The sequence below is a fragment of the Tamandua tetradactyla genome, chromosome 3, assembly GCF_023851605.1.
Source record: "Tamandua tetradactyla isolate mTamTet1 chromosome 3, mTamTet1.pri, whole genome shotgun sequence".
Lineage (NCBI taxonomy): Eukaryota > Metazoa > Chordata > Mammalia > Pilosa > Myrmecophagidae > Tamandua > Tamandua tetradactyla.
Window position 1 is genome coordinate 184,518,088 of NC_135329.1, and position 72,089 is coordinate 184,590,176.

Below are 72,089 nucleotides of genomic sequence, written 5' to 3' on the forward strand. Positions count from 1 at the left end.
AGCTGCTGCAGTTATAATCTCTTCCATGTCCCAATTTTTGTAACTGTATTCTTTTTATTTTTCCAAATTTATATGTATATTCCAAACTACAGCCAACATTCACAGTTTCACAGTCTTATTTCTGTATGTAAGTAGATTCAGTGTTTACATCATTCTTTTACCATGGTTTTCCCACCCCTGATGTGGCAGACAGAATAACACACCCCCAAAGATGTGAGTGTTATTTTACATATCAAAAGACACAAAGGGCCAACAATCCCTGCCCTCATGGGAAACACTGATAAACACTACACTTCTTTGCCTTTTTTAGTACTTCTTGTATTTCTTGGATTTTTTTTTTAGCATTTGATTTAATAATTTACGAGGGCAAACTGAGGGGATATAAGTATGATGATGAATGGCTCCTGCCCTTAACGAATCTGCAATCTCATGATGATTGTGCAGTCATTGAATTTCTCCATCTTATCCCTTTGTAACTTATTTGAGGAATGAGTGAGACTGAAGGGAGAAAGCAGCATTGATGACAAGACCACCATGCTGTAAGTGCACTAATCTTATCCAGAGACCATTCAGTGACCTTTATCAACCAGTTGGGTCAAAAGATTTTCACCAGAGCTGAATTATATAGTAAATCTCCAGAGATGACATTTCAGAGGTTTCAAGTATTCTAGTCTCAAAGAAGTCAAATTAAATTTCAAATTCGTAACATGTAGATTAGAAAAGAGACTAAAATACTGAGTTCTAATATTGCAAAGAGTCATTTTCTAAAACAATTTGCTGGGATTTGACATCAAGTGATTTTTTTTTTTTAGCTTTTAATTAAATCTTAATTTGGTCATGACATTTTGATAGATTTAGACAATCTATCAAATCTCTCAGCCTTCCCACAGTGATTCATCATCATACCCTTTGACAGTAAATTCTTCCCACACAGAGAATTTCAGGCATAGGGGCCTCAGATAAACAAATATAATTAATACTAATAGTCTTCAATTTCATGTTTAAATGCAGTTGAAAGAACTGTTAAGAATTTGAAATAATGAGAGAAATGGAAAGAAATTGCTTCTTATTATGAAGAAAAGATAAAAATATTTCCATCGAATATTTGGGAAAACAAAGCAACGAGAGGAATGGAGAAGTGGGGAGGAAAGGAAAAGAGAGAAGAGGGAAAAAAGGAAGAAAAGCTATTCAGAGGTTTCTGAATGTTTTGTATAAGAATCTCTGTTATGGGTGCCCCATTTCTATTCTCTCGTTCTCTTTTCCAACCACAGCAACCCTCAAGTGCATTTAGAATTCTCTAGAAAGGAGGAAAAGTTGTCATCTACCTATTTTCCATTCCAGTTTTAGATGTTCCTAGGTGTGGGGGAGTGAGAAAAATAGAGAAATTCCTGAGACTCTACACATTTCGCAAAGAGCTGTCCAACCAACCTAAATTATAGACGTGATATTGCATATATTCTCAAAATTAGTATTGAAATGCAGATTTAGTAGATATTCATAGATCAATTTTCATATTGTAAAATTTAAAAGCAATTCAAAGCAATAACAAAATGCATGAATAATTTTTCAATTTATTATTTCTCTTAATAGATATAAATACCAAATGATAGTTTTACATAGAGAACATTATTTAAAATTAAGCTTTGGTTAATTTACTTATTCATTCAAATGATGGAGAAGAGATTGCAAAAGACAGCTTGTCACTTTGAGGTGGGGGTAATCTGCTTCAGAAATACATATTCCTTGATAGTTAATTTTATTACAAAAACTTTGAGTTGTAATTTCTAGTTTGCTCAAGAGTGAAGTGAGCTAGGAAGAGCATTACTCTCACCCCTGAAACAAAAATACAGCCAAACAAATGACAATTTCATGAATTTTCTAGAACCCATGAGATAGCTGACAAAGTAAAGCAACCAGCTAATCAGAAATCTGGGGGGAGACAGATGCACACAGGGACAGATTGGACAGATACAAATGATCATTCACCTGGGGCCCAACCAGCCAAGCCTAGTAAGAAGAATGTAGCTACAATTGTTGATAAATTAAGGGAGGCTGAATACAGAATGGTAGGAAAGTGAGAAGCCTCTAGAGCCATTACTTTAACAGCCTTTGCTTTCTGCAATCTCAACTTGATGTGGTGCAGGACTTCAACAGCAACTTCTACAAAATGACAGGAAGCATGACTTGTATTCTTCAGCCCACTCTTCTTTGTAGAACAAAAGCCTGAATCTATGGATGGAAGATTGAAAAAACAAAAACTCACCACCACCAAAACTATAGCCATTATCTCACTCGTGAAAATCCATTGCCACTGTATGAAGAAAACAAAAACAAACATGAAAAATTACCCTATGCCCTAGGGAAGGGTGTCTCAGCTTTGACACTACTTTTTGAACCAGATCAATCTTTGTTATGTGGTGTGTACTGTGCACTGTAAAATATTTAAAAGCATCCTTGACCTCCATTCAATAGATTCCAGTAGCCTCATGCAGTTGTAACAAACAAATATGTCTCCACATAATGCCAAACACCCCCTGGGGAAAAAATCACAGCAGTTGAGAACTACTGCCACAGGGGAAAGGCTGGAATATAATTCTGGTCTGGTCCCAACAATAGAATCAGAGGACCATACCTCTGTGTTGGGTTGGAGATATGTACCCTCACTCCCATCCCACTCCCAAAAAATACATGTTCTTAATCCATTTCTGTGGGTGTGAACCCATCATAAGTAGGATCTTTTGATAAGGTTACCTCAGTTAAGGTGGCCTAGCTGAATCAATACGGGTCTTAAATTCTATTACTGAGTTCTTTATAAATAGAATGAAACTCAGACAGAGAGAAAAAGCCATGGGGAGCACCCAGAAATTGGAAGTCAATGGAATCCAGAAGAGAAAGGAAATGCCAGAAAAGGCTGTCAAATGCATTGTTATATGCCGGAAGAGCCAAGGAATAAGAGTTCCTGGCAGCCGGCCCCAGAATACCACCATCTTCAATGCGAACTCATTCCCTGGCTGAGACCTAAATCCTGGATTTCTCCTAGTCTCAAAACTGTAAGCCAATAAATTCTCACTGTTTAAGCCAACCCATTGCCTAGTATTTTATTTAGCAGCAAGGAAATTAAAAACACCCAGCAACATAATTCCTGTCTAAGACAAGCTAAATCAGAACATCAGAGAACCCCATGTTCACTCTCCATCATGAGGCTAAGTACAAAATAAAAGGATTAATTGAATACTGTTGAGAAGCTGCAAAAGACAGATATTCTCTGAGGTATGGGGCAAGAGAAGAACCAAACCTAAGGATAGAGCAGATGTTGAGAAAAATCCTCTGACAAATCATCCTCACCCTAAACACCAAGTCTCAGTAAAAAAAAAAACATGAAACTTGTGTATTGTGGGTGAGCAGAACAAAAAAAAATGTCAAACACAGGGCAACCAGATTTGTGCAAGTTCACACTACATGCCTAGCAAAAGGAGTAGCGAGTCCATTTCCAAACATTGTTTTCCTCACTCTGTACCATCCTACATGGCACATGAAAAATACATGAAAAACAAGTCATTGCCAAAAAAAACATAAGCAACAGAACCAGACTCAGATAAGACCCAGATGTGGGAATTATCTGAAAAAGAATTTTTTAAAATTATGATTCATATGTTCAAGTTTCTAACAGAAAAAGTAGATAACATGCAATATCAGTGGAAATCTCAGCAGAGAGATGGAAAGTATAAGAAATAATCGAGTGGAACTGCTCGATATTTTTTTAATGAGAGAGATGAAGAGTACCTCTGATGTACTTAACAGTAGAATCAACACAGCCAAGAAAGGAATTGGTAAACTTGAAGATAGGTCAAAAGAAATCACCCTAACAAGTTCGAAATTCAAAGTTAAAAAAAAAAGTTAGCTTGACTTGGTTGTAGATATTGAAGAGAGGAACAACAAAAATAGAAAGCATTGGGGCTAAGCTTTCTTCCCTCCCTTTCAGAAAGCCAAGTAAGGATATCTATTTCCAGTTGGGAATCTAAGCCACTTTTCACCAACTGTGTTCTCATAACTTTTAATTCTATTTTAACTCAAACAGTCTTTCCTGGGGAAAAGGTTGTTTCTGCTCTGGCCATTATTCCCACTCATGGGGCTACCATATCTTTCTGTGTATGAGTTCTTGTTGGGTTCCCTGACCCCTGACCCCACTCCCAACAGTTGTCACCAACAGAATAAAGTCAATATTGAGGGTTAGAAGCCTCAGTCCACTGAAAGATGTATTCAGGAGGTAATGCAGATTCCAAAGACAAGCTCAACATAGAACCCATTTTGTTGGACTATGTGGGAAGATCAGAAATGGCCTTCAAAATTTTCCATGGAGCAAACCCCTGATTAATATTCACCTGTCTTATACTGGGGAATAAGGCTAGCAAAGTGCTACATGAAAAAACATTTTCCATAAGAAATACTAGGCAAGATTTCATTGCAGTGAACCAAGCTCATATAGAACAATTCTTTGAAGAACAATGGCCACTTGATCTTGCATGTTTTGTTTTATGTCAACCTGTTTGTATTTTTTTATTCCTGCTGATTTTCCTATTTTTCTGTTTTATTAATTTTGACTCTCCTCAGGAAAAAAATGCAAATAGAAGACACCATATTTTTACTGCCTATTTTGACAGGTAAGGGTCTGCATTTATTACAACTCCTATAACACTAAAAACAAAGAAATAAACAAAACATGTAAAAAAAACTTTATGACTAAACTGAATTAAATTTGATGACAATAATACTGTGAGATTCATTCCAATTTGTTTTGACAGCCTATGTTTTCCATTTAAAAAGCACTAACACTAGATAGAAATATTATAGGTAAAATTGCCATAAAAATAAAACCAAAACATTAGCCAGCTATATTGCCATAACATTTTAAAGATGATGATATCGAAGACTTTTGCCTCAATTCCAAACGGGTTAAAGATCTAAAAGGAAAGGGAGCAGCTGTGAAGATTTTAAACAAAAAGATAGAAGATCTCCTTGAGATGCCCTTTCCCTCAAGGAAATACCACACGCAAACAATAATAGAAATAGAGTCTAAATTCTATTTATAAACTTATTTTCATCAAAAGACTTACACATGTCTTAGAAAATTTAATATATACTTACTATATATGATTCAGTAACCTAATGTTTAGGTATTTATCCTAGAGAACTGAAAACAAATTCATGCAGAAATCTGCACATGAATGTTTACAGAATCATTACTCACACTCATTTTGTAGCTAGAAACAACTAAAATGTCCTTCAATGAATGAATGGATCAATACACTGTGATAGATACACACAATGGAATAATCTCAGTAATAAAAAAGGAACTATTGAGACACAAAACAACATAGATAATCACAAATGCATTTTGCTGAATGAAGGAAACCAGTTTTTAAAAGGTTACATACAGTGTGATTCAATTTATATGACACTATGGAAAAAATATGTATATGGGAAAATGAAATAGTTCAGCAGCTCCCAGGGGTTAGAGATGGGAGGAGGGAGTGAATACAAAAAGGGAACATAAGTGAACTATTTGTGATGCTACAATTGTTCTGTATTGGGCCAGTGGTGGTAATTATAAAAATCTATGCATACTTAAGAACGCATACAACCATATAACAAAAAAGTGAATTTTACTAACTGCAAGCTTTTAAAAATTGAAAATAAATGGATAGATGATAGAAAGAGATAGATAACATAAGGTGATTCATAAAGAGAGAAAATTTTTGTAATATGTGTATATCAACATATCAGTATAGATGTAGATGTATCAGACAATATAGGAACTTACAGATGAATAAGGCAAAAATCATCCAATAAATAAGTAGGTATAGATTTAAATTTTCTTTTTAAATGGCCAATGAAGGAAATCAGATGCTTGCATTCAGTAGTAACCAAGAAAATAAAATCATACGATATCATTACACACCAAATGTGTAAAAGTTTTTAAAGTCTTGTTTTATTTTGAAAAATAGGAAGTAATAGAGCTCTGAAACCATGATATGTGGGTGTAAATTGTTACAACCACTTTGGGGACAGTTAGAATTATTCAGTAACTTTGAAGAGATGCTTACCTTCAATTCTAATACCACTAAAATATATGCACAAGGGATATATACAGAAAAGCTCACTATGCCCCTGAACTGGAAATAATTCAAATGACCATAAATAGCAAAATCTTCATAATTTATAGTTTATTTTACAATAGAATATTATATGGAAATGAAAGTGAATGAACTGTATTTACAATTTGCAATATTGCATCTTGCTTCTCCTTTGTGCACCATTTTCAATGGCATGTCAGAAGCAGTTAAAAGCAAAGCATATTCTAATCATATCCGAGACAATGAAGATAAAAATGATTTGCACTTCACTTAACCTTACAAATAAACAGCTTTCTAATTGTATCAACCAGGGCAAAAATGTACGTGATACATTTTAAGAATACTTAGTCAGAGCTCATCTTCACTGTCGGGTTGGTTCAGGAAAGGCAAATAAATGAGGAGAGTTTTCTGGGCATGTCTTGGAAATGTCTACTTCACATCCAAGAGAAAACCACAAGAGCTGTACAATGTGATGTCTTTGGACCCTGTCCTATGTGGTTGTCTTGCCTGGGGCTGCTACAGCCGTACTGCAAACAACCCGAAGATGTTCACATTAAGGAGTCTATAGGAACAGAAAGAACCTAGATCCTTGGTGACCTTATTAACCTTATATTTTATCAATGAACTCCATAGTCTGCCCAACGTCTGGACTTATTTCTTCAGCCACATTGAATCAGGGTTTCTGTTACTTTGAATGAAACTATCCAAACTTCTACAAGTAGCAGACCCAGAAACACTGGTTTTGTTCATGAGTATAAGGTTCTCCTAGGCAATACTTTGTTGCTATGTATCCATAAATAATCAGGACAAGCTCTTTAGGATAGATGCCCTTCCGCTCCCCATAAAATAATATACTGGATTTAAATGGATCATAGTAGATTCCTCTTATTATTTTTAATCTAAAAAAGAAAGTATAGAAGTCTTCGTACAATTATTCTTTTTTTTTTTTTTTTTTTTTTTTTTTTTTTTTTTTTTTTTAAGAGAGAGGGAGGAAAGGAAGGAAAGACAGAGAGGAAGAAAGGGAAACATTTTTAAACATTTTCTTGTTTTTATTATATTTTGTTTGTTTGTTTGTTTTTTACATGGGCTGGGGCCGGGAATCGAACCGGGGTCCTCCGGCACAGCAGGCAAGCACTCTTGCCCGCTGAGCCACCGCGGCCCGCCCCGTACAATTATTCTTGAAGAAGCACATCACAAGACTTCTTTGCAAAGCAATTATGTACATATGGACATTCGAGACTAACTTATGTCATACCTGTATTGTCTAAAGAGAAAATATATTTTTATCACAAATTATAGACAATCAAAATCATCCAAGGATTATCACTCAACATTTTGTTTTATATACTTTCAAAACTTTTAGGAACCTGTAAACACATATTGTTTTTACAAAAATTGAATGATGCAATGCATGTTTCTTGAATTTGCTTTTTTAACTTACAGGTATTTGGGGAGACTTTTTTCAATCACATTTTACATCATCTGCCTGATTTGTTTGGAACTATATAAAAGATGTTTTTATATATTTCTTTTTTTGGGGGGGTGCATGGTTCCGGAATCCAACCTAGGTCTCCCACATAAAAGGTGAACATTCTATCACTGAACCCTCCGTGCACCCTGGATAATTTTAACTAGTACTCATTGTAGAAAAAGTAAGATACTGACCCAGAAAGAGATGAAATTATCAGATCACACCGCTTATACTAAGTACCTCAAAAATCAGTGCTAAAAAGAAGACTTGAATTGGAATAACCAAAGCTTATTGGTTAGACCATTTTTAAAGAAAACAGTTCTAGAAATGTCATGCATTACTCAAATCAGAAAGAGATGACTCATGCCCTAATTTTACCTTTATTATTAATTTAAAACCTCACACTGTATTCACCCTTTTCTCTCTAATTCCTCCAGCCTTTGACTAAGTGACCCATAATGTTGAACATTTTGCTTATGTACTTTACATGATTTTAGTTTTTCTTCTTTTCTTTTCTTTCCCATGTAACAGTAGAAACCTACTTACTGATCTCTTCCATTAAATGCTGCCAGGAATTATCAGTAATCTCATTGACTTCATGTCAGATTTATAAAAATTATTCTCTTTGGAGTGTTATTATTAAGACTGGGAGAAATTGTCTTGCAATATTACCAAAGATCAGCTAAACACTGCTCTCACTTCATATACTTGGAGAAGCTCAAGAGGTTAGTGGGTTAAGGAGAGCTCTTGAATCTCAGGGAATATAAAATATCTATATATTTTGGGGGTAGTTGAGGCTTAATGCAGTTTACCTGGAGAATTATTGCAATGAATACAACAGGATCGATTGTGCTTACCACGTTTTCACATTCTCTTTCTCTCATTGCAAAGTTCATCAATTAGTTCATCAAGTGCTAATATCACCAATCTAGCAAGATCCCCTTATATTACGTATTTGTTCCCTTTTATTTCCATCTCTCACTCCCATCCAACTCACCCCACCATATAGGAAGCTAGGAATAATATTTCTGGGTTTCCAGATACCGTTATTCTTAATGTGACCAAATGGGCAGTCCATGCTTCCATCAGAACCGAGTGTCCTCACGTCTCCAAAGTCCAAACATCGTGTAGGTTCTTTTGATTATTAATAGAGCCTTCCACTAAAACCAGACTGTTTTTCTCCTATGACCCCCTTTCTTTGGTGCTGATTGCACCACTAACTTACCCGCAGATTCTCAGCGTCGGCAGATTATCCCCGGTTTCTGTGAAAGTGGATCCGGCTCTTCTTGCCCCTTTCTTCCAGGAGAAATGTGAATCCTTTGATGACAAAACAACTTAGTGAATTAGTCCACGGTGGTGGGCTATAGCACTCACTTCAGTCTCCCCGCTTTGTGCCAAAAGCACCAGCGAGGCTGCCCCTGCGGCAAGCGGCTGGTGCTGAGGGGCGCTGCTGAGCCCTGAGTCGCATTTCCTCTACGCTCCTATTTTCTCTCTACTCCTGGCAAACACCTTACAAAGCAGGTGCTGTTGCGGTCACCTTAATTAAAAAGCACTCTGATATTAAAGCTATTAAAATATACTAAAGATAACGATATTGAAGATAAAGATTAAAGATAACTGAAACACTGATATTAATGTTAGTGGGAAAACTAGTAAGCGTTGAATAAAACTTGAAGTTTGGTTAATAGTTCTGTACCAACGTTAATGTCCTAGTTCTGACAGACACACCATGGTTATATGATAGTAATATTAGGGAAGGCTGTGGAAAGTGTAAACAAGACCTCTGAACTCTTTTTATGACACTCCTGTAAATCTAAAATTATTTCAAAGTGAAAAGTATTAAGAGAAGCTGATGATAAGGATTTTGTTCAGGATGAGTTTTCTACTACATGCTGAAACGCCGCAGCAGAAGTATAGGCAGAGAAACAAAAGCATAGAAACAAGCAGAGAAACAAGAGGACTCTTGGGTTTAGATGGACAATGGGACGAAGTTCCTGCTAAGGGCAGGTGTAGGGTGTAAAAAACACTTAGCTACAAATACAGAAGACCCTTCTTGAAATGTGCCTAGACATGAGAGAGGGGAGGAAGGAAGGGAGCACAAGTAAAGAAAGGGCACTTGGAGCACATTGGTTCTGGGACAGGACTCACGTGTGAAGTCCTCCTGCTGCTTCACTGTTCCTGCAGCTGTTCATTTAGGCTCTTTCTGTAGGACTTGGGGAGAATGCTATAAATTCAGATCCTTAAGTTAGGCCAGAAGCTGTAGGGGTAACTCTCATTATATTTGCAGGGCTTATAGCATAGTTATAATTTGAAAGGGGAAGGTTTGAAACACATCCAATAGTGAAGATAAGGACTAATGGAATATTCCCTAGACTCATAAGGTTAAATTTGCTAAGTTATTTTATGCTTCATGTCACCAGACTGAAGTTTAAAAACATAATGACATGTTTTTCATAGATTTTTAGCATCTAAGCAAGCACAAACAGGCATCTCTTATACAATTTTAAATTGAATGTAAAGTATAAGCTAGAATATGAAAATTGTTGTGTTATCCTAAGTATCGAGCTAAGAACTCACTAGAACACTAGTGTGTTCTAGTGAGTTTCAAATCAGGAGTTAGTAACTGAGTTGAGACTTTAAAGTGCTGGAAGATGAGAACCTTAGTTAATCTTCATAAAATCAGCTTATTCATAAAATATTTTATGATTAAAATTTCTCTTTCCTTCATCCTCCCATTCCTTGATTCATGGTGATTCTAGGGAAATTAATCCAAGTTGAGGTAGCAGGTAGCTATTTCTGTGAAACCCTGATGTGACTGTTAAGATTGGGTGCCCTTCTCTTGATCACACATCTTTATTACTGTAGCGGTAGATGATAGATTACAAAAAAACTCTAGAGCACAAGAATTCAGAATGGTAAGGCAGCCAAGGATAAAAAGAGAGGGATAGTTAAACTGCCTTTTGCTAAAAATGTATGAGTTTCAAAAACACTAGTTTTCTTTATTTAAAGAATACTAGTATTCTTTAGCAGAATATAAAATTATTCTCTGGCAGTCTTTCTAGATCCAAAAATGTTTTGCCTTCTATGACATTTGAGTTCCAGTCTTAGAGACAAATTTACCAAATATGTAATTGAATACAATACATCAAGATTCACATTCCATGGATATTCAGAAATATTTGTAAACTTTGAATCCTAGAAACAAGGGGAATCCTAGAAACAAAGGGTAGAAACCAGGGATATGACGCTATATACTGAAAACCCAATTTAAAAAAGACATGTATTGAAACTGTCTCTTGGCTTCCCCAGTGTGTGAGGCCCTGTGAGAGGCCCCCAGGATATAGCAGAAGCTGACTGATGAAAACCCTGTTCTCTGAAGTATGATTTCTAATATGAGACAATTCATACAAAAAATGAGAAACAACTGACAAAGAAATATATAAAATGATTAAAAAAAAAAAAAAAAGAGGGGCCATGCAGATAATTAAAAGAAGTAATGTGTTAGAGAATCACTTGTATAGCTGTTTTAGATTGGACCTCAAGGATGCCCTATCTGATGAGATCATTTGGAGTCAGCTATGAAAAAATTAAGGAGAAAGAATTTCAGGCAGAGGGAAGCCAAGTGCAAAGCCCTAAGGGAGAGGCGGCATGTTTGAATCATAAAAAGAAGGTCAACAGGCAGAATTTGGTAGGCAGGTAAGAGCCAGCATAGTTTGAAATGAGGTAGGGGGGTCAGGCAGGTCCGTGCATGCGACTTCATAAACAGCGATGAGGGCTTGGATTTCATTCCATGTGAAATAAGAAGCCATGGCATGACTTTTAGAGGTAAGAGCCATGATCTAATTTAACTTTAAAAGATCACTCTGAATGTTGTATAGGGAATGGATGGGGAGGGGAGCACACTGCAAACACAGAAGCAGGAAGACTAGCATGGAAGCCGTGGCAGTGACCTAAAGCATCAGCTCTCCCACCCAGCCCAGTGACGAAGGGACAGGTACACAAACACGTTTGCAAGGACCAGAAGCAGGACGAGCGCTGGCTTGGCGAGTTTCCTGGAAGAGAATGGCAAGTCCAATTTATGAATCAACTAGAGGGCCCAGCAGTACAGGCAGCTTGCTAAGGAGATAAGGGGGCAAGGGGAGACTGGGCTTTACTGACACTAATAATGATACTGAACAAAAAATCTGTCTCCAGTAGTCTGAGTACAGGATTTTTTATGGATTCAAACAAGGTTGGGTTGAGGCAGGAAGGCGGGACATGAGAGGAGTTACCATTACAATAGTGCCAGGGGCCTGGGCCTCTGAGTTTGCCTCAGACCTGTGGGTGTGACCTCATTCCCGTGGTCAGAACTGAATTACATTGTGTTACTACAGTCTTTACAGTTACTGACTGAATTTTTGTACCCACATACTCTTAAATAGGAAGATAGAGCTAGCCAAGACAGTTTTCCTTTCTCTTGACCAAGCTGCCAGCCTTCCCCCGTTCCTCCTGATTCTAACTACATTGAAACTAATCTTGCCACTGTGGGACTGCAGAGAAAAACAATGTGGGCTACAGGAGAGAAAAAAGGAAAAAAGCAACTTCAGACCCCAATAATTCTAAATATCACTCTTGTGCCCCAACATCCCCATCCTCAACCCCTCCCCCTCGATACCCAAGGACCGAGAGACGCCTTACTAGAAAGTTCTTACTTCTCTCTGTCTCTCTTTGCCCTAACAGGTTCCAGGAGACCTAACTACTACAATGGAAAATACCCATCCTATGATCTACCCCCATTATTACCTTCCAACCTACACCCAGCCTTTAAAAAGCTTTGCTGTTCTGTTTCAATGGAGTTGAGTTCTACTCTCTTCCCGCTGTTACAGCAGCCCTTGAATAAAGTCGTCTTCACCTGTTTAACATTGTCTGGGGCAGTGTTTTTCCTCTGACAGCGCAAAAAAAAGTAGAAACCATTATACAATAAGGTTCTATTGGGAACATCCCATCCATTTTTCTGATCACATTGCAATTTTCTAATCATACAGAAGGTCAAGAGACTCAAAACATCACTTGCAATTCTTTAGTTTGGATGTTTGGAGCTGCACATTTGCTCTGCTCCATTTCTCCTTTGCATTTTTTTCATTTCTCGTCGCTGTCTTGACCATCTATTCCTCTTGGTTCAAGGCCATCTGTTCTGCCTCACATTCGTCGCTTCACCCAAAGTCCACTGTGGCCTTTGTTTCAGCTGTCCCTCATCCTCTCAGCTCACGTACTGGGTTACCCTCAGCTGACTCAATTAAAATTCCATTTTAGGTTCATTTGATTCATGGCTGCATCCCTGAAGCCAAAATCAAAGGCACTGGATGTTATCAACTACCCTTAGATTCTCCCAATTCAGCTGGCATGCATTTCTTGGTTTAAGCTCCTTCTATAATTGCAGGGTGCCTCTCTCGCCCTGCTTGTGCTGGGCTGGACATGCTGAGGCTACTCATGGCCTTATAACTTAATCCAGCCCAAAGTAAACAGCATTAAGTGCACTTGCAAAACATCAAGTTATGTTCCACATCACTTTCTAAGCAGAAAGTTATCTTCCCTCCTCTAGTATGAAATTCTGAATAGCCCTGGGGGCTTTTTTCTTTATTTCCAATAGATGTTGGTTGTTCCTACTGTGTATATGAAACTGGATTAAAATGGAAAGTAGAGACATACGGTATATAAAAGATCACAGACACACTAGTTTAGCGTCCATTTGATTCAAAGTAGTGAAATAATCCATTAATAATGTAGTGACTTGCTCCTGGCTCTTAAATGTATACATCGGTCACCATCTGCCTGTTCAATCATGAAGACAAACCACTCGCATCATCATCCAGCTCTCCGGGCACTGATTTGTTAGTACATTTTTGGTCACCCGTGGCACACTCTTTGCACAACCACCCACATCTTTGGCTCCTGACTTTGTGAATGGGCACAGCTGCTGAACGAGATGATTCAGGAATGTATTGGCTGAAAGCCATCCGTTGGCTCCAGCCGGGAACACTGGAAGGTCTGCATCTAAGGGTAAAGCCATGAAAGCAAAGAACTCAAAAGGTTTCTAGCCGCAGGTTTGTTCAGAAAAGAGAAACCACAATAATGTACTGTTTCCAGAGAACAGGATGCAGTTTCCTAACCTCGCGTCTTTCTACTTTCACACTGTGTGTTGTTTTGCTGAACTTTTTTTCCATTTGGCAAATTCCAAGATTCAATTTTGCTCAGAAATCATCACTCCTGTCAAGCCTCTTTACCTCCCAGAAGGCCACAGCAGTCTTACATCCCACAGCCCCTCAGCATTTTTTTTTTTTTTTTTTTTTTTTTGTGCATGTGGGGTAATCGAACCCAGGTCTCCACATGAAAGGTGGGCGTTCTAACCACTGAGCTACCCGTGCACCCCCCCCTTGGCACTTTGTAGATGCATTTCCCCTGCCACTGATCTCACCTATTTTAAAGGTCTGATTCATTTTCTGTCTCTTCCACTAAATTGTAGGTTCTTTCAAAGCAGTGGCTCCATCTTATTCACATTTTCCTCCTGAGTATCTAGAGCATTTATGTCACAAGGAAGATTCTCAATAAATGAAGCTGTGGCCTTTGATTAATAAATAAGGTGCTGGTTATTATGTTTTAGCTTTTACAGTCATTTTCTCATTTAATCCACATACCAACCTCATCAGATTTCCATTTTAGATTAGAAAAGAGGCTCAGGGATGGCAATTATCTGCCCGAGATCAAAGATAAGTGATAGGTGGAATCAGCCTCATGATCAACTTATGTTGGTTATTATCACACTACACAATAAAAAAAGCACAAATTTATACCAAAATACATAACACTTTTGGACATCAGAATAAACTGAATTTTTTGTTTCTTTTAACATTTATTGGACATCAGAATAAAATGAAAAATTTAAGGTGTTCTATTAAGGTTTACATTTTTCTTTCATATATTCATCCTCTCCTGCTAATTACCATCATCCCTTGCTTCACAAAGACAGATTTGTGAGATTTAAGGGGAAAAGTGCTAGTTCTGGTGTTCAGTGTGATTCGTCTCTTACTTTTTTTCACATCAATCTTGTTTTTAAACAACTACTTGGATTAATTCATTCTGCCAAGCTCAATTTTACATCACTGTACTAATTAAGGGGTGCATTTGTTCTGTAGAAACTCTTTTGTGCATGTGTGCGTGAATTTATCTGTGATCATGTACACAGTCAAACACAGTTTCACCACTTACCTTTCTCATATTCAACTTTCACCCAAGAGACTGGCTCGGTCTGAAGGAATATTTCAGTTTATCAGAAGGAAATATCCCTGCAAATGGACTTAACTCTTTGATGTGTCATCATCCTCATTATTTTATTTTTATAAGGATTTTTGGATAAATGCTTTGATACACAGGTAATAGAAGATATCAACTTTCTCAATGTACTCTTTAAAGTAAATTTACATTCCACAGACATCCTTCTTCTATTTTCACTTTATAAAGCAAAATCATTTTTCACATATTTATAGTCTTAGAAACTTGGGTGATGAATTGAACTCTCAAATTAAGAAAGAGTACCAAAATTCATTCATTCCATTTATGAACCATTGACATGTTTTTATCACTAAAAACAAAGTTATAGAAACATTCTAAGAGCCTTTTATCTGTAGCTTATCTTAGAACACTGTTAAGAATGTTTTGTTAAAATTAATTTTCTATCTGGACGAAAACTTCCTAACTAATCTCCTAATAGGCTAGGCCTGCTGTTAATTATCCAAAACTGAAAAAAATTCTGTGATATAACCTAATGGTCCCTTACTACTCAACTTTTCTTCTGAATAATGGGTTTAAACCATTGGCAAAATATTCTCTTCATTTATTTCCTAGAATATCATCTTCTACAGATGACCTGGAAATATTATCTATGCTATCTATTGTTAAAACAAGCTGTGCTCTTTTTCCCAAAAGATGGTTCATTCAAAGTTTGTAAGAAACTATCAAAGTCCTTAGTTAATTTCTAAAACTTCATACATTCCTTTTTCAGAATCATGGAAAAAAGGGTTTTCAGTGACACTACTTTTCATCACCATCTGAAGAAAAGAAAAATGAAAAATTGTTTATAGTTTTTTTATTTCTCTGATCTTTTCAATTGTGCTTTCATGAGCAGAACCTGCCATGCCACAATCTATATAAGTATACTATGGGTTCTTAGCTGTAAATAATTATGCAAAATTGATATAATACCATCATTTGCAGCCCAACAAATAAAGCTGGAGCTGGTAGCTACCAGTTATTCATTCTCTGCTCCCTATCTATAATCCACGGCATAACTGTAACCATTACTGCCAGGAACAGCAAAACTGCAGATAAAGTGGAAGGAAGTAATTCAACAAAGTATTTCAGCACATCTCTTGGTTTAATCCATTAAGGAAGAGGATTAAGACCCAGGAAAGAGATTTCGTTTCCTTCTGTGTCTAAGAGAGCATTCCACAATGGTTATAGGCAAAAAAGAAAATGTCTCACCCAGTACATTTGGAAGTTCTCTAAAAATTACTTTGGGCAGGTTCCTAGAGAGTGAAAAAAAAAAAAGAAAGATAAAATATATAAACATTTTCTTGCTGTTTTCAGTTTTTGCATATCAATTTGGGTTACAGCAGAATTTCTGCCAATATCATCAACTTTAGGGTTTCTTATGATAAAGTATTTTATGAAAAGAATATATCCTGTTAGGAACAGATAACATAATTATACTTAGAATTTAAGCATATAGGTAGGGTTTTGTGTTATTTATAGTTTAATAAAATGCACAACCACTTTTTGATGAAATACCTAATTGAATCAAATAAAACTATAAGTAAATATAGTTAATTCTTATAAACATTTCCTATTAAGCAATACTTGTATCCTTAATGTATATATTAAGAAAAATATTTCTTTTGATGAATGCTTGTGGAATTACCAGTATTGCCATATCCAGCTGTATTGTTCTACTAAATTTTGTAAGCAAAACTCTAACTGTATTCAAAACAGAGTGAAATTTAGCTGAAAAAAATAAATACTATAAAAATTAAGTTTTTAAGATTTTTATGTAAACTGTTTTGTGTTTTCTGCAACTTAGCATAAATCAAACTTTATTCCAGGACCCATACAAGATGTATAAAATGTGAATTATGGATTCTGGAAAGCTAGAGATGTCTAGTTTTTCCTTATTCAAATAGAAAAAGAGAAAGAAGGCTTCCAAGTACTAAAGGCTAGAAAAACTGGTGGATGTGCAAGAAACCATTGGGAATTTCTACAAATGAATATTTAGATGACCTGGGATAGGCAAGTGGGATGGAAAAATGACAGTAATAAGGCAAATGTGACACATTACCATTTTGGAAGTGAATCTTGAGCCTCTGGATCTATTTGGGAAGGCATAACAGAATCACTTGATTGCTTTCACAAGTTGGTCTCACCATTGAAGGATGAAAGTTTTTTTTTGGGGGGGGGAGAGGAATGTAATAAACAAAATAAAAAACAAACAAAAACACAAAACAAAACAGGAGAAGCTGATAGGTAGGCAAGGACCCTCAGTGAGGACAATCACAAAAAGGGGAAGATGAAATGAACTGCTTTTCTGTGGATACCAGAAAGCAGTAAAAAGACCCTATGGGAGGAAATATAGAAGGACTCCAAGTCTGGGCCCATAAGATGGTAGACACCTGAGCCCATAGGACACTCATGGGATGGAACTGTGGTTCAGAAAATGCTAGTTCCCATGGAAAACAGAAATGAGTAATTGTCAAGAGTGGCTCTTATGCTTATCCCCAGAGCAGTGGCCAGAGAAGTGGTGTGATTGATTGCAAGTGCAGATAAACTGTCCTGCATCCTCATTTGTTTCTGGATTTGAAGAAACTGGGTGATTCATATGCTTCTCTAAAGTCCAGCTGGTCTTCTACCTCAGCCCTAAATCCCTGCTTTCTGCGTTCCAGCAATCCCCCCTTGGACTGCCCAGTACAGCCTCTCACCACATTCCCAGCTGTCTGTAGAAACTGAGTCTTATACTCTAGGGAAGAATAGAGGGATAGAGTCTCTAAAATCAATAATAGCATCATAATAATGGAATAGATTTAGGTGGAAAATAGATTCCCGAAGTAAAACAGGACTAGATTTTGAACATATTTACTTCTGGATCTTAATAAAATTCAGAAAAATAGACCACAGAAGAATAATCATAAAATTATTGAGAACTGGTTATGCACCATGCAATATCTTAAGTACTTTACAAGTATTCACTCTCTTATTCTTCTTGGAAGTTCTGTGATAAATTATCATCATTGCTATCATCACACCATTGTCCCCATTTTATAGAGGAGGAAACCAAGGCACAGAAAGATTAAATAGCTTGCTCAAGGTCACGCAGGTAGTGAGTGGCTGGGATCCCAGTTCCGACTCAGGCAGTCTGTCTTCAGAGTCTATACCTTTAACCATTTCACTGTTCTACATAAAGAATAAAATGTTATAAGATAAACTGAGATGAAGACAAAAACTTTAAATACAGCATTAGGGAAAAGGTGTAAAAGAAAAAAGAAATAGAATTGCAATATTAAAATATGTACCAAGAATGGAAAACAATAGTTCTAATGTAGCATGAAATTGAGTCATAAATTTGGAAGACAGCAAAGGAGAGCTTTTGAAATGGAGAAAAAAGGAAATACAAGGGACTTCCGGAGAAGATGGCGGCTTAGTAAGACGCGCGGGTCTTAGATCCTCCTCCAGAAAAGCAACTAAAGAAACAGAAACAATACGAAACAGCTCCCAGAGTCACGACAGAGACCAAAAAAGACAGCGTACCCCATTCTGGAACGGCTGAACGGGTAGGGAGAATCCACTGCTGTGAGATACCCGAGGGGTGCACGTTTTCCCGGCTGGGGTGGCTGGCGTCTGGGGTCCCCTCCACGCACGTGGCTCCCCGGTCTGACTGGGAACATTGGATAGCGGGGCCCTCCCGTCACGCTTGGCGTCTCGGGCCAGCTGGGCAATTTGGACCAGCACTCCCCCAAGCCACGGCCAGCGACCCCCGCCTCCACGCGCGGTTTCCCGGGCCGACTGCCCCGCAGACAAACGACCGCCACGAGCGCCACCTACTGGGCAGGAAAAGAAAAACAGAGCCCAGAGATTCCACAGAAAAACCTTTCAACCAGCTGGGTCCCACACCCAGGGAGATCTGATCAAATGCCCAGACACCAGCAGAAAATAATGGATGACGCTCGGAAAATTGAAGATATGGCCCAGTCAAAGGAACAAACCAATAGTTCAAATGAGATACAGGAGCTGAGACAACTAATGCTGAATATACGAACAGAAATGGAAAAACTCTTCAAAAACCAAATCAATAAATTGAGGGAGGACATGAAGAAGATATGGGCTGAACAAAAAGAAGAAATAGAAAATCTGAAAAAACAAATCACAGAACTTGTGGGAGTGAAGGACAAAGAAGAAAAAATGGAAAAAACAATGGATACCTACAATGGTAGATCTAAAGAGACAGAAGCTACAATTAGTGAACTGGAGGATGGAACAACTGAATTCCAAAAAGAAACAGAAACTATAGGGAAAAGAATGGAAAAACTTGAGCAGGGAATCAGGGAACTGAATGACAATATGAAGCGCACAAATATACGTGTTGTGGGTGTCCCAGAAGGAGAAGAGAAGGGAAAAGGAGGAGAAAAACTAATGGAAGAAATTATCACTGAAAATTTCCCAACTCTTATGAAAGACCTAAATATACAGATCCAAGAAGTGCAGCGCACCCCAAAGAGAATAGACCCAAATAGGCGTTCTCCAAGGCATTTACTAGTTAGAATGTCAGAGGTCAAAGAGAAAGAGAGGATCTTGAAAGCAGCAAGAGAAAAACAATCTGTCACATACAAGGGAAACCCAATAAGACTATGTGTAGATTTCTCAGCAGAAACCATGGAAGCTAGAAGACAGTGGGATGATATATTTAAATCACTAAAAGAGAAAAACTGCCAACCAAGACTCCTATATCCAGCAAAATTGTCCTTCAAAAATGAAGGAGAAATTAAAACATTTATAGACAAAAAGTCACTGAGAGAATTTGTGACCAAGAGACCAGCTCTGCAAGAAATACTAAAGGGAGCACTAGAGTCAGATACGAAAAGACAGAAGAGAGAGGTATGGAGTAAAGTGTAGAAAGAAGGAAAATCAGATATGATATATATAATACAAAAGCCAAAATGGTAGAGGAAAATATTATCCAAACAGTAATAACACTAAAAGTTAATGGACTGAATTTCCCAATCAAAAGACACAGAATGGCAGAATGGATTACGACCCAGCAATACCACTGCTAGGTATCTACTCAAAGGACTTAAGGGCAAAGACACAGACGGACATTTGCACACCAGTGTTTATAGCAGCATTATCTACAACTTCAAAGAGATGGAAATAGCCAAAATGCCCATCAACAGACGAGTGGCTAAACAAACTGTGGCATATACCTACGATGGAATATTATGCAGCTTTAAGACAGACTAAACTTATGAAGCATGTAATAACATAGATGGACCTAGAGAACATTATGCTGAGTGAGTCTAGCCAAAAACTAAAGGACAAATACTGTATGGTCCCACTGATGTGAACCGACATTCGAGAATCAGCTTGGACTATATCATTGGTAACAGAGACCAGCAGGAGTTAGAAACAGGGTAAGATAATGGGTAATTGGAGCTGAAGGGATACAGACTGTGCAACAGGACTAGATACAAAAACTCAAAAATGGACAGCACAATAATACCTAAGTGTAATGTAACTAGGTTGGAACACTGAATGAAGCTGCACCTGAAATATGGTTTTTTGTTTGTTTGTTTGTGTGTTTGTATCTTTTGTTTTTGTTTTTTTCTTTTTCCTTTATATATATATATATATTATTAGTATTATTATTTTAATTCTCTCCTCTATATTAACATTCTATATCTTTTTCTGCTGTTTTGCTAGTTCTTTTCCTAAATCGATGCAAATGTACTAAGAAATGATGATCATACATCTATGTGATGATACTAAGAATTACTGAGTGCATGTGTAGAATGGAATGATTTCTAAATGTTGTGTTAATTTCTTTTCTTTTTTTTGATTAATAAAAAAATTAAAAAAAAATAAAAAAAAATAAAAATAAAGGAAATACAGAGTTGAGATATAAAATGAAGATAAGGAAAGCGTAAATCAGAGAACCTGCATATAGGTTAGGTATGATCTTGAAAATATAGTAACAAACAGAATGTATTAGTTTTCTATTGCTACCTTAACAAATTACCACACACTTAGATGTCTTAAGCAATGCAGAGTCATTATTCCAATTTTTTTCATCATAGGGGTGAGCTCAGCTGGTTCCTCTGCTCTAAGTTCAGAAAGGCAAAATTAAGTAGTCAAACAGCTGTGAGTCTTATCTGGAGGCTCTGGGGAAGAATTCACTTCCATCCTTGTTCAAGTTGTTGGAAAAATTCAGTTCCTAGTGGTTGTAAACTGAAGTGCACAATTCCTTCCTGGCTGTGGCTGAAGTTCTGGTAATTGCTCCTGTAGCTAATTCACACTTCAAATCATATGCCAAATTCAAAATAAATTAAAATTTAAAAATTCAAAAAAGGAAAGAATACTATGATATGCCCATCCAGTTAAACGGGAAATGAATTCCATCAAATACTTTTGAAAATAATCCAAATCTTACTTGAACGTTAATGATGTTTGCTTAAGGATATAGTTGGTCATCAGGCATACATGGTGTTAATCAATAGTGTAATTTCAGCCTCTCATAAAGATTAAAAAATAAAATATGTTATCATTTATACCTTTTATCCATAATCTGTCTCTGAGTCTTCCTAAAGAGATGTTTCTATAAACATGCAAGCTGGTCTCTCTAAAATTATTCTGTATTGTATTTCCCATTTTTAACAGAAGCCAATGAGCTTCTAAATGAAGGTTTCTTTTCCAGGGTACCTTTTATTCCTGGATTTTTGCAGAAATGATCTAAGATGGACCTTTATCGATTCTTCATTTTAACAGCTACCCCTTCTTCTGGATCCTTCAGGCTTAAATCCTAACAATTAAAGCTGAGTGGCAATGTACGCCAAAGACAAAATCAGAAAAGGAATAAAATGGAGAGCAAAGAATTATTAAATAAACTAATTTAAAATAAGGACGTGTAAGTATATTCAAAGATATATCATTGAATAGTATGAAATCAGTCAGGTTCTCAAGACATCTACAAACTTTCAAGAGGTTTGCATAGGGAAAAGTTGGCATAACTTCCAATTCGAATGATAGAGAATGATCAAGGACAATAAACGGAAAATATGTTGGGTATCAGGTGACAGAAAAGAAAGGATGTAAGCTTTTGTCTTTTATATTGCAGGTGCAATATATCATTGAAAAATTGCAAAGAGCTAAGGTCCAATATAGTATATCTCAGTCACTTTGCTCTTGTATAACCGCACATATTAGATCAATTTTACAGGATACTTCTTGGTGGCAAATCCATTTAATAATTAAATAAAGTATATCAAATGGAGGCCCTAAGCAATGCTGTATGTTGAATCTTATTATCATTCTTCTCTCTCATTTATTCTTTAATTCCCCTAAACATTATCTTTCTCATGTTCTCCTCACCTAGAGCTCAAAGAAGAGGAAGGAGGAGGAGGGAAAGAATAAAAGGAAAAAAGTAAAGAGGAAGAGTTTTAGAACTTTTTATTTATATAAAAATGCAGGGAAGCTACTCAAATAAAACATATCCATTGATATTTTAAAAACTAGGGACTAGCCACCATGGACGAATGTATTAAATGGAAAGTACGCCCATCTGCGTTTTTTAGTGCAAACTGGCTCCTTTCGTTACAGGCAATGTACTAAAAGGTCTGATCAATGAAAAGGATTAACTCTTACAGCTATCTTGGTATGGCCAAATATTTTTCAAACTTGTATGAAATACAATGATAGGCAAACTTTTTTCTGGGTTATAGCAGGTCTTTCAAATATTAATATATGAAGTCAAGCCATAATGCTTATCCTGACAGCTAGTTGTCTCCAGCACTAAGGCTGCATCTGTAGCATAAAAAAGAACTTTCACAAATAAATAAAACAGCAAAGACAGAGTGAAGATTAAGTACTATTTTAAGTCATCCTAAAATACTCCAAGAAGTTGGTTCTAGGCTGCTGATTAAGAAAAAATAAGGGGAAAGTAACTTAAGCAAACTAATGAAAATAAAGTGAATAAATTCTGAGTTTGATGTTATTGGCTAACCAATACATTGGCTAGCTTCCATACAGGAAGACAGTTGTAATTATTTTTTATGTAATTTTATTTTTTAAATAGAACTAGGATTCCAGAGCCACAGGGCAAATTATGATAAGACTTTTCAAACATAGCGCAGATAAAAAGTTATCTTTATTTTAATTAAAATCAGGGATAATCCTCAAATGTTGCTCTAGAAAGCCCTCAGGTTAATTTTATTAGATGTTTACAGGAAATTTCATGGACTCAGTGTGAATAAATGAAAGATGAAATTTTTAAATAATAATGTTCACCTTCAGCCTAAAACCACTACAAATGCAACCCCAAGAATTTATGGAACTGTTCCTTTCAGGAGATAAAGACACTTAGTCCCTCAACTTTTGAGGGTTTGATGGCAACAACTCAAGCTGGGTGTCTACTTTTGGCACTTACCCTCTGCTGAAGAGTCACCTAAACCGAGTTTATGACTCATCCCAGTAGGAGGTTCGTATCCAATAACTAATTAATGTAAGGACATGAAGTCCAAACTACTTGCTCTAACTTGAGACAACTCTTTAAGGAAGGCCATTCCAGCACCAGAACTCCAAATAGGATCAGTTGGGGCCTCTGTTGCAATTGCATCACAGTTCAACTTGTCCTCTGCCTCATCCTGCTTCCTTCTCTCCCCCATGGGAACACCGATCTCAAGATCACCCTGTCCCCAAGTAGACCTCTTGTATGCAATCTCCATCCCAAATTCTGTTCCCAGGGAAACTGACCTGCAACATGGAACACCTGATAAGAATATATAGTGCAGTAAGTTGAAATGCCCTTTGATGGGGTCGCTGTCTTACAAGCAGGTCCAGCAATACTCTGTATATAGCTTGTATCTCCATGGATCAAAGAGGAATCGGGGGACCTGCAGATCCCTCCTATTGCTATGGTTGGACCACAGTTTATTTAAAAAATTGGCTATAAAGTGTCCCCAAGCCCAACTAAAATCTGCAATTTTTAAGTGATTGATTCTGACTGCCATAAATTTGAGATACAGAAATTTGAGTTATCTCATTATTTAACATTTGCTAGCCATATATCGAAACCTACATTTCATATTATAAAAGACCAGAAGGGAAACGTAAAAGATGTTTTCCTTGTAGAAGGTGTATTATGCTCTGATGGAAGAGCTTTCTGCTGTAAGGAAAGTGACATATATTGGATGACAATAAATTGAACAATGATTTTCAGGCTACGAAGGCTCCTGGATTACATCTCCCTTCCTCAGTTTTTGGCATTATGGGATTATCTCAGCAGTCTTCTTCCTTAGAAAAAATACAATAAATCTCTGAATGTGTTAACTATATTTCACCATCCTCAGGGTATTTCTAAAAATACGTAGATTCAATTATACAATTTTAACACTACCAGTTATATTTAGAAGTGGATAAAAACCAGTTTCATCTTAAAACATATGAAATCCATTTATTTGGTTTTCCCGGGCGAATTTTAAATTTACCCTATGATATAATAGGAAAACTGAGCTTTATGATATTATTTGAGGACATGCTATTGATCCTTTTTTCCCATTATCTTCAGCTGCCCTAGTTTTTCACTTAAGGGTGACTTTATCAATACAGTCCATAAATTGCTCTCCATTCAGAATCCTACTTTTGGCTCAGTTAAAAGACTTCACTCTGGCTTGCTCCTGTGATCCCCACCTGGAGAGAAGGGGAGGAAATCAGAATGATTTAACCCTATAAAACCCTCAGTGGCTTTTATTGCTAGATAAAATTATCATTTCAATTTTCAGAAGGAGAAAGTGAATTTAGATGATATATGTCTATAAATCAGAGAGCTGGACTCAAATGCACTCCAAGAATAATACCCTACCTCAAACTAACAGAACCCTGTCATATGGTATGGAAACAGCAAGGTGGACTAGAAAAAATATGAGTTTAGATTTAGGGAGACTTAGATATAAATCTTTTATCTTTTTTTACTAATGGGGTGTTCTTGTAATTAACTCGCTGAGTCTTTTATTTTTCACATTTGTGACATGAGGGCGACAATACTTCCCAGGCAGTAATTATTGTACTGACGATTATTGCAATGACAATCATAATTCTCATTATCATCATCCTCATCATTATTTTGCATATCTTAGATAATGGAAAGCCCTGCATATCAATATATTCTAAAATTACTTTATGCTTATTGGGCAATTTTCACAGGTTATATGAATCCAGTTATACTTAAAAAAAAAATTCCTACTCATCTACATAAAACTTCTGGCTGAGAAGTTTGAAACAGCTTGTGTTTGATTTATTTTTCTGATAATTCAGAGTATGTATCTGGATTGTGACCCTTAATGATTTGAAGGGAAGGGAAGCTTGACACCTGAAGTATCTACCACCTGGAGGGTTAATGCTGAGAGATCTCTGAGAATTCGAGGTGTAAGCACAAAACTCTATGAAACAAATATGTACCACAAAATTAACAAAATGAAAGCAGGGAGATGTTTTCAAACAGCGAAGCTCAAACTTAACTAGCTAGAGGAAAAATTTCTGCAGAACCTGAATGTCAGCCTTATTTGTCCTGACTTTTATAATTATTTTCTAAAATCATGAGTATGATGCGCTCCAAGGTGCTGGTGGCCTCAGCTTTGTGCTTTTATCCTTCCTTGGGGTGCCGGCGTGAGAGTCAGGATGGAACCGGGATCTCTGACTTTTCAGATGATTGTTTCTAAAGTAATGCTGATGAAGAGAGTTATCCGAACTTACACATTTCTATATTCTTATTTCAGAATATCTGAGCCAAGAATCAAACATTAGTAAAATTAAACAAAAACCTCCAAATTGGAAGAGGGTGTGGGTGTATGTATGTATGTTGTAACGCAAAAATGAGACTTAGTTTATAGTATGTAATATAGTGTAATCATAATAATAATATTCTTTTACAAGGAAACTCTGTGAATGTACCTGGGCCTGTATCTGTATTTGTTAACCTGAATTTCCTGAACTCAGCAGAGTCCATGCCACTTAGTAAGCACACGATAGCTATTTCTTGAATGAACGAATGTAATAATATTGGGCATGACCTGCAAACATTGGGGAATAAAATTAGCAACTCAAAAAAAGCAAGCCTAAAATTAAACAGAAAAATAATGCTGTAGGATGTACACAATGTGTGTGGATATTCAATTGTATTGTGTTACTTAAAAATAATGCTCGGCTTAACTCAATTGCCAAGTTAACTTGTCTTTTTGTTACCCAAGTTCTACTATAATAGAGGAGAGGGTGCCTGACGGTGTCTCCACTTTCCTGTTTATCCTTTCCACGTACTGTTGCTAAGAACAGGAACAACATGAAAAAGGAACATTTCAGTGTCCATTCATCATTTAGTCCCTAAAGAGAAACACAAGCAAGTGGCAGACTCTGCTTCAAGTTTATGTGAAGCCAATTAAAAACTTTCACTAAGCAACTTCCAGTCTACTGGGAAGGGGAGTAGAACAGCTAGAAGTAAGGAGTAACTTAAAATCTGCCAGACGTTTGCAGTGAACTCTGGGAGATGGGCTGTCAAGTGGTTGGGTTTTGTTTTCTGATTTATGTAAAACAATCAGATCTTACTACTCACTGATTTCCTACTGAGTCTTATTATTTATGTAGAACTTGAAGTTTATAAAACACCTTCAGATGATCTGACACGCTGCCTCAATCGGCTCACAACCTCAGTCACAGTAAGAGCATTATTCTCATTTTACAGACGAGATGACTGAACTGGCGGAAGCACTGCAGCTAGTAAGCTCCAGCTTTTTTTTCCCTTTCTTCTTTTCACTTACCTTGCATTTGTAGACCTTGGAGAAGGCAGAGGGAGGTTCCTGAGGCCAGAAATATGCTACAGTTGGTGCTTTGGCTTTTAATGTCACCACATATGGCAGCCTCATGTACTCAATGAGGAAAAAGGGGCTGAGGAGGATATGTAAGAAGCTGTAGGAAAACAGTCTGGTTACTGATGAAAAAAAATTAGCTTTTTTTCATTTTAGGTTAAAGGAGTTTTGTTTATAAGTGAGAAAAACATAGTTTTGGATACCAAAGTCTCTTGCTTTTATGGTTTCTGTTGGCTCCAAAATAAGGCATTTAAGTGCTTTAATAATTCAAAGTATGATTTCTATGTTCATTTGACGATTTGAGTATAAGGCAACTGGCCTTCATCAATAAACCAAATCAAATGTCTTAGAGAATAGCAATAACATCAAATCCATTATAATGTGTTTTGGTTTTTAGTTTTTCACATGTCCTTGCTCCCAATATGAGGAGCAAGTACCTTTTCAATTCATTCTATAGTTGACCACTCTTTTTTTAAGCAGTTTTACTCAGATAGGATTCACATACAATGCAATCCATCTAAAGTGTTCACTCAGTGGGTTTTAGCATAATAATAGAATTGTCCATTCATCACCACAGTGAATTTTAGAACATTTTCATTACTCCAGAAAGAAAAGCCCCATGCCCCTTAGCAGTCATCTCTCAATCCCTCTTCCCTCCCCTATCACTGCGCAGCCGCTAATCTTACTATGTCTGTATATTTATTTATATTTACATTTTATACAAATGGAATCAGACCAAATGTAGTACTTGTGTCTGGTTTCTTTCACTTAGCACAATGTTTTAAAAATACTATTTTTTTAATTAGAGAAGTTATAAGTTTACATAAAATTCATGTAAAAAATACATTTTCATATGACCCCTACTGTTACCATTTTGCATTGATGTGGTACCTTTGTTTCAATTGATTAAAGAATATTAAAATATTACTGCTAACTGTAGTTCATAGGTTGTACTAGGTGTATTTTCCCATATACCACCCTATTACTACACTTGCAATAGTATATTTGTTATAATTCATGAAAAAACACTCTTATATTCATACTATTAACCAGTTTTCATCCACAGCAGGGTTAACTGTGCTCTACAGTCCCATGTTTTATCCTCTAGCTCTCCTTCTAAAAATATACACCACCCAAAAGTTCCCTTTTCAATCAAATTCACAAACAATTCAGTGCTATTAATTACACTCACAATAAAGTACTAACATCACCACTATTCATTTCCAAACATTTAAATAGAAAGTTTGCACAAATTAAGCATCAGCTCCCTATTCTTTTCTCTGATTCTATCTCCTGGTAACCTATATTCTATATTCTAACTCTGAGTTTGCTTATTATAATTAGTTCATATCAGTGAGATGATACAATATTTGTTCTTTTGTGTCTGGCTTATTTCTCTCAATATGTTGTCTTCAAGGTTCATCCATTTTGCCATGTGTATCAGGACCTCATTACTTTTTTTTAACTCAATAATATTCCATTGTGTGTATATCCACATTTTATTTATCCATTCCTCAGTTGATAGACACGGGTTACTTCCACCTTTTAGCAATTGTGAATAATGCTGTTATGAATATGTGTGTGCAAACATCTGTTTAAGTCCCTGCTTTCAGTTCTTCTAGGCATATACCAAGTAGTGGGATTGCCAGATTCTTAGGCAACTCTATATTTAGCTTCCTGAGGAACTGCCAAACCAGCTTCCACAGCAGCTGCACTGCTTAACATTCCCACCAGTAGTGAATCAGAGTCCTATTTCCCCACATTCTCTTCCACACTTGTAGTTTTCTATTTGTTTAGAAGTGGCCATTCTAGTAGGTATGAAATGATATCTCATTGTAGTTTTGATTTGCATTTCCCTGATAGCTAGTGATGGCAATGATCTTTTCATGTGCTTTGTAGCCATTTGTTATTTCTGCTTTGGAAAAGTGTCTATTCAAGTCTTTTGCCCCTCCCCTTTTTTATTGACTAGCTTTTTATGTTAAAAAAATTTAATTTTAAACTTAAGGTCTTAAGGATTTAATGGATGGTTTTTCCTATGTAATATTTATGAAAAAGGATTAAAGATCATAAAGACCACAATAAAATACATAGAAGCCAGTAAGTAATTACAAAAGGAAAAAAAAAATTCAATTCACCCCAGCTAGGCATTAATCTTAGAAACCTTGTTAAATTATTCAAACTACTTAAAATATATTTTTAATATTTCAAATATCTTATCTGAGATTAAAAATGACTATACACTACAATGAAGAAAAAATGCGAAGAAAAGAGGCTGACAGACAGTAGAGAATTTCCTTCATTTCTCCAGTGACCATCCAAATAATTGACCTCATCATTAGGTGCCTGGGTAACTTTTAATCTTATAGTTCTGTATTCCAAGTGTATATATAACATTTTCTTAAACATCTGCTCAATGTGTCACTAAGATTTTTTTACCAAACAGTTAAACCAATTGTTTGTAGTGATTTCTTGTTTAGATTTGATTCCTGTGCTCATATGATGATTTGATTATTTAATCAGTCAGCTTGGTAATTGATTAAATATATTCAATTTGCACATCCAGTTAACATTTACTATATGCTTAATATCTCTGAAACATTGTTCGAGGCTCAGGGAATATAGTAAAGAACAAGAAAGACAATAACGCTTTCTCATGGAATTTATAGCCTTGTGAGGGGTAGAAAAACTAATGAAATAATTTCATTTTGTGTTAAAAGGGAGAAAAATAGAATGAGCCCTGTGGTGATGCATTGGAATTGGAGGTATCCTTGTAAACTCATGATTTCAATATCTGTAGATAGATATGGAAATAAAGGTGTAAATGTATCTGTCTTTCTTTCTTTCTATCTATCTATCTATCTATCTATCTATCTATCTGTCTGTCTGTCTGTCTGTCTATCTACCTATTTTAGTTTTATCCACTGAGAGGATCTAGAAGCAGTGACAGCACAATAACAATAAATGTGACTAGTGTCCAGACCTTGGCCTATAAAGCTTATTCTCTGCTAAAAAGGAAGCAAATGAAAACAAAACAACAATGAAATAAAAACAGGAATCCTTAGAGAAACAGTTAATTCCAGAACTCTACAAAGAAACTACAAAAGAGCCCAGAACATTCTTGTTTTGTGCCAGAAAACAAGGAAGTACACAAATAATGTTGATTCAATGTCAAAAGGACAGAGAAGCCAACTTGAAGATGCCTCCATTGACTGAACTGGGAAGAGTTTGATCATCAAAATACAAGTGATGAATGACACCTTGAGTAAAATAGAAAACCATGAGTCCATATAGATAAAAATAAATATATAAATAAATATCAAAAGTTTGATGAGGAATAGCATATTCACACACTCCTATTGAAGTACTTATTAATTATAAAGCTAAAAATATACGTAGTAGAGAAACTTGGTAGTCACTGTCTTACTCAAGTGATCAAAATGAACACAATCAATAATGGGATAAATGGAAATCATATAACACCTGATAAGATACATTGAAAAGAACAAGCATCATTTCTATGATATTCCAGCTGAAAATCTTGAGGATACATCAGACAAACCCAAATTGATGTCACATTACAAAATAATTCTATAATCTTCAAAAAAGTGTTAAAGTCATAAAAGTCAAATCAATACTGGCATCTATTCCATACTAAAGAAGACTGAGGATACATCTTTCAGCTTCCTGGGCTGCTCAAGTGAATACCATGGCATGGGATGGGTTAAACAATGGGAATTTATTTGCTCACAGGTTGAGCCTAGGAAAAGTCCAAATCAAGGCATCATCAAGGCGATGCTTTCTACCTGTTTTGGGGCTAGCTGCATGTGAGTCTTGGTCCCTGGCTTGTCACCACATGTATATCCATGTGAAGAAGCTTCTTGCTTCTTGTGCTTTCTCCCTATATATCTGAATTTTTTCCCACTTATAAAGGACCACAATAATAGGATTAAGACCCATCCTGATCGAGGTAGGCCACACTTCGAAGTAACCTTATCAAAAGTTCTTGCTTACTATGGGTTCACACCCATAGGAATGGATTAACTTTAAGAACATGGTTCTTTTGGAGGACATTCAGCTTCAGATCACCACAATACATGATAATTACATGAAACACATGATTTTGAATGGGTTCCTTTTTCTATAAAGGACATTGTTGGGACAATGAAAAAAACTGATGATCAAATAGCAGTAATGGTCTTATTAAGTTATGTTGGTGAATGGCCATGTGAAGAAAAACATACTAAAGTATTCAGAGGTTGTGGGGCTACAAGTTAGCAACTTACTCTCAACTAAAATTGTTCAGAAAAAAGAAAACAAATATGTCTATATAAATATATATATATTTGTTCTGCATTCACAAGTTTTCTATTTGTGATTGTTTCAAAATTTTTAAAATTGTGTAATAAACTATATTTAGAGGAAAGATAAGTACTTGGAAAACATATTCCATTTAATATAGACCTAAATAGTGCCCCCAGAAAAGACAAGATGCATTAGAGAAGGAGCAATAAATAAGTGAGAATAGAAAAAGTGCCTTCATCTTGAGTTGAAAATTGAAAATATGTGCAGTTCACTGGAAAGAACTAATGAAAATAGAAACTAGGTATTGTTTTCTGCAATATTGATCTTTGGAGAAAGATTCTTATAAATTTCCAGGAGAAGAAATTGGTTATTCACAATAAAATATCAACCAGGTTTTCCTACTGTTCAATGAAAAAACAAAGAGTTTGTAGGCTAACTGTGAACTAAATTTCTACATGACATTAAGTCAGCATTTATGGAAGAAGAAAATATAAATACCTAGTCAGATTCAACAACTCAGGTAATGTTTGCTCCAGTATATCTCCCCAAGTAAATTCATTAAGTACATCAGTGAAATAAACCATGAATCAAATCTAAGAACTCAAGACAGAGGCTGTTGATGAAGGTTGAAACTGGTTAACAAGTAGTGGTAACTTCAAATAATAGTTTTCCATTTGAAAAACTTTTGATTATATATTTTTCTTTTGAAAAGAAAATAATTCTGGCTTAAATGATGGAGAATAAAACCACATATCTGTGAATAAATATGGGAAAAGAGTGAAAATGGGGAAAAAACAATTTTCTCATTATTCACAGTAGGGAATCACACTATCAATCTCTTACTGGCTGTCAAAGTTAGATATAATTTTAAATTTAAGGAAAAGGAAAAGAGAAAAGCAGCCTGATATCAGGGAACTACTTGATTCTTAGACTAGTCCTTGGTATTCTTAGAAGCCAGCCTGGTGCTCATAGCTGGGTTATGCTGCTTATTCTTATTTTGGACATAAACAATTTCACAGGACACTGTCATATAAGGCCTCTCTGTGATGATGGTGAAGTAAGACAAAAAAAGAACACTTCATCATTTTTTTTAAGCACAGGCAAAACCAAGGTAACTATGCAAAGTAAAAAATACCAAACATCCCCTCTTTTGGCTAAAGTGAGTGACTGTCATTATCAGTTACAACTTTATCCTTGCTCTAGTCTGACCTCCCTTTAAATAAGATTTTTTTCAAATGTAATTTGATTGGAATACATTCATATGCCATACGATCCATCCAAAACATACAATCAATGGTTCAAAGTATCATCACATGGTTGGGCGTTGTTAATCATCATCAAACTTGCAACATTTGCATTACTCCAGAAAAAGAAATAAAGAGAAGAGATAACCACAAATATCCCATACCCCTCATCGCCCTCCTTATTGACTTCTAGTGCATTCTACCCAATTTAAGGACAAAATATAAAGGTAAGTTAAATAAGACAGTGTAGTATTGCAGAGAAAGATATATAGATCAGTGAAGCAAAGTAAAACATGCAGTAGATACATATAAACATAGAAAACCAAAAAAAATTTTTTTTTGCTATATGGCTGTACAATCATCATCAAAGATCAAGGCTACTGGATTACAGCCCAACAATTTCTGGTCTTTCCTTCTAACTATTCTAATACAATAGAAACCAAAAGAAATACCTATATAATGAGTCAATGGTAATCATTTGTCAAATCCAAATTTCTCCCTTATACTTCCTCCCTCTCATTTAATCATTTTCTCAATCTTCAGGGATATCTAGGCAATGACCATTTTAACTTCTTCATACTGGAAAGGGGGTGTTGACCTTATTGGGTAGAGGCATGAAACTGGTTGATCTTACATCTAGCTAAAGCTTGTGTAAGAATAACCTCAGAATGACCTCTTGACTCTACTTGAAATGTCTTAGGCATTGAAACTTTATTTTGCTCCATTTCTTTCCCCCTTTTGGTCAAGAAGACATTCTCAATCCCACGATGCCAGGGCCAGGTTCATCCCTGGGATTAATGTCCAATGTAGGGGGGAAAGATGATGGTTTTATTTACAGAGTTAGCTTGGTAAGAGAGGCAACATCTGCCAGCAAAAGAGGTTCTCTGAGTGTGACTCTTAGGCATAATTATAAGTAGGCTTAACTTCACCATTGCAGAAATAAGTTCCATAAGGGCAAGCCCCAGCATTGAGGGCTTGGCTTATAAAATTGAGAGTCCCTAATGCTGGATAGAATATCAGAAATTCCTCATATGGGAAAACCTAATAGTTTCACATTTTCCCCCAGTCATTCAAAGGGACTTTGCAAATACCTTTTATTTTCTGCCCAAATACTTTGGAATATACCAGGGCATTACCTTAAAATGTACAAAATAACAAGACTTCATTCTCTATTCTAGGTTCCATGTAATTAGGTTGCTTAACTGACCTAATAGGTTAAATTATAGTGTGTTACAGAAAATTTAAATTTTGGGCAAAAATAAGCATCTCTTCCTTAGGTCTTGCGCTGAAGTTGAAGTTTTAAAATAAAGACAATATAATCCTTTACCCTATACTCTAATTTACTGTGTTCCTAACCAGATCAGCTTCATTCACATCTCTAATCAAAGTCTTATCTTTTTTTCACCTTTTTTAACAGTTGCTATATGGAGTAATGCTGACTTTCAGAGCTGCAAAACTCTAACTCTGAGCCACAGGTATCACAGAGATACCCAAAATGTCAGGTAACTATCACATTATACAGAAAGAGTACAGCATCTCAGAATTAAGATATAACATTTAAAACTCAGGAATAAATGTGACTGCTAAAAGAGCTTGCAATCTAGGAACATTTACACTGAGCCTTATGGAACATTCATCAATATTTATTAACATTCATCAGTTCATTCATTGATTGCCCAATCTCTGCCCACTTTCTATCCCTTGATAACCTATGCTCTTGAGTTCATTTCTCAGAGTTTACTCATGATAGTTAGTTTATATCGAGGAGACATACAGTATTTGTCCATTTGTTGCTGGCTTACTTCACTCTACATAATGTCCTCAAGGATCATTCACCTAGTTGTTTGCCACACAACTTCTTTCCTTCCTGCAGCTGCTCAATATTCTATATGTATATGCCACAGTTCACCCTTCCATTCATCAGTCAGTGTACCTTATAGGCTACCTCCATCCATTGCAAATCATAAATAATGACACCATAAACAGCAGTGTACAAATGTCTGTATCTGTTCCTGCTTTACATACCAAATGAAGGGGTTGCAGAAACATATAAGAACCTTATACTTAGCCTCTTGTGGAACCATCACACTGCCCTCCAGGGAGGCAGCACCATTCTACTTCCTTACGAACAGTTAATAAGTATGTCTCTCTTTCTAAATCATCTCCAGTGCTTACATCTTTCTGTTTATTTATTAAACAGTTTTATCACACCCAATACAATCCATCCTGAGTGTACAAACAATGGCTTCGGTGTAATACATAGTTAGGCATTCACAACCACAATCTTTATCAGAACATTTTAATTTCTTCTGCAAAGAAAGAGGAAAACAACAACAACAAAAAAATGAGAGAAACAACAACATGAATCCCATATACCTCCTTCATATCCCCCTCTTATTTATATTTAGCTTTGGTATATTGCCTTTGTTACAATTAATGAATGATCACTATACATAGTACTGTTAACCATAGACTCTCGTTTGCATTAACTGTATTTTTTCCGTAGACCATCCCATTTTTAACACCTTGCAATGGTGACATTCATTTGTTCTCTCTCATGTAAAAACTTTCTTATATTTGTATATTTTATCATCCTCACTGTCCACTCTATGTTTTGCTAAGTTATACGGTCACAGTTCTTATCCCCTTTCTATCATTTTGGTGTCATTCATGTCCCCAATTTTCTTCCTTCAACCATGCTGTCACTCAACTTTGTTCATTATACTTACAATACTGTGCAAATATCTCACAGTATTGTGCTATCCACTTGTGGACCTTTACAGCCAATTCTGTTGAAAGTTCTGTGCTCTTACAGCATCAAATGTCCAATCTCTACCCTCTTTCTATCTCCTGATAACCTGTGTTCTCAACTGTCACTCTCAGAGTTTGTTTGTTATAGTTAGTCCATATTAGTGAGACCATACAGTATTGGTTCTTTTGTTTTTAGCTAAATTCATTCAACATAATGTCCTCATTTTTCATCGATATTGTTTCTTGCATCATGACTTTATTCTGTCTTACAGCTGCATAATATTCTATCATATGTATATATCACAGTTTGTTTATCTACTTGTCCACTGATGAACATATAGGCTGTTTCTATCTGTTAGCACACATGGATAATGCCACTATACACACTGGTGTGCAAATGTCCATTCATGCTCGTGCTTCCACTTCTTCTAAGAACTAGTAGAACTGCTGGATCATAGGCAACTTTATACTTAGCTTTCTAAGAAACCAACAGAAGAGACTGTACCATTCTACATTCCCACCAACAATGAATAAGTGTACCTATTTCTCCATATTCTCTCCATAAAGTATATTTTACTGTTTTTTTTATAATGACCATTCTAGTAGTTGTGAGATGATATCTCTTTGTGGTTTTGATTTGCATTTCTCTCATAGTTAAGTTGAGCATCTTTTCATATGATTTTCAGCCATTTGTTTTTCCTCTTTGTAAAAGTGTCTATCCATGCCTTTTGCTCATCTTTTAATTGGATTGCTTGTCTTTTTGTTGTGGAGTTGTAGGATCTCTTTATATATTCTGGATATTAAACCCTTATCTGAAATGTAGTTTCCAAATAGTGTCTCTCCCATTGTGTAGGCTGCATTTTTACTTTCCTGACATAGTCCTTTAATGTGCAAAAGTGTTCAGTTTTAAGGAGATCCCATTTATGTATTTCTTCTTTAATTGCTCTTCCTTTGAATGTAAGGTCTAGAAAATAGTCTCTAACCAAAAGATCCTTAAAATACTTCCCTACATTTTCTTCTAAAAGTTTTATGATCTTAGCTCTAGTGTTTAGGTCTTTGATGCAGTTTGAGTAAATTTTTGTATTAGGTGTTGAAAAAGCTGCTCTGTTCCAGTTGAATCAACTTGACTGCCTTATCAAAATCAATTGTCCCTAGATGAGAAGGTCTAGTTCTGAACTCTTAACTCAATTCCATTGGTCAGTAAATCTATTCTTATGCCAATACCATGCTGTTTTGAACACTGTACCTTTGTAATATGCTTTAAATTCAGGTAGTATGAAACCTCCCACTTCATTTTTCTTTCTCAAGATATTTTTAGCTATTCAGAACATATTTTCCTTTCAAATAAATTTGATTATTGACTATTTTTTTCCTCAAAATAAATTGTTTGGATTTTAATTTAATGGAGCTGCATTGAATCCATAAAACAATTTGGGTAGAATTGACATATTAACTATATTTAGCCTTCCAATCCATGAGCACAGTATGTTGTTCCATTTATTTATTTATTTAGGTCTTCCTTGCTTTCTTTTAGCAATGTTTTGCACTTTTCTGTCTGTATGTCTTTTATGTCCTTGGTTAAATTTATTCCTAGATATTGTATCCTTTTGGTTTCTATTGTAGATGGAATTTTTTTCCTGATATCCTCCTCAGATTGCTCACTACCAGTATATAGAAACACTACTGATTTTTGCATGTTGATATTTTATCCTGACACTTTGTTAAATTTGCTCATTAGCTCTAATAGTTCGGTGTAGATTTTTTGGGATTTTTCTACATGTAGGATCATGTCAACTGCAAACAGTAAAAGTTTTACTTTTTCTTTTCCAATTTTGATGACTGTTATTTCTTTTTCTTACCTGCTTGCTCTAGCTAGAACTTTCAGCACAGTGTTAAATAACAATGGTGACAGTGGGCATCCTTGTCTCTGCTGTGGATTTTTACCAGTCAGATCCTGAATGCTGTCTCTGAGATTCCCCAACCATGGTGACAGGAAAGCATCCTTTTCCCAGATAAGATTTTCTCTCTGTCTTATGAGATTCTCAAGTCTGACTGCTTGCTTGCAGTTTATATGTTATCTTTACACAAAAGTGGCTGAATTCCAGTTAGTTTATGCGACCAGGCCCAGGTGGTCTTCTGGGAACTAACCAGGGACCAAGAGGGACCTAGATAACTTTATTAAAGTACATCTCCTTCTGGGAGGATAGCCAGTCCTCCCACCTAGAGTGCACATTTCAACAATTTCTTACCAAGGTCATGCAATGGCATCAGTTGAGCAGAACAAACTCTACAAATTTAGTTTCCTCTTTCAATGCTTGATAGAATTCACATGTGAAGCCATCTGGTTCTGGACTTTCCTTTTATGGGATGTTTTAGATGTCTGGTTCAATCTCTTTACTTGTGATTGGTCTGTTAACGTGTTCTATTTATTCTTGGGTCAATGTCATTGTTCATCATTGTCTTGGACATTGTCCAACTCAACAACAAAGAACTAACAACACAATTATAAAATGGGCTAAAGATATGAATGTCCATTTGATCATAGATTTTGTGGTCTATTTCTGCACTCTCAATTCACTTTCATTGGTCAATACTTCTATCTTTGTGCCAGTACCATGCTGTTTTGACCACTATGTTAATTTTTTTTTTTGTATGCTGTGGTGGGGTTACATTTCATTCTTTTTCCATGTGAGTATCCTGTTATTGAAGCACCATTTGTTGAATTTGTTTGTTTGTTTGTTTGCTTTTGTTGATTTCTTTGTTGTTTTGGAAGTGCATAGGCCAGGTACTGAAACTGAGTCTCCGCAATGGCAGGTGAGAATGAGTTAAATTTTGTATAGGGTGTAAGGTAAGGGTCCTATCTTATTCTTCTAGCTATTGATATCCAGTTCTCCCATGCCCATTTATTGAAAAGGCTATTTTGTCCCAGTTCAGTGGATTTGAGGGCCTGTTGAAGACCAGCTGATTATAGATTTTGTAGTCTATTTCTGCACTCTCAATTCAATTTCATTGGTTAATGCTTCTATCTTTTTGCCAGAACCTTGCTGTTTGACCACTGTGACTTTGTAGTAAATTTTTTAAATTGAGTAGTGTTAATCCTTCCATTTAGTTCTTCTTTCTTAGGATGCTTTTAGCTCTTTGGGGTCTCTTTCCCTTCTAGATGAATTTTGTGAACTAGCTTTACCAAGTCTTCAAAGTAGTATGTTGGAATTTTGATTGGTACTGCTTTGAATCTGTAGATCAGTTTGGATAGAATTGACATCTTAACTATATTTAACCTTCCTACCCATGAGCAGAGAATGTCCTGCCACCCTTTAGATCTTCTTTGGTTTCTTCCAGCAATGTTATGTACTTCTCTGTGTACAAGTCCTTTACATCCCTAGTTAAATTCATTCCAGATACTCGATTCTCTTAGTTGCTATTCTGAATGGAATTTTTTCTTTAATTGACTCCTTTGTTAGGTCATGGCTTGTGTATAGAAACACTACTGATTTTTGCATGTTAATTTTTAATCTACCATCTTTTTAAATTTGTTTTTTGTTGTATTGTTTTGTTTTGGCTCAAGTACTTTTGTTGTAGATTTCTCAAGATTTTTCCAGTATAGTATCATGTTATCTGCAAATAATGAAAGTTTTACTTCTTCCTTTCCAATTTAGATGCCTTTTATTTCTTTTTCCTGACTAATTACTCTAGTTAGAACTTGTAGTAGAATGTTGAATAATAGTGGTAACACAGGGCATCCTTGTCTTGTTCTCAGTCTTAGGGGAAAGCTTTCAGTTTCTCACCATTGAGTACAATGCTGGCTATGGGTTTTTCACATATGCCCTTTATCATATTGACGAAGTTACTTTTGATTCCTACCTTTTGAAGTGTTTTTATTAGAAAGGGATGTTGAATTTTGTCAACTGTTGTTTCAACATCAACCAAGATGATCATGTAATTTTTCCCTTTTGATTTGTTAATGTGTTGTATTAGATTAACTGATTTTCTTGTGTTTAAGCATCCCTGCATTCCTGGTATAAACTCTACTTGGTTGTATTGTACAATTCTTTCAGTGGACTGTTGGATTTAATTTGCTAGTATTTTGTTGAGAATTTTTGCATCTATGTTCATTAGAGGAATTGGTCTGTAATTTTCCTTTCTTGCAGAATTTTTACCCAGTTTTGATATTAAAGTGATGTTAGCTTCATAAAATGAGTTAGATAACATTCCTATACCCTCAATTTTTTTTTAAAGTTTAAGCAAGATTGTTGTTAGTCCTTTTTGTTATGTTTGATAAAATTCCCCTGTGAAGCCATCTGGCCCTGGGATTTTATTTGCAAGAAGACTTTTGATGGCTGATTGAGTCTCTTTTCTCGTGATTGGTTTGTTAAGATCTTCTATTTCTTCTTAAGGTGGTGTAGCATGTCTATATATTACCAGAAATTTGTCCATTTCATCTGAATTGTCTAGATTCTTGGTGTATAGTTTTTGATGGTATCCTCTCATGATTTTTTTTTATTTCCTCATGGTCTGTGGTAATGACCCCCTCTCATTTCTGATTTTGTTTATTTGTATCCTTTTCCTTTTTTTCTTTGTCAACCTTGCTAGTGGTCCATCAATTTTATTGATTTTCTCAAAGAACCAACTTTTGGTTTCATTGATTCTTTCCATTGTTCTTTTGTCTCTCATTCATTTAACTCTGCTTTAATCTATGTTATTTCTCTTTTCCTATTTGCTTTGGGGTTAGTTTGCTGTTCTTTCTCTAGTTTCTCCAGGTGAGCAGTTATGTGCTCAATTTTGCTCTTTCTTCTTTTTTTAATATAGGCATTTAGGCAATAAATTTGCCTCTCATAATAGCCTTTGCTGCATCCCATAAGTTCTGATATGTTGTATTCTTATTTTCATTCATCTCCAGATACATACTGATCTCTCTAGCAATTTCTCCTTTGACCCAATGATTGTTTAAGAATGTGTTATTTAATCTCCATATGTTTGTGAAAGTTCTCATTCTTTGGTAGGTATTGATTTCCATCTTAACTCCATTGTGAACAGAGAAAGTTCTCTGAATAATTTCCATGTTCCTAAATTTATAAAGACGTGTTTTGTGCCCTAGCATATGATCTATCCTGAAGAATGTTCCATGAGCACTAAAGAATAATGTATATCTCAGTGTTTTGGTGTATAATGACCTACATATGTCCATTAGGTCTAATTCACTTATCAAATTATTTAAGTTCTCTATTTCCTTGTTGGTCCTCTGCCTGGTTGTTCTATCTATACAGAAGAGTGATATATTGAATTCTAATCAAGAAAATCAAATGCTTAGACACCAGCAAAAAATCGCCAGATATACTAGGAGCACAAATACGTGGCCCAGTCAAAGGCAACTACTAACACTTCAAATGAGATATAGGAGTTGAAACAACTGATTAAAGATGTTTTAAAAATTCTCCAAAATCAATTCAATAATTTGAAGTATATGTGGTCAAAGAACTGAAAGATATAAAGAAAACAGTGGGTGATCATACAGAAGAACTTGAAAGCTTGTGAAAAGAAATAGCAGAACAAATGAGAATGAAAGGCGCAATAGAAGAGTTGAAAAACACAATAGAGACAACAACAGCAATTAGAAGAGGCAGAAGAAAGGATTAGTGAACAAGAGGATAGTGCATCTGAAATACTATACACACACACACACACACACACACATACACACACACACAACAAACAGGGAAAGAATGGAGCAATATGAACAGGGAATCAGGGAATTGAATGTCAACATGAAGCACATAAGTATGCATGTTATAGGTATTCCAGGAGGAGAAGAGAAGGGAAAGAGGAAAAAAAGAATAATGGAGGAAATAATCACTGAAAGTTTCCCAACTCTTCTGACAGACATAAAATTACAGATCTAAGAAGTACAGCATACCTCAAACAGAATAGATCCAAGGAGATGTACTCCAAGACACTTGCTAATAAGATTGTCAACTGTCAAATAAAAAGAATGAATTCTGAAAGCAGCAAGAGATAAGTGATCCATCATAAACAGAGGATGCTTAAAAAACTATGGACTTCTCAGCAGAAACCATGGAGATGAGAAGGCAGTGCTATGACATATTTAAAATGCTGAGAAAGAAAAACTGCCAACTATGAATTCTATATCAAGCAAAAGTGTCCTTCAAAAATGAAGGGGAGTTAAAAATATTTACAAATGATCAGACAATGAGAGAGTTCATGAACAAGGCACCTGCTCTACAGGAAATACTGGAAGGAGTACTAAGGCAGATAGGAAAAGACAGGAGAGAGGAATGGAGAAGAGTATGGAAATCAGGATTATCAATAAGGGTAACTATAAGGGTAAAAAGAGAGAGTAAATAAAATATGACATAAAATTAAAAATAAAACAAAATGGTAGAAGAAAGTATAGCCTCTATGGTAATAATATTAAATGTTAATGGATTAAATTCCCCAATAAAAAGACATAACTGGCAGAATGGATTAAAACAAAAAACAGCATCTATCTATATGCTATCCACAAGAGACTCAATTTAGACCCAAGGACAAAACTTGTTCTAAAGTGAAAGATTGGAAAATGATATTTCACACAATCAACTATCAGAATAGAGTGGGGGTAGCTATATTAATATCACAAAAAAATACACTTTTGAATGTAAAACAATTTAAAAAGACTAGAAGGACACTGTGTCTTCATAAAAGGAACAATTCGTCAAGAAGAAACAACAGGAGTTGTTCTGGGAAGATGGCAAAGTAGGGTAAGTCAAGTTTACCTCTGCTCCAAGAAACTAACCATAAAAGTTACAGAAAAATTACTGGGATAGCAATTCCAGAGTATAAGTCACCTGGGAGGGTCTTCTACACCACTTAGAGGTCCCTGGGTGAAAAAGCAGAAGTATTGAGATTCAGAGAACTGAAGACAATCTGGCTAGTGCAAACAGTCTAATGAGTCACTTTCCAAACAGAGGCCCAGAGCCCTCAGGAGTGCAAGGACAGGGAAACAGGAACAATGAAGTAAGCCAAGCCACATTCCTTAAAAGCACTACCCTCACACGCACCACCCCTGACCCATGACCCCTGACGACCCTCACAACCCATGCACCTGAACCCCATTACCCACACTCCCTTTGCACTCCAAAAACCCCACCCCGACCCCCTTGCCTGTGCATCCCTGCTCCACACCCCCACCCCATGCATGTGCACAAGCCTGTCCCAGCTCAACCCACCTGCCCCACCCCTCCTGAGACCCACATCCAGCCCCTTGACCCCCACCTCCCTGTCCCTGCCTCTTGCAAGCAGTCACCTGTGCATCCAAGATGCAGGTGCTCACTTTCATAACCCAGGCCACACCCACACCCAGGCCATACAGTCATGCAACTCCATTCTGCCCTCCTAAGCTCTGTGCAAATGCACATCAGCATCCAACAGCCACAACCAGTGCACACATCCACTCACACCGTGCCCCCTCAGCTCTGGGCAAGTGCTGACCTGCTCATCCAGACCACACCCGCCCCCAGCCCATGCTGCCCCTAAGCTCTGCACACTCGCACACCAGGGCCCTGTTCCCCTGACAAATGCTCGAGCAAAGACACACCCTCTCCACTGGGCAGACATGTATCCATGCACTGACAGAGAAGATAGGATTTAACAAATGAGAATGACTGCTAAATCATTATATTGATATTTCTTTTGGTCTCCAGAGTCTCAGAGCAGCTAGAAGGAAAAATAAAAAATCGTGGAACTGTAACCCATACCAAACTTTAAAATCTGTCTATGACTACTTGTTAAAATGTACTTGGAAAGTTATTACCTTTTTGTATATACGTTATATTTCACAATAAAAAAACAATGTTAAAAAAAAAGAACATTTTATTCCATAGATAATAAACTGGAATCTGTGTACCTTCTAATTTCTGACAATATGTCTATGAAAATATTCTAATTTAAACCTTGGCACACAGAAGTGGCTGCGCAGTATGCTCAGGGTAGATACTGTGATGTGATAATGCTCATTGGTGTCTCTTCTGACAGCAGGAAATTCAGTTGGCTGTTAACATAGTGAAAAAATACCACTTTCAATAAAAATGGAGAAATAAGACCACACTATTTAATATTTATATACAGAAAATTACAAAGTTAAAGAGACAAAGTGGGACAAGAAATCAAAGTTCCTGGAAATGAGTCTGGGGTGGGAAAAAATGAGAATATGACAGGTTGAAGCAAAATCAATATAAAAATCATTAGTATTCACCTTTCCTTTTGTACACATCATGTTTTTAATTTTTAAAAAATTGTAAAAGCATTGATTTTCAGCACTTGTCTTTAGTAAAGACAACTGAAAATGTAATTCATTTTCCAACCAATTTTATATTTATGTTTAGTAAAACAAAGTAGGTAGAATAATTTCACATAATCCTGCAACATGAGCAGCATAACTCTGAGAATTTACCTAGCTGGGACAAAGCTTAAGTTTTTAACTATTGGGTACATTTTCGTAACAAATAAAGCAAAGGAGTTCAAGTAGCTTCTCTAATTGTTAAAGGTTAAAACTGTGCCCCCTACAAAAATATCTAGGAATGTGATCCTATTTGGAAAAATTTTCTCTGAAGATATTGTTAGCTAAAATGAGGCCAAACTGGGTGAAGATGAGTCTTAATCCAATCTGCATGGTGTTCTTATAAGAAGAAGTTTGGACACAGTAGTAGGAGACAGACAGAGCTAGAGATGGCCGTATGACAGGCAGAGAATGAGCTATGTCAAGGAGCATCATGGATTTCCAGCCACCACCAGAACCCTACAGACAACAGAGGAGTCATGGCCTAGCTGACATCTTGATTTTGGACTTCTGATCTCCAAAAATATAAGACAATAAATTCCTATTGCTTTAAGTCACCCACTATGTGGTACTGTGTTACGGCAGTCCCAGGAAACTACGACACATCAATGAATAAGTTTGAACCAAGGTTCACTATGGATTATTCAGTCACAGAGTCCTGCAAAGGAGCTATAATATTATGGATATTATAGAATATTATATTTTCTTATGAGATTTTGAAAAACAAATCCAAATCAATAACAAGGAAAAGTAAAAATAATATCTAAAACTGTGTAGCATAGAAAAGGATAATGCCAACCTCTCATTGCAGAGATAATTAATTGTAAAAAAAAAATCTACTATTGGAATACTTTCAAGTATTTATTCAATTAAATGGTGGCTAAGTTATACAGGGAAAACAAAACTCTCCAAACGAGTTCATTACATATTTCACTTTGCAACATATTCTACATTCTAAAGCTCTAATAAAGGCCGGAGAGCAGTATTAAAGAATAAAGTTGCAGAAAAATAGCTAAGTAAATAAACCACAATGTCAAAAAGATTTTTTATTACTGATATAGTTATTAGCTAGTTATCTAACCATAGTATTGCATTTGTATACTTTTGAGTGAGCTTTCAACAATAAAAGCAACTTACCTTTACAATTGGTTATTAGACTATCTGAGAAATAAGAATGCCAAATACTCATGCTTAGTTACTTTAGTCTTCATTGACTATACCAATATTTTTGTGGACAAATTAGTAAAGTTGTAAGGGACGATAAGAACCCAAAATGTATACATTGGCAAAGTAGACAAATTTTAGACAAAGTAGACAAATTTTAAGATTGAAGAGATCTCAATCATGAGCATATATATTGTTTGTGTTGTAATAATTTGTAGGTGCAGGCAGGTCAAATATGCTACTACCCTTTGGCAAAGATCTAGGGCAGAAACGAAGTCATAAAAATACTATGGATTTCCTAGAGGCAGAACAATCTTTTCCCTTTATACACTTAAAAATATGTAATTGGTTCACTGGTTCCTAAAGCTTCTACAGGTGAACTCTTGAATGATCCAAAACTATTGAATGACTTTACATCATTCCATTCACAGTCTCATTCTCAAATATTAATATATGTATAAAGAAAAAGAAAAGGCAAGTGTTTGGAAAATAAATATGAACCAAATTATTCTTTTAAAAATAGCCGGCATGTTGAGGAACATATATTCTACTACCATAAGTCAGCCGCGTAATTTTACCAATGGATCTGTGGTGGTTTGGAGCTATGTACTCCAGAAAAAACATGTTCTTAGGTGAACTCTCCTAAAGGAGACTTTTTGATGAGGTTGCTTAAGTTAAAGTAAAACCCAACTGAATCAGATTGGGCTTTGATTCTCTACTGAAGGCCTTAAAAGGAATGTCAGAGAGAGAGAGAGAGAAGGCAAGCCAGAGAGGAACAGCCAGAAGCTAAAAGTCAAGAGAGAAGGAGAAGACAGGAGCGCCCTCTGTTCATGTTTCCATGTGACAGAAAAATCAAGGACCTAGGATAACCAGCAGCCAGCCTCAGAATGCCACGGTCTTCAGGGAGAAAGCGTGACACCTTGATTTTGGACTTCTCTTAGCCTCAAAACCTAAGTCAATAAATTCCCATTGTTTAAGCCAATTCCCTGCAAGGTATTTGTTTTGGCAGCCAAAAACTAAAACTGAAATATAATCACCTTGGTGCCACTATTAATAGAAGCAGGTACTTAAATATCTCTTTATTGCCATAGTCCCATTATTTTAGGAATGAAGGAGTTAGGAATGAACACAGTGATCATATTTCTTTATTTATTTAAAATAGACCATTTTTAAGGAAGAGTATCAGAAAACAGCTAATGACTTCAAAAATCCAGTAAGATTAGTCATTACTGATGTAGAAATAAGACCATGTGTTTGTGCATGTTTGTGTATTTTTTATGACTGGTTTTCTGTCATGGATGTAAATAATAGCCTTTAGCTTTAACTCTCTTAACTAATGGAATGCATATACTGTATATATTACATAAGTTTCTGTGTTTTATTCCCCTTGTACTGTTCAGTACAGTCTAAATGATGTTCAATTGGAGTGGCAATATTAGACATTCATTTAAAGGTTGCAGCAAGTTTATCATTCAAATCCAGTTTTCCTGGACTTTTATTTTCTAGTCGTTTGCTATTTTCTGATTGTTTGGATACTACCAAAGCAGTGCCAGTATTAGTGCACTTTCAAACAAATATGTGACAAAGAATCAAGCAAAACATCCTATCCTCCAGTCCATTGGCTTTTAAAATTTAAGGATAACAGAGAAACAAACCCCAGGCCCACACAGAATATCATCAGGATTCATTATCATGACATTTAGTAACTAGAGTGATCCCCCATACTTCACATAGGCTCCCCTGATCAAATTGGGTGACAGAAGCTGGTGTCCATCCTTGAGTGCTCTCCACTGCTGTGAAGGTCTTCAAAATAGCAGCAGCTGAGAAGTCATTTGAACAGACTTGGGGGGGGATATACAGAAAGAAGCAACCTGAAATGAAGTTAATTTCCATCCTCAAGAAGACATTGCCTTTCAAAAGTGAAATGGAATTAAAAATGAATTCACAAGGCACTCAATTTTAGAAATAATGTTTAAAATTTTGAGCCTAAAAGCCTGATTGCAAAGGTCAGGCAAGTCTTTTCTATCTCTGATTGAATATAATATCTACTATGCACAAAGATGGAATGAAAGACAAAAATAGACATTAGGAACAAGGAAAATACATGCAGAGACATTGAAGTCAAGGGTAGTGATAAAGGGCGTTAATTTCCTGGCTACTGAGACAAATACCATACAATGGGTTGGGGTAAATAATGGAATTTATTGGCTCATAGTTGGAAGAAGTCCAAGATCAAGGCATCAGCAAGGTGATGCTTTCTCCCCCAATACTGTGGCATTCTGGGGCTGGCTGCTGCAGATCCTGAGATCCTTGGCTTTTCTGTCACATGGCAAAGCACATGGCAATGTCCTTTTTTCTCTCTTCCAGTCCTGTTGACTTCCAGCTTCTACTCCTTCCTTGGCCTTCTCCCTGTGGCCTTCTCTAATAGGTAATTGTGTTAAAGAGCATACTGATTCCATTGACCACACCTTAACAAAAAATAACATTTTCAAAGGCCCTGCTTACAGTGGGTTCATACTCATAGGAATGGATTAAGATTAGAACATATATTTGTGGGGTGCATAATTCAACCTACACTTGGGACTTGTCTTTGTATTATCATTAATTCCTCTGCGTCCTCCTTCAGAGTACAAGCTCCTTTGGGCCACATCTTAATCACTGAACATTCACAATACAAGTTGTGCTCAGTATCTCTGTGAAATATGGTGTTCCCTTGAAAATGAGAAGACCTAGGAAAAGTGAATTTTAAGTGAAGGGAAATCTTTTAGCTAGTTGTTTACTTATAGTCTAAACCAAATTATACTGATACATCAACAGGACATCTCAGTTCATTCCTTCCACAGACATATATTGAGACCTCGCAGAGGCAAAGCACTCCAGATAGGCCCCATGGCACAAAATGGAGGACAAAGCCAGGGTCATGGCCATCAGACAGCTTAGGAGATACAAAACCTCCTCAAACACTTGTAATATGGCAATTGTAGTGCATGGTACCAAAGGCAATAGATCTACAAACAAAATGCCATTGCTAACGTGTTACCAGTAGGTGGGAATGAGGCTATGCAATGTGTTTGGAATGATTTAGTCGGCATTTTCAGCCTGTAGGTAAAGTCCCGCAGATCTCTGTAAGCCTTGTTTTCACCTGAGATTTCTACAGGCTCTCAGATAGCTCTAGGCTGTGTTAGTCAATATAAAAAAATGCGCTGAAGTTTTGCTTACATGACAACCACAGGCTATTAAGGACTTTTATGTCTTGCAGGCTTTACTCATCCAGGAAATGAACTATCAGAATATATGATGAGACTAGAAGTTACATTTGGAGCTCATTATATGTGCGTCCTTCTGAAATTGTTGAATCCATAATTCTCTTGTTCTGTAGGCAGAAAAATATGCAAGCTTTCATAAATCTGGTGCCCACTCAATGGTCTAAATACATTATAAATACAAGTATATAAAAATCCCTCCATTTTAAGAACAGAGCCAACTTAATGAGTAATTTTAATAACAAGTATTAGTGACAAGTAATATAAGGGACAATTATTCTCATTAGGAAATTTTCATCAGTTTATAATTTACTATTGATCAATCAGAAGCAGCCGTCAGGGACATTTTATGCATAAGGTCTGCTCTTACCTTGTGAGCAAAACATTCAGCCAGAAAGTATTTAGGGTTGTTTATGGATTTGATTTCCGAATATTTTATTATTTTTTATTTTTATCATCTCTTTATCAAGAATGGCCCTTATAGCTATATTCATAACAAACATTAGCTAACATTTAATGAACATCTATTATGTGCCATTCATAGAAAGCAAATGGTTAAGAATCAGTTCTTGCTCTCATCCTAAAATCTGGAGTTGGGGCTTAATATAATGTGTTTACACATTTATTAATGTATAATGAAGCAGTCTTTATAATTTTACATAATGGAGCAGTCTTTATAATTTTAAATGAAATTTTATAAATGTTAAATTAAAAATTATATCTCATGGTAATTAAAAACTTTCTAATATAGACTTACATTTGGTCAAATTATCAAGAATAGAAATTGTATCATAGCAACCAAAAATCTATACTAAAAAAATATTTATTTAATGTTGGAACTTTAGAAATTCTACTATGACACTAAGAAAGAAAACAAGATGTGTGTGACAATCACCACCTTTCAAAACTGCGCTGGAGTCCTACCAATGCAGCAGATGGGAAAAAAGAAATAAGCACTATACAAACTGGGAAGAAAGAGATTTTTTTATTTTCATCTCTCTACAGACAAATTTTCTGGATGCAAGATCAATCTTGGTGCAAAATCTACTAGAATTCCTCCATACTGGTTATAGTCAATTAGTATATAAAACAAAAATAATAATGATGATAATTAATGATGACTAACACTGGGTTAAGCACTTTTCTTGGGTTGTTTCATAAACTCACAAATTCCAATGAAATTTTTTCTTGCCATTATAACCTTTTAAAAAACCTGTGCTTTGGAGATGTTGAATAACTTATATAGGAGTTTGCAGCTAATCTACAGCATAACCACACTCAATTTCAATTGTCTGATATTATAGCCCATAAACCTAGCCATTGTTTTTGTCATATTTCTTCCCCTAAAAGCTTTGGTTTTCTTTCACTGGGCCTGTAAAACCTCTTTAGTCAATCAAATAATTGCTAAGGCAAACACTTTGCCTGTTCTATATGTCAGTAAAAGGACAGAGGGGCATTTTGAAATATTGCGTTCTCTAAAAGAGAAGATTTACCAAAAGCATACAACTACTGTTTCTGTATGTCCTTATGCTATAAATGTATGTCTAGTTCCTTCATCTGTACTTGGCTTTAGCCATTCCTTACCCTTGGGACACGATTACGTGTTGTGATGGTTAATTTTATGTCAATGTGGCTGGACTGTACTGCCCAGTTGTTTGGTCCAACCTTTAGTTTATATGTTGCTGTGATGTATTTTGTATTTGATGTCAGCTGACTTCAAGTTAAGGAGATTGTCCTCATCCAATCAGTGGACGGCCTTAAGAGCAAAAATAGAGGTTTCTCAAATAATGAAACATTCTGCCTCAAGACTGCAGCATAGGAGTTTTGCCTGAGTTTCTAGCCTGCCAGCCTGCCAGCCTGCCCTGTGAATTTTGGACTTTGCCAGCTGCCACAATCGTGTGAGCCAATTCCTTAAAGCAATCTCTTTAGAGATACTGTTTATTGGTTCTGTTTTTCTGGAGAATTCTGACAGATGTAGCACTTAAAATAAAGACGAAATTATTAGAGACCTAAATTTCAAATGGGATTAATGATCTTTGAATAGCATACAAATTTTCTGCTTCAAAATATTATTGGAAGAGCTTGAAAGGCTCTCTTTTCCCTCTCAGACTGGGTACACTGCAGAAAGATGTTGTTATCATGTCAGATGCACCTGACACCCTATTAATGGAAAAACATGCAGGTTATGTTGAATCCTATGGCTCAAAGAAAAATGATTATGAATAGCACATCTGAGTATTTGAGAACGGGTGGCATCTATTGGGGTTTCACAGTAATGGATCTCATGAAACAACTTCATTGAATGAACAGAGAAGAAATTCTGACACTTATTAAGTCTTGCCAGTGTGAGTGGGGTGGAGTAAGTCCAAGTATTGAGCATGATCCTCATCTTCTGTACACTTAGTGCTATCCAGACTACTTTGTTTGATAGTATTAATGTTATTGATATCAATAAAGTTGTAGAATATGTTCTAAGTCTACAAAAAGATGTTGGATTTTTTGCTGGAGACATTTGGGGAAAAACTGGTACATGATTTTCTGTTTGTACAGTAGCAACCCTGGCCCTATTAGAGAGGATGGATTATAAATGTGGAAAAGGCAACTGATTTTGTTTTGTCTTATATGAACTTTGATGGTGGATTTGGTTGCAGACCAGGTTCTGTATCCCATGTTGGGCAGATCTATTGTTGCACAGAATTCCTGGCTATTACTAGTTAGTTGCATCAAGTAAATTCCAATTTACTGGGTTGTGGTTTAGTGAATGACAGCTACCTACCATCAGGAGACTCAGTGGAAGGCCAGAGAAGTTACCAGATGTATGCTATTCATAGTGAGTGAGAGGTTTCAATGGATTGATGGAGAGAAACTGCATAGTTTCATTTTGGCAAGTCAAGATGAAAAAAACTGGAGGATTTGCAGACAGGTCAGGAAATATGGTAGGTCCTTTTCATACCTTACTTGAAATTGCTGGACTATTACTTCTGGGAGAAGAACAGATGAAAAAATTGTTAGTACTATTTTTCACATCCCTGAAGAAGTACCTTGGAAAGTGAATATTCAGCCTGAATTAGTGAGCTAGATTTGTTAATGCAAATGTTGCTTAGTATAATTTTGCCATCTTAACACTCTGTATTTGAAGTGCTTATCAGATTTTTAAATGGTGACTCTAAATCTCTTGAAATTTTGTATATGAATTTTGTTGTTAGTTTTAATAAATTGTGTAAAATAAATATTGGAAAATAAAGACCTATCTTTAGCTTTAAGTTTTTCTTCTGAGATATTGTTATTCTTAGTACCATTTATTTTTATTTATGCTTATGTATTTTTGCTCATGTTTTCATAATAAAGCAAACTTATACTGTAGTTTAATAACTCTTGGGGCAGTTTTGAAGTACAACTTGATTCTTCCCCATGTACTCCCTTCATACATTGCATAATGATAATGTAAATTTTTGTGTCAACGAGATTAACTGTTAAATATGGAAAGTCCCATGTAATGATCTAAAAGGTGCACAACAATACATAAAATTAAAATTTATTGAGCACCTATCCCACAAAAGGCAGTCTGCTAATAGCTACAGAGGATATAAAGCTGCTACTAGTCTATAAGTAATCTTACAGAATTTAAAACTGAGGGGGTGCAAGGGCAGTTCAATGGTAGAATTCTCGCCTGCCAGGCAGGAGATGCAAGTTCAATTTCCAGTCCATGCACTTCTCTCAAAACAAACAAGCAAAACAAACAAAAAGCTGCATGCTTCTTCAAAAGAACTAATTTGGTTAACCAGACTTTTTCTCTTCTTCAATTAAACATTGTTGAATAATATTATTCACACATGGGTTTCAGCTCTACCTCTGTTGAAGTGGGAAAGTTAAAACCATACATAAATTCAGTCCTCTTTCTTAAACTCCATATAAATCTATCCAACAACTCTTAGATTTCTTCAACTAGTCTACACAAACATATCTTACCTAAAACTGAACACAGCATTCTCTTTTCCCATTCTAACTCCACATTTTCTCAAATTATTGTACCTATCTTATGATAATGATACCAATCAAAAGCAGTGGATTCTCCATCCATACACTCAAATGGCCAATTCCTGAGTCACTAAGGTTTCAAAGAGAGAAAGTTTATTGCTAGGTGCAAAGCAGGAGATCAAATGGGCTATGGGCCTAAAAATCTGTCTCCTCAAACTGTAGTAACCCCAACAGTTTTAGAGTATCAAAAGCTGGGCAGGTTTTAGGATAATAAGCACAACAGCTCAAGATGACAAGGTTAGAGGTGATATAATTATTGAGCATGCGCAGATGGGGTACATGCTTAGTCACAGACCATATGTATAAAATTGCAGCCACTGCGCATGTCAGGTGGGCCAATTTTGGTTAGATCCTGCTCCATCTATAGCAAAATAGTTTGGGACTTGGGGTGGGTTAATTCTGGGCTGACTCAAGGGTCTTCATTAATAAACATTAGGGGCAGTCTTTAGTGATCATATGACTCTACAGTTGTAATATAGAATAAGGGGGTACAAATGGGGGCCAGTCACAAGGTTTTCACAATCACATGATAAAGACTATATAATCATACCATCATTTTCAGAGATCAAGGCAGTTGGAATACAGTTCAGAAATTTCATTTCCGGCTACTCTAATATAGAAGAAGGTAAAAGAAGCATCTATATAGTGATTCAGTGATCATAATCATTTGTTATATTCTAATTTTTCAGTTACGTAAATTTACTATTTATTGTACATTAAACATTTGTTCCACATAAGCTCATACCATGTGGATAATTTCCTTTACCAACTTTTAAAATAGTGTGTGTTCAGTCAACTCTGGGATTACTAAATTTGCGGCATTAACTAAGTACTGCAAGAAACTGAGTTTATTTTTCAAACATGCTATCTTACTATTGTTAATAAAAATAGAAAGTAAGTGTTGAATATAAGGAATATCTCTATATCATTCAAAAGTTATCATATCTCCAAATAAATAAATGACATTTCAAAGCAGGGACTAGCCATAACTTAAAATTGTAGCCCGAGAATTATGATTAGTTCAATAACAGTGTTTTAAAAAAAGGAAAATGAAGGTCAGAGAAAGTGTCAATACATAAACACCAATTTAGCTTACCATTTTGATTTTTTTGAAGTGCCAAATGCTTGGCCACATTTCATATATCATCATAAACTATCATTTTATATGATCCTAGGGCCAAACCATGAACGGGTATCAGTTTGAAGTTGTTTTTGGAAAAATAATCATTCTTAAGGAAAACTGTTTTTATTTAAAGATAGAAGCAAATTGTGATTATATATACAAAATATTTTACATGTAATTTCATAGTGATTTTCCTCTGTGCTCAACAAAATGGCAACTCCTCATTACCCAGGAACCTTATGATAGAGAACATATATGGTTATAGTTCATTTGTACCATGTATAAGCAAGAAATGTCAAAGTATTTTATCCAAATATCCCAAGCGATATAAAAAATGTTTTAAGGATTACCTGTTTTCTACCAGTGTCATGTAAATTCAGTTAGATATATAGATTCCCCTGAATTAATATACCTTTTGCTAACTCGGTGGCAAAATTCAGGTTTCAAGAGTCCGTGGCTAATAATAGTCAATGCATACAACTCAAGTGGCTTGACCTATTAATCAGTCTACTTTAAATATCCTGATCATAGTGGTTAAAGCCAAAGTATTCAGAAATAATTTCTGTCGTAGAAATAACTTCTTGGACTATAACTCTGACAGGTAGTTCAAAGGGAAGTCCTATTTTGGTAATAAGTGGACTTTATTTAATCAAGTCATCCCCAAACCAGTATGATCTGTACTTCAAATGTGCTTAGGACTTTGGACGGCCTTAGCGCGCCCCCTAAGGTCCTTAAAGATAGAAATAGAAATTAAAAGGAAATACAGAAAGCTTTAAGGACGCAGAATATCCATTACTACAGGAACTTCCTTCTATACACATAAAACGCTACTGCAAATCTTACATTTTATTTGGTTCAATGCATCTGCGGATACATATTTTCAAATTGGCGAAGCTCCATTGTGAAATAACTCGTCACACACATTCTCTAAACTAATAATTTTTATTTAGAAACTTACAACCTCCACTACCGTCACAGTAATGTTAACGATCAGCTTTGTTTGCAAATTCCATGACGGTGGTCCAAACAGTGACCGCCCCGGGTTTTCATTTCGCGGAAAGCATCTCATTGCAGCTCTAGCAAATGCTTCCTAAATTCTGCCAGGATTTATTTGTGTCTGTGTCGCTGGTTAGATAGAGTGGATATGTCCGCGCAATTGCTCGCACTCGCCTTGCTCTCGGTCTCCCTGACGCCGGGATGCAGGTGCCGCACTGCTCAGGTTCTTACCTGGGGTTTCCCCTATAGCTGCCGAGCACCACCCACGCCCAGTTGTAGAGCGGCGTCCCTGGCCCTGACATGCTCGCGGAGCCTGGCAGAAGCTCCTTGATTCAACTAGTTGGTCCGCGGACGCAATTTGTGGTTGGGAGCTAGGCGCAGCTGCCCCGCGCTCCCGCCGCCGGAGACTGCGGGAGCTCGGAATCCACTCGGCGGAGGATGCCCGCGATCCGGCTGGGGGCTTCCCCGCGCGTCCCGGAACCCGGGTCGAACCACACCGTGGCTCCCGGGCTTGTCCCATCTTCCGGGAAGAGCTGGATTCGCAGCCTTGCTCCGCCCACCGCGAGGAGGGTTCGGGGTTGCGCCCCAGGCGACTGCGGGAGCTGCGGGATGGCGCTCAAGCTCCTCCTCCAGATTCACGCACTGGGGCCGCCTAGGGATCCCCTAGGGCAGGGTCATCCAGAAGCGCACCTGCGCACACTCGGAATGCACAGCCTCTTTTCCTTTTAATCTGTCCGAGTTTCCAAAGTCCTGTTGCTAAAGGGCTCCCTGGCTCCCTGGCTCCATGGGGATTGTTCCGGGAAATTCTTTACTGTCCAGACGCGTGCTGCCCATCAGCTCGGGAGATACTGGACAGGGGTGGGTAAAGACTTCCGAGGCCAGACGGGTCCTGTATCTGTGGCTGTTTGCTGAACGGCCCTCTAAAGTTCTATTTGAGGCTAAAAAGTTGAACTCGTGCCATTATTTTTCAATATTTTCCATCCAGACATGAAAGAATGAATTTCTATCACGGCGGTGGTGCTCCAGATTCCAACTGAAATTTAAAATTAAGAGACTGATGTTCTCCTTATTGCTTCATCCCACTGTATGAGCCATGTTGAAAATGTTTGTCCTCAGTTTTCTAAACCTAGTTATGCAAGATATCATGAATGCACCTGTTAATTCGTTTGTTGTATATACGCAAATAGTATGAATCTTATGCAGCATGTGAAGCTGTTGAAATAGATGACGATTTATTTAATAATCTTGTACTCTTTGTCAAATGTTCTTTGAGTATTAGGAGAGTTTTACAAATTTGCTTGACACAGAAGGAATGCTTGCCAAATATTCAAAGACACCCCCCCCAAAAAAAACGGTGATATGATGTATGTTTTCCCACATCACACTGCATATAAACAAGCTAAATGCCAAGCTCCAAGGAAAAGAAAAGCTTACTTGTGACTTAGCTAGACAGGTACAAGAATTTATGTTGGTATTGAAACTTTTCATAATACAAATAAAAATGATTCTAAGCATTGTCTAACATGAATCAACATGTGGATTTAATTTGATCAAGAGCGTTATGTAAATTGGCTTCAAAATCTAAAGGAAAATGTGTAGAGTGGTTTGTTGATACATATAAATTTAAAGTTACTTTTAACTTTATGCAATTCTTCTTTGAATTCGGTATTAATAATACTAAATTGATCCAAGAGTTAGTGAATTGACCTAACTTGCACAGACTTTGCAACAGGTATGCTTTTGCTTCAAAATCCAATCTGTTCTTCTAAGGATGATGAAACAGTATTCATGTAGAAGTAAATAATGAAGGAAAGTGATTAGTTTGTTGGAAAATGTATAAGGATGTTTGACACAATTTAGGTATGTGAATATATTTTTTTCAACTCTGATTTTTATAAAACCTAAATATAGATCCAGTATTTCTGATGAAAATATAGTGTCCTAATTGATGTGCTGTTAGTGTGAAATACTCTGAATTTCAAAGATAATATGAGAAACAGAATATGAAATATCACATTAATAAGTTTTATAATGATTATATGATGAATAAATATTTTGAATATATTGCATCAAATAAAAATACTATTAAAATTCATTTCACATGCCTCATTTTATTTTGTAACTATGGTTACTGGTTTTTTAAATTACAAATATCAACAGAACTCTATTGAAGTAAAACCTAGGTTACCTCATACTCTTCCCAAGGCTATCTCTAAAATAGAAATATTTGTCTTTTCCACCTCACAAAATTCTTTGAAAACTCATATTAGATACGGGATGTAAAATGGTTTTGACAGTATGAAATGCTCTCTATACAGTCACAAGATTTGCAAATCTGTGAAGATCATGGTTCAAAGGACAATTCACATCTCAAGAGGCAGAGAACATTTAGCCAGGTTGTCCTTATCTGGAGGGGGTTCAAGAACTAAATAGTAAACTTTTAAAGGCACAAAGATAAAAATTGCCATTTAAAAATAAAACTGCAACATATATATGATGTTTCATGCATAGACTATAAAGCCATAACGTTTTAATACTTTTTCAAGTAAAATATCTAGCCTATTATGTTAGTATATGTGAATGCTCTTACTTTCTCTTTCTCTTCATCACACACACCTAAGCTGTTCATTAATTATAATATGCCAGGCATTCAGCTAAGATCATTTCATATTAATTACCACAATAATTCAGGAAGGTGTAAGTATCATGTCCCCATTTTTAAGATATGAAAACAACTGATACATACTTTTTTTATTTCAAAAACATAAGCCTAGATTTACTGAACACTTCTCAATTTCATCCTATTTAAACAAGTATTTTTGCTTTGCATAGAAAAATATATTTATATAATGTCCATACTTTCAATTAATATATGATTATTAATTGTATATTTTTATACAATATAAAATTATGTAAAATACAATTTCTTATACATACCTGATTTAAAATAAATATTGAAATAGTAATCACGTCACTCAGAGATAACTGCTGTTAATATTTTGGCATATTTCTGCTTTCTTTTTGTCTTTTTATGTAATTTTAAATGTTTATTTTAATTTATAGTATCTTATTTCACATAACATTTTCATATATCACTAGACTGTCTTTGGACATAAGATTTTCAATGAATTCATTATAGTTCATCAGACTGATGTATCATAGTTTTAAGACTTCCTTCTTCACATAAATGTTTACAGCGTGCACTATGACAACCTTTAATATACATTTATATTTTTATATCTCCAATTATTTCTGCTAGATTTTAAGCCTACCTGTTTCAAATACATCACAGCAACATCCTTAATTGTTTTGGACATTGCATTTTCCATGTGAATATATATTTATTTATATGCTGTATGGAAGATAGAGATCTGTTCACAGTTATTATTTGCATTGACATGAAAGAGATGTTTTCTTGAAATATGCATTATCAATCTAATTCCTGCCTCGATGTTTTCTGAAAACTTCAGTCTTTGAAAAGACTTAGAAAAATGTGGAGTCAGAGGCAGCAATCTCAATGCTTAAGAAATTTTCCACAGAGTAGAATGAAAATGGTGGCATACCTTTCGGAATTTCAGAATTGAGGAGAATGTGAGTAGATATTAAGGAACATTTGCAACTTTCTCATACCTGCTTTCAGAGCAGTAAGTGGATAGGACTACTATGCTTTACAATAAGGATTTGATAGACTACATCTCTCCCCTTAGCTTAGTTCAAATATCCTTCTAATAGGTGAAAAATCCTATAATATCTTGACAACAGTTTACATCAATCTCTATTATTTTTTGGCATGGGCAGGCACCAGGAATGGAACCCGGGTCTCTGGCATGCAGGCAAGAATTTTGCCACTGAGTCACCATCACACCGCCCAACCTCTGTTTTTTGATCACGTGAGTTTTAGCCTCTGTCTGGCACTTCATAAGGATTTTCTGGTAAAATAGAGACCATTTAGCCAATTATGATACAGTGAGGGGTCAGAACAGGATCAGCCAGGGCACCAGAAGATCCTACTGCTTTTACATAGCCTTTTTCTTAATTCTGTGCTCATACTGTTACTTCAGTGCTTTGTTTTCTGGAGCTTTGAGAAAGATGTTTCCTCCAGTTCTTGCTGGTTATTCAAAGCTTCTGTTTGGGGACAGAACCCTGAAGCATCTCACTCTGCCATCTTCATCAGCATGGGGCCTCTCTTCTCTCTATCTCTCTTTCCTTGTTTCTTTCCTTTATTTGGTAAATTCTTTTAAAGTATAAGGTATGCAAAAAACATGAACAAATTTGTGTTTTCTGCCACTGAATTTGTGGTCATTTTTACAATAGCAATGGGAAACTAAAGGCAATGCAAATGTTTAACTGAGTGTGCACTGATATATTGCAGGTACTTTGGATCTTATTAAATTAGGCCTTTCCTCCTTTCTCTTGACACATATCCCTCCATTTATTTTCCCATCTACTGTTCCTTATATAAACCAATGCTTAAATTGTGTCTCTTTGGAGTCTTCTTCACTTTATGTTTGTAAAACCAATTCATCTTAGTAAATTGCAGTTTGGGTACTTTTTATTTCATTTCCCATATCCACCCCCAATCTTTCTTCCTAATGGAACCCCACTTCTGTGAACTGAGGAGTCTCAGGAAAAGCTAACTTCATCCCACCTCCAGGTCTCGGAGCCATTTCTCTTGCCAGTATTTGGTTCAAAAAGGACCAGTTCTGTCCAGTGAAACAGGAGGGTGAGTCCTGGAAAAGTTTACCACTTCCAAAGAACAATTAGTTTTTTTATTGTTTTCATTTACTTAGTGATTTTTCCTTGAAATAAATAAGGCATTACATGTTAATCAACAAACACTTACTGAGCACCATGTGTAAGATATTTTAAATATTATAGAAGATACATAAATGAATAAGAAACAGTTCCTCTCTTCAAGGAATTTATGATCAAGAAAGGGGAATAGGATATCAGCCTAGGCATCCAGGAAAGCGTCTAATAAGCCATTGTTCTCCTCTGGAGGTTTTACTTTAACCAGTGCCAGCAATTATAGGAAGGGAATAGTGCTTCTGGGTCATTTTCCCATGTTTTGTGCTCTTTGTTTATCCATTTAACCAATTTCCCCGGTTCCATGTCTCACTTGTCCCAATTCGTGGACCTGTCCCCAGCAATCAATGCTTTAGCCACTTCAAACAATGGATAGCTTGGCCACCACCAGCCATCACATTCTCCTTATGACTTTCTTCAACTTCATTTTTTCTTGTGTAAAACTGCCTAAGCCATTATAAGTCATTGATTTCAATGACAATCCTGCCACTGTCGCTAATAAATGAAATACTGAAGGCCAAATGATGAATCAGACCCACGCAAAATTCAAGTTGGACACAGCACCAAGCTTTACCAATGAGTAGCAATGTATGCAAGGCAGAAGCAACACGTATGCCAGGCTCTGGACTCATCAAATTCAACATTTTGTGTCTTGTTTTCCAGGATAAGATGCATTTTGATTTCAGAATAAGGAGAGTGAATTGCATGTGAAACAAATTAGGCAAAGATACTATTAATTTTGGAGACTATAAACGTATATAGTTTTTATACACCAGTCAGAGAGACCTCTCCTGACTACAAGTTTAATTCTGTAGTGCAGTTGCAGACATATATTGCAGATTTACCTGTGGGAAACAGACCTTCTGACCTTCAGGCTAACCCTTGAGACTGGTGACCCGGAACACTGGGTCATGTAGCTCTGGCGACTTGTTTCCTGCAAGGAAGATTTGAAGGGCAAAAGGGCTGGGGGCTGGAATGTGCTATTCTTTGAAGAGATTTCACTCTCAAACAATTTAGCTTAAAAGGTTTTGCATTTTCTTCTATTTTACATATTGGCCTGACTATAATTAACATTAAAGATTAGCTTGCTGTTACTTCCTCCTGCTTTTTGAAATAACCACTAATAAATAACTGGAGCAAAACTAGCAAAGGCTCTTGGCTCTAGAAGTTCAAGAGTCCCCTGCTCCCATTTTCAGTAACCTGTGTCTGTCTTAATTCTCCAGTCGCCCTGTCAGCAACACTTATCACTAATATTCAGAGTGGAAAACTAAATATTACCTACTGAAAGCTTACCTGTATCAGTATTCAGGACATAGTAAGTCCAGCAAGACCCAAGTTTAACACATTCATTTATGCAAAGCAGTTTCCTAAGCTTTAAGACTGATTTTGAAGAACAATTCAGCCCCAATGGCTAGTGATGGGTGCGTGTACTACATTACTCAAACTGATACTCTTTTTCTTTTTTCTTTTTTTTAAGTTTTATATATTTATTTAATTTGCATGGTCGGGCACCAGGAACCGAACCTGGGTCTCCAGCATGGCAGGTTAGAACTCTGCCTGCTGAGCCACAGTGGCCTGCCCAAACTATACTCTTTTGACAGTAAATTGGGTACTATTCACACCTAAGAAGAGAAAATAAACATGAATAGGTCACCTCGCCATTGACCTCCTGCTCCCCTTACTACTCAGTAGTCTAAGCCCCTCTTCCAAATCCATCACTTCACCATGTGATGTCAAAAATTTTTGATCTCCTAGTTTTTCTCATCTCTAAAATGAAATAAAAATAGTATGTGTATCAAAGTGTTGTTGGGATTTAATGAAATAATATGTGTGAAAAAATTAGAAAAATACCTTACAATAAGAGTAATTATTAAGGATAGAATTATGATGATCAAAATTATGATTATTACCATATAGACAAACTGAGTATGAATATTTGAAGACTACAACTTTTGCATGAAGCTCCTGATCATCTTAACCACACAAAGTACTGTATTTATGCATGGAGGGTATAGTATTTATGAACATGTTGGAAATTACTTCCTGCTGCTTTGATTAAAAGTGACACATAAGGAACGAAGGCTTTACAGAAATGATAGGCTATGGTTTTCAGTAAATTTTTCAATATTTCAGCCATAATATATAATAACAATTTAGCGACTTTAAAAAAATTTTATATCCTGCACATATTCCTTCTGAAATTCTTATGAACCACTCTATATAGCACATCTGTTGATATGGCAACTTTGTCATCTCAGGATGTGGAAGGACTTTAGATCTTTTCTTGCTCTAAGCCAATGATAGAGTTATTTATATTCCATCTATTTAAAATAAGAACAGAGTTAGCTTACCTGACATAGTAGGTAAGAATTGGACACTTGTGTAGAGCCCAAGAAAAATCACTTTACTCAAAGTCAGGTTATTCTACCATTTAAGCTGATAAGTCTGTGCTGTCCTAGGTTGCAGGTCATAGCCCATCCCCTCACCTCCCAAAGCAAAGCTGATGATATTGTCCCTGCCTTCTCATTTAGTCAGGAATACAATTTACATTATGAAGATGATTTTTTTTAAAATCATTGTTATTAAGCACCCTTTGAAGATGTAAAATCTACATGCATAATAGCTGCAAACAATCTGAATTATATGATATTTATATTTGTATAAAATAAAGTATCTTCATACTCTTTATGGTGTTTATTATGTTAACATCATTATACTTATTTTCTTGAATTTTTATCATTCCATTTTAAATTGAGTGGCTTTATGTTTCAATATATTGTGTTTTTATGTATTTAAGTTTTATTTTTAGTGGCTCGGCACGTGAAAATAATGCTCTGATAAAGAGCAATCCATTCAACTTTTATACATATTTTATTTGTGTCATTTTTTTCAAAGACTTTTAACATTACACAACCATGCAATGATTACAGATGTAAAGATCATAAGTTCCAGTCTCCAAAATGAATCAGTCACTTGTTAAAACAAATATGTAAACATAAATCTAAGTGGGCAATGACCCCAGAAACAGAGTCAGAAGGCAACCATGACTGAACAGCAAAATTTCTCATATGGATAGGTGGGAAAAAGTAAGGTTTGAAATGCTTAGGAAATAGAGTTAAAGATGGTAGCGCTGTGTCCTCAGAGCCAAAGTTGTTACATATTTAATAAGTAATGACAGAAGATGAAAAATGGAAGTTAATTACATTCACCTCAGTTTTGCAAGTCCAGTTCAGTTGACAATGAAAAAAATACATACCCCAAAGTCTATTCTACTAAAATCTTGTGAATAATTTTTCCAGTCTTCTTTATTCAAAAGAATAATTAATATATTGTGTATAATATATACACAATATGTTAACTCATTTCCTGTAGATTTTGGTAAAATGCATAGCTGTTTGCTTTTTCCTAGTCTCAAATATGTAACTTTAATCATGTTATTTCATTGTCAAACAAAATTACATATATTCACATTAAATATCTGTTACATCTATTAGAAGCATCATCAAGAGGGACAATGTCTCTTTTCATTTGTTTTTGTTATATATATTCTGTAAGGCCCAATAAATTTCCAGTAAATGTGTGTTGATTGAATTATCCCTCAATTTGTATACAGATATTGAATATAATATCAGCTATGGTGCCTTTTTAAACAAATTAAGGCCTTCTTATGGAATAGTAGGGTTTCAGTAAACAAAACATGGATGAATGAATAAGAACAGCAGGAGGAGGAAGCATGAAGAAAATGTTTTTGAAATTTAAGTCAAACCCCAATATCAACTCCTGATTCTTGTAGGTATTCCAGCTAATCCATTAAGTGGCTCAATCTCAGTTCTGTGAAAACAGAACTCTGGCCTGCCTCACTTGGGTTCTCTTCCAGACTGGCTTTCAGCTGGGTTCCACAGATGAGGGCGGACAGTGAAGGAAGAAAGAGCTCAGCACATTTCATTCTCTTCTCTTCCTTCTCTGGAAACTCTGGCTGCAACTTCATTCTTCAGACACAACTTCTCCCACTGAGCAGCTCCTGCTCTCACCAGTCTCTGGAAGCTCTATTTACTCCACTTGCCTCTTCATCCTTCGGGTGGTAACAGATTGACACTGTTGCTGGTCTCTGGTGCTGGAACCACACCTCGCTTAGTCCTGTTCACCCTTGGTTAGGCAGATTCAGCCTTGAAGACTAATTAAAGCATTTGAGCGAATTATCGTTCTTTCTGGGACCTTGACTGATACAACAATACATCACCCATCTCTTTTTTATGTCATTTAATGATACCTATCCATTACAGATTGATACGATCAATGTGAGCTATACCCTTACATTTTAAACCTCAAGATGTAGCCCTTAGATTTCAACAAATTCCTTTTTTTTCTTTCCTCTCTGAGGGATTCATTGCTTTACTTCTTTCTTTTGTAAGTATAAAGAACTATGTAACTATAAAGAAAGTTGCTTTTCTTTTCTTTTGTAACTATGAAGAACTATGGAGAAAAATCAAGAATACATTGTTGCTCTATGTTCTGAGGTCTTCTTTTCACTTATCTCCTATTTCCTACTTCCTGAATCAAGGGGTAAATTTACATGTAATAACATTAGTAACATTTCTGAGAAAATACTAGTCACCAGGCATTTTTTAGACACAAATACATAGTCAAAATATCTAAACAAATCTAAAGATTATTCCAAACACTAAAGTTTATATTAATATGTTGACTGAATAGCTGGTCAACTCAGTCACTTCAAATGATAGTTGTAGGGGAAGGAGGAAGGGATAGGTGACACTATTTAATAATTTCAAATTAATATATTATTTTAAATATATTAATTTCTTTTTACTTTTCCATTAATATTTGCCGTATTTATGACTATATCCACATTAAAGCTTTAGAATAGTAAAGGTTGGATGTCACTTTCTACTGAAAACTCTAAATAGCACTTTATCATTATGGAATTGTGGAATTAATTAGGCTGCTTATGATCAGGACCACAAAGACTTCAAAAGAAGTAGGTAAGCTTGAATGTTCCATTTCCATTTAACAATTTAAATTTATATCCCATAATTAATTTTCTGGATTAACTTCTGAAAATCTCTTTTCCAATCCAATTTTTCATACATGACTCTTTTTTCAATTTTTGCAACATGTCACTTTATCATTAGATAATGTCACAATACTGCTATGTAACAAAACACCACTGCGATGGTTAGGTCATGTGTCAACTTGGCCAACTGATCATACCCAGTTTAGTCAAGCAAGCACTGGCCTATCTGATGCTGTGAGGACATTTTGTAGATTTAAATCATGAGCATCTGGTTGCATCCATGACTGGTTACATCTGCAGTCGGCTAAGGGGAGTGTCTTCTGCAATGAGTGAAGTTTAATCTAATCACCTGAAGCTTTTAAAGAGAATTCAGAAGAGAGAATCTCTTTCCACTTCAGTCAGCCATCCTCTCCTGGAGAGTTCATTAAGGGCCTTCACTGAAGCTGCCAGTTTGTGGCCTGCCCTACAGATTCTGGACTCTTCCATCTCAACAGTTGTGTGTGACATTTTTATAAATGTCATATTTACAGATATCTCCTGTTGGTTCTGTTTTCCTGAGAACCCTAACTAATACAGTACCGGGAATAGTTTCTTAGAAACAGAAACCTAAAAATGGGCTTTTACTATTGGTTTTCTACTATAATTAGATTCTAAGACACTAATGAATCTATTTCCAAAAGTCAAGATGGCATTGACAGTACATGGCATGAACTGGTAACAGAGATATACAAAATATCATTATTTGATTAAGTATACACTTATACAAGACAATTCTCTGGGTGACAGTGTTTTTTGACATTTAACAGAGTTTTGTGGAGGTAAAAGGTGTAATGATGTTGGCTGGTTGTTCCTAGATATGCTAGATACAGTTAAGAGTGAAAGGGATGAGTTGAAGGCTTCAAATATGCAGCCTAAGTGCCCTATGAAAGCTATAAAAGTTTCCATGTAGGCCCTGAAGGAAAATCTTATTTCCTGTGGCCACAGACTTGAGAACTCTGAAAACCAGACTCAGAGTTTCATTTGGATAGTTGATTTACAACACAAACTGAAACTTCAACTTGCAGCATGTCTACTGATGATGACGGCAATGGGAACATGGAAACCCTAGATTTTGCTGAGTCTTTTCTAGATAAACCCATAATGGTCTGCCCTGAGGAAGGAGCCACCAAACTCCACCTATCCTGAGGAAACAGCTACCCAACAAGCCCAGCCTGCCTTGAGGAAACTGCTTCCCAGCCTCCAAATCACCCTGAGGAGTCTACCATCCATCCCCCATCTAAAAAGGCTAACCCCTCAGTGTCTGCTAAACCTGAAACCACCTCTCCTGGGTAAACAACTTTCACAACTCTGTCTGGAGAAATTAATCCTGTTTCAAGGGAATTTGCATGGGAATGCCCTGAGGAAATTGACTTGAAAAATACTTCTAATTCTTTTCATGGCCCACTTCCAACACCCCTCTTTTCTTCTAGGCCTATAGCTATACTAAAGTCTCAACAGGCCCCGAAAGGTGAGGTACAAAGTGTGACCCATGATGAGGTATGCTATATTCCAAAAGAACTGCATGAGTTTTCCAATTTGTATAGACAGAAATCAGGGGAATATGTGTGAGAATGGATATTAAGCGTGTGGGATAATGGTGGAAGGAAAATAAAGTTGAATCTGCCTAAAATTTATTGATATATGGTCATTAAGCAGATTCTGCATTCAATGCTGGAGCTTGAGGGGTAGAATGGGCACTCACAGTTTGTTTGGATAGTTGGCTGTAACATGGATCAAACAGGCCAACTGTGCTGGTGTGAAAAGATGTATGGACCCTAGAAAAGCTGTGTGTTAATCAAAATCCCTACTTCATAAAGGTAGAATAATCCCTGTTGAACACTGTATGTTTGAAACTGTGATCAGATCATCTCCCTGGAGATGTGATTTAATCAAGAATGGTTGTTAAGCTGGATTAGATGATGACATGTCTCCACCCATTTGGGTGGATCCTGGTAAGTTTCTGGAGTCCTATAAAAGAGGAAACATTTTGGAGAATGAAGGAGATTCAGAGAGAGCAGAGAATGCTGCAGCACCATGAAGCAGAGAGTCCACGAGCCAGCGATCTTTGGAGATGAAGAAGGAAAATGTCTCCCGGGAGCTTCATGAAACAGGAAGCCAGGAGAAGAAGCTAATAGATGATGCCATGTTTGCCATGTGCCCCTCCAGATGAGAGAGGAACCCTGACCTTGTTCACCATGTGCCTTCCCAGATGAGAGAGAAACTCTGACTGTGTTCGCCATGTGCCTTCTCATTTGAGAGAGAAACCCTGAACTTCATTGGTTTTAGGTGTCTTTCCCTGGATGCCTTAGATTGGACATTTCTATAGACTTGTTTTAATTGGGACATTTTCTTGGCCTTAGAACTGTAAACTAGCAACTGATTAAATTCCCCTTTTTAAAAGCCATTCTGTTTCTGGTATATTGCATTCTGGCAGCTAGCAAACTAGAACACCAACAATACCTGAGGTTGAAATGCCAGAACTGCCCTGGCACAATGTAAATGAGGGGATTCAAAGGCTTAGGTTGGAATGTTAGAGTGGATTTATCATGAGATACCTGCTCACATGCCCCAGAAATGTCCTAAGGATACAGCTTTAACCAGAACTGTGAGGAATAAATTTGTAAGACTACCTCCATCGTCCCTAAAGAATTCTGTAGTTGCCCTTCTCTATAGGCCAGATATTACCATGGGAGCTATTGTCACTGAACTGGAATACTTAAATAGAATGGGGATGATTGGATCCTGAGTTGGCAGAAGCCACATGGCAACACTTAATCACCAAAGACAATGGGCATGGCTATCATAATGGACAGGAAACTCACAGTAGTACTCAGAATATTCTGACTTGCAGAGACTTATGGCATTGGCCAGTAGATCATGGGGCCAGTAGATCATCTATTATACAAGTGTAATAGATAGGCAGTATACTAAATTCTTGTTCAAGCTGAATAAGCAGAAGAGTTCTAGGTCACATGAACAGAAGGGTAACTTGAACTACAAAAACAGAAAGTCATGGCCCCTTAAATAATTTCCAGACTTGAGACATTTACAGGCCCAGAACCCTTTGAATGAGGGGAAGGCCAGGTCAAACTGGGGAAGGACCTTATTACATTGCCAAAAATTTATTCTGTTAATCTTCCTCCAAGCCTTCCCCAAGGAGACTTACAGCCTTTCACCAGAGTAGCTGTGCCTTGGGGAAAAAAGAAATGATCAGACATTTCAGGAATTATTAGACACTGGTTCAGAAATGACATTAATTCCAGAAAACCTGAAATATTACTCTAGTCCACCAGTCAGAGTGGGGGCTTATGAGGGTCAGCTGATCAATGGAATTTTTTGCTCAGGTCCATCTCACACTGGGTTCAGTGGGTCCCTGAAAAAATTCTCTGATTAGATCCCCAGTTTCAGAATGCACAATTGGAATCAACATACTCAGCAACTAGCAGAATCCTCACATTGGTTCCTGACTCATGGAGTGAGGGTTATTATGGTAGGAAAGGCCAACTGGAAGCCACTAGAACTGCCCTTACTTAGCAAAATAGTAAATCAGAAGCAATATCTGATTCCTGAAGAGACTGCAGAGATTAGTGCCTGTCATGGTCAGGTTCGTGTGTCAACTTGGCCAGGTGGTGGTGCCCAGTCGTCTGGTCGGGCAAGTGCTGGCCTGTCTGTTGCTATGAGGACATTTTATGGACTTAAATCATGATTATGTTGGCTGCATCCACAGCTGAATGCATTTGTAATCAGCTAAGGGGAGTGTCTTCTGCAATGAGAGATGCTTAATCTAATCGACAGAAGGCTTTTAAGGGGGTTTCTGAAGAGACAGTCACTCTCTGCTTCAACCAGTGAGCCTCTCCTGGAGTTCATTCAGACCATTCATCAGTCACCAGCCTCACAGCCTACCCTACAGATTTTGTACTCTTCCATTCATTCCCATGGTTGTCCAGCTATCCTCTCCTGAGAGTTCATTGAGGACCTTCATGGGAGTTACCAGCCTGCAATCAGTCCACAACTGTCATTCATGGTTCACAGAGTCCTGTTAAAGTGCAGCTGAGACAGGATAAAACAAAAATGTTTTCTAAATTTAAAATTTCCTTATAAATGATGGGGACTATCATAATTTTACAAAGATCTATTTATGAATTGAAGGTTTACATGATATGGGCTTGTTCCTTTGTCATGTAGCTCTAGGGGTCTTCTTCTTAAATTTAACATAGGCAGTCAGACTAAATATTGTAGGAATTTGACATTGTGTCAAATTACCCTGTGCCAGGAAATTTACCATGTGCAGCTGATTGAATATTCATGATCAAAACAATCTGTGGCTCACAGAAGTTATATGACATGCCCAAGTTTACACTGCTAGTGTACATGAAATCTTCACAAAGGCAATGGAGCTCCAAAATCAGTTTGAAATAATTGTGTGACCCTTTTCATTTTCATCGTTGGAGAGAATAGGTTAAATATTTTCTGCAAGGAGTGTTCTATATCAATTACATCTAGCTATGCATTTTAAATATTAAAAACTTTTAAAAATTAAATATTAATCTAAATATTGCTATTATCATTTTGCCTCTTTAATAATTTTGAAGGATGTATTGTCTTTCAGCTGTATAAATGTTCCCTTCCCATAATTCTTTTTCTAGGTGTCCATATTACACCAAAAGCAAACTTGTGGGCAAAGAATGCTAATATTCTACTTGATTTAATAAAAAGTGCCTTACTTGGGGGCCTGTGAATGACAGCAACTATTTCAATTTACATCATTTGAAAGAATCCTGCCTGGTGACAAACGGTTATTTATTAGAGATTTAATGATGGTAATGGCATCAGCTGCAGTGGCACATCTGGGAAGTTCCCCAAGGGATTCATGATGTATAGAGAGGAGCAATGATGCCTTCTACCCATTCTCTACACCTGCGTATGGATGTGTTGGGCACTGTGCTGATTGATGTATCTGTATTGTCTCTCATCCTTGCAAGCCCCCTGCAAGGTAGCTTTTATTATCCCTATCTATCAACAAGTAAAAAGAAACTTCAAGAAGCCAAGTGAGTGGCCCAAGGCCTTGGAGCCAGTGAGTGGTGGAGCCCAGCCGAGACCTCAGGTGTGCTTTTCCCACCCCCAACACTGCCACTTCATTATATCACAGCAACTCCTTTAAAAATAAAATTTCACTCAAAATTTTACTTATGAGAAAGCTTTTAGGAAAAATAAATATATTTTAACATTTTAGGATTTAGTAGACTATTTTTTTTCTGAGTATGCTTCTACAGAGTGATTTTTATCACTATTCTTCTTGGGCCATTGAAAGAGTTCACTACTTAATATTCCCAATCTATTTTTAATTGTGCTGGTGAAGTGAAAATGGAGAATGTTTATTTATTGGAAATGTTTTCTGGATGGATCTATGGAAATGTTCTGCTGGATGGATCCAAGGGTGTCTTGGGAAGGAATGACAAGAGCACTGATAGCCATTATAAAGCAGATAATAATTTAAACAGGCTGTTTACTTTAGAAAATGATTATACAAATTTTCCATTTCATTAGCTAGCACATATTACAACTGGATGCTCTAGAGAATATGCTGTTGATAATACTTCTAGTTCATGAAGATATTTTATTTCTCTCTCCTCATACATTTTCAGAAAAAGTATATGATTTGATTAATTTTGATACCCAGACTAGCCTTTTACTTCTTATTAAAAACAAAATACACCTTAGACCTTGAGAGATGATAGCTTTTTGGTATAGAAATGGTGAATGTTCTAAAGGAATTTTTTCCAATTCTTATGTGAGTAGAATTTCAGTAGCGAAGATGGCAATTTATTAGTGCAATGAAGCAATGCTTTCTCTGTAAATTCATGTTACAGCTTTACAACAACTGCTGGGCAGAATCCAAAGAGAATAGCTGAGAACATACATCTCAAGAATGTACTGCTGACTTTAAAAATATTTGAAAGGAAGTATCAACTTTTTTAATGTTATTGGAGCAAATGTAACTTTACTCTGGTGAATGATCCTTATATGTGAGTCATTATTTTCCACTAAGTTAATATTTGACAACTACCTGAGTCAACAAAAAGTAATCTACAAATAATGGAACAGTCAAGATTCCATGATTTCTTGATTTCAACATAGTGAAATATTCTAGCCTGTGTCTTCAGGATTTAAAAAAATATATATGATGAACCAAAAGAAAAAAATTCTGGTAATAATGCTAATAATTAAACATTTTCTTGCTTTCATGCATACTTTATCATCCTCAATTTTTTAATAAAATTCTTGAACTTACAGTAAGAATGCCAGCATATTCCTAACATTTATACACAAATGCATCTTGTTTGTCTTTTCCTTTATGTATTTGTTTTGTTTTTACCCAATATAATAGGTGCTTGACAGGGATGAGTTTGTGAATTAAAGTCATATTTGTCGAATGCTTTTAAATCCAGAGTGGTAGCAAATAGAAAAAGCATACATGTTTTCATATGATCTGCATTAACCAGTTCTATCTCAAAACAATAGAATTGTATATCCCTCAAGTCAGGTTTATAAATAAATTGAAATAAAACAAAATACCTAGCATATATTAAAAACAGATCTAAATTCTGCGAGAGCTTAATACAATCTTAGGTACTTAAAAAAAAGGTATCAGTGCTGTCGAGTAGACCAAATGCATCTGAATAACTGAATGAGCTCTTTTTCCATCTTTTTCTGAATCCCTGCTCCTATGTGCACAGAGACAGTAATTTTCTCAAGTCCCTAGGTTGTCATCAGGGTGCTAAAACCAGAAGGCAATCATATTCTATTTTCAATACATAAAAGAGATATTTTCCAAGAAATGGGATGGGATTGGAGCTCATGGTATAAGAGAGATGATAAATGGACAATGAAGCATACATTTATTAAACTTGAGTAGAGCTAAGGCATTGTGCTAAATAATATGAGCTACAGAAACTACATGCTGTATCCTTCAGAGGAGAAACCTCAATTTATATACATGATTCAGATGAAGATTTTCTTTTATGACTCCTGTTACTTAATTTCCTATGTGAGTTGTGGTATAAGTTCAAAATAATAACTAAAACCTCACAGGCACTTTCAAAACCAATTTCCATTCTGTATATGTTTCTGCTTATCAATTCATGAGGTGACATCAAATTTTAACTGCATATATGATGAAAATTTACAAAAGTATTTAATCTTCAACTAGAAAGATCCCACAGAGAAATTGGTATATTTATCTATCTTGAGTCTATTTAAATTTCCAAAAATAATTTTTAAAGTACATATTTTAATTCAAAGAATAACCATTCTAAAAAATAAGGTGGGTAATAAAATTCCTTCTAAAGATTACCTGGTTAGTTTTCTTTGTAATACATTTAAAAAATACAGACAAGACATTCAACAGTGCTATATATAATTTTGGCAAAAACATACAATCATTGATAACAATGCAAAATTAAAAGCAATAAAAGGCTGGATTTTAATAGTATGATGTGTGGTTGGTCTGCTGTTAAAATGTTTGCTATCATAGTGGAGTGTCCATTTATTTCTTTCATTTTTATCTTTGCCTAAATATTGTGTTAGAATCTTTCAAGTCATCTGCTAGGGATTTATTATGTGTATACCAGAAAGTCAGTAGACTTTTGGAGAACTGGAATACCACTGATAACCATCTAAGATACAATGGCAACTCAGATGAATTAAAAGAAAGGCTGGAGACTTGGGCCTCTAGTCAGTCACCTAGAAGCTAGCTCTCTCTTGCTCCCCACTTTAGTAACCCCACCCTACTTATGAGCCAGCTCCCTTGTCAGTTTCTTCATCTATTACCTATAGGTCCTAATTCTGCAAGCCCTCTCTGGATAGCAAAGTGTTCATAAAAGGGGGTGAGAATAGATTCTTTAATCACTGCTTCAGTTCCCCAGCTGCTAAAAATAAAAAAAAACCATAAAACAGGTTGGCTTAAACAATGGGAAGTTATTGGATCACAGTTTTGGGGTTTGGAAAATCCAAAATTGAGGCATCAGCAAGGCAATTCTTTCTCCCTGAATACTGTGACATTCCGGCACTAGCTTCCTTGCTTTTAAGGATCTTCTCGTTTGCTTTGCAGGATCCACTCACTTCTAGCTTCTGGCTGAATTTGGTGGCTTCTACTTCCAGGTGTAATTTCCTTTGCCTACAAGGAATTCAGCTAGATTGGATTAAGGCCCACCCTTATTCAACACTTTAACTAATAACATATTCAAACA

At 36.2% G+C, this 72,089-nt stretch overlaps 1 pseudogene; it reads left to right on the plus strand.

Annotated features, from left to right (window-relative positions):
* Positions 1-11,149: 11,149 nt before the first annotated feature.
* Positions 11,150-50,885, plus strand: LOC143675855 (geranylgeranyl transferase type-2 subunit beta pseudogene; annotated as a pseudogene).
* Positions 50,886-72,089: the final 21,204 nt, after the last annotated feature.